This window comes from Miscanthus floridulus, chromosome 13 (genome assembly GCF_019320115.1).
Source record: "Miscanthus floridulus cultivar M001 chromosome 13, ASM1932011v1, whole genome shotgun sequence".
Lineage (NCBI taxonomy): Eukaryota > Viridiplantae > Streptophyta > Magnoliopsida > Poales > Poaceae > Miscanthus > Miscanthus floridulus.
In genome coordinates, this window is record NC_089592.1 from 53,034,636 (window position 1) to 53,106,724 (window position 72,089).

Genomic DNA, 72,089 nt, shown 5'->3' on the forward strand with positions numbered 1-72,089 from the left:
TCTTGCTACGATGCTAAACCATAGACAAGCCATACCAGAACGCCGGTGATTCATGAATCAATGCCCCTAGCTGGGTACCCTGAAAACACAAGCCCTGCTTGTACCCTAGGCATAAGCAGGACCAACCCATCACCCTCTTGTCATGGGGTCTAGGTCCCCATCCAAACTTAGACTCTAAGCCCCCGCTCCTAAGTCTCGGACTTAGTGTGGTGCAAGGACCTCCACCATCCCCACCCCAATCAGTTGGTCCGAAAAGAGCCGAAACCCACTTCAAGAGAGCAACAAGTCTTTCCTGTGCCTATACCCAGGATAATAAATCTGTGACTTGCCTAGAGCCTTATGCAACGGCCAGTCCTTAACCGACATAGACAGGGATAAAGTGTAACCAAGCTATGTCCGGTTGGCCGTAGGACACAACCTCTTACACCCACCAATACCCAAACCATATCCCTGCCCGGTCACCACTTTTCTTTTCACCATTTTATCATGAGGGATCATAATTATCACCTATTGCGAGTAACGGCAGGTTACTTGCGCTACCAAAATCCTGAGCATAGCAGCTACTCGACCTGTACTAGTAGGACTCATAAGTAGATGTATTTATGCTTGTAGTTTTCATAAAATGCCTGTAACATAAATGCACATCATATATATATTCAGTGATCATTAAAAATATAGGTTATGCACCGGGGCGTGCCTTGGGCAGGCGGTGGGTCAACAAAGTCAGCACCAATAGGCTCCTAGGCTTGCTCCTGCACGAGGATCTCCTCCTCGTACTCTTCAATGACTTCCTCGTACTCTTGTTCATCCACGGGCATGAACTCTACCAACTCGTGATCTACATGCATAAAATGATGATGCAACACTTAGTAATACGGCAGCAGCAACTCTTAACATAAAAATATAGCTATCAAGCTATTAAGTGAGATCTACCTGAAGGGACCATGATGCCTAAGAGGGGGGGGGTGAATTAGGCAACTTAAAAAATCTAACTCTAAACTATGGACTCTTTTTCTAACCCTAGCAAAACCTATGCAATAGATAACCTATCTAGATGTGCAACTATCATTTTGCTAGTGTGTTGCTATCTCTACCACATACGTAGTAAAGTAATTAATGTAAATGCGGAAGCTAAAGAGCAAGGTAGAGATATGCAAACTCCTGTCAATGACTCCGGTATTTTTACCGAGGTATCGAGAAGCGCGCAAGCTTCCCCCTAGTCCTTGTTGGAGCCCCTCGCAAGGAATCCCTCACAAGGGCCAAGCTCCCAGTTGGGTAACTCCGTGGATAGCCTCGGGCCTTCCCCATGCGCAAGTGGGTCTCCGACGTGCCTTCTAGCAAGCCTCTCCCAGATGCTCCCCACCGTCTTCACTATCAAGCTTTCGGCCAAGCGGTGGTCTAATCAACCTAAGCACTTCGCAAAGCACCTACGCTAATCACCTGATGAATCACTAAGCACTATGCAAGTGGAGATCACTAAAATGGTGTATCAACACCCTTGGTATGTTTTCTCAACTCCACTCTTGCCAATTGGCCGGTTGGGAGGGTCTATTTATAAGCCCCATGGAGAAAGTAGCCGTTGGGGACGAAATCCCGCTTTTCTGCTACTGACCGGGCGCTGAATCGTCCTGACCCGATGCGTCCGGTCATCCTGACCGTTGAGCCAGCAATATACTAATCGGACGCTGGCCAGCATCCGGTCACCTGCCATCGGACATGTCCGGTCGCAGATTTGCTGCTCTGGAACCTTACTGTACTCGATCGGACGCTACTTCCCTGCGTCCGGTCGGTTTCGCCGCCCGCATCCGGTCGTCTCGACTGCAGAGCCACTGGTCCAGTGTCTGATTGTCCCAACTACCGAGCCATCGGTCCAGCGTCTGGTTGTTCTGACTGCTGAGCCACCGGTCCAGCATCCGGTCGTCCCGACTACCGAGCCACCAGCGTCCGGCCGCCTCTGTGAGCTCGTTTCTTCGTGATCTTGTGTACGGCTTGGTTCCAATCTTCATGCTTAGACTTTGCTTGATCTCTTGGGTCTTCTCTTGTGCTCCTAAGGTCTTTCTTGAGGTGTTGATCATCGGATCATCATGTCACCTTCATCCAAGTTACGTCTTGCACCCTATTGAACTACAAAACAAACACTTGCAAATTCATTAGTCCAATTTGGTTGTGTTGGTCATCAAACACCAAAATCCAAAGTAAATGGGCCAAGGGTCCATTTTCCTTACAATCTCCCCCTTTTTGGTGATTGATGCCAACACGACCAAAGCAAGCAAATAATAAGAATTTGGAAGTTAAAAACTACCTACTTGCTAGGATGCAATGCAAAGGGTAAGGTTATATGATACTAATTGACAGATACCAATTAAAACTTTACTTAAAAGCTTGTCTTGCCCTTGCAAATGCCCCCATGTGATATTATGGATTAAAGCCTAGCTTTCTAAAAAAAATTCTCCCATTACTTAGACTAACCCATAATTCACTTTCCTCCCTTTCTCGGACCATTACTACTTGTAACTAAATGCTTGTCTTTGGTCCTTCAAATTCTCCCCCTTTGGCATCAAACACCGAAAAGGAAGACATTAGTAGAACAAGGGAGGGTCAAATTTCGTGATCCTTTGTGTATAGAGTGAAATGGATCACAAAATTTGACTCTCACATTATATAGACTAAGCTCCCCCTAAATATATGCATACATATGGTAGAAAGCAAAGCATATGCATAATTAGCAATTTATTGTACAAGAGAGTTTAATCTATATAATGCATGGAGAAAGCATATAAATATGAAATGAAATCAACATGATGATGCCAATTGAAGAATGATGCTTAACTCTGGGGACTCCAATTTCCTTACAATGAGACTACTACACATGTGATAGGTTTGAAAAAATTGATACCATTTAAAAAAGTGTTAGTCTCAAAGCATCCAAGTTGTAGAATTACTCCCCCTAAATATGTGCACACAAATGTAGAATACTTTATAGAAATCAAGCACATTGATTTTAGAATCAAAATACCACTTGAAAGATGACATCTCATGAATGTGAGAATCATTTTTTAAAAATGATATTCAGGAGAGATTATCTACAATTTGGACTTTGGCATATATTAGATAAACAAAAGTAAGACAAGCTATGTGCCGTGCTTCTAAGCAATTTTAAACCATGTAGGTTTGCTCCAAAGGTTGATAATGAGACCGAGCAATCCTACCATATGATATACCTATTGAATGCATGACAAAAGATTTAAGCATGTAAATGCAAACATAGGCATGAAAGATAACTAGAAGCTTTAAGAGTATATCAATTGTAAAGCAATGTCAATTGAAATGAATACTAAATGAAAGTAATGACATCTAGTTACCTAACATGGGAAGGGGAATTTGGGTCCATAGTATTCACTTACCCACTTGGCAATGATTTTGTCCATCATGATGCACCCCATGAAATGCACCCATACTTTGCCAAGTCTCCAAATTCCCTGTAGTCCGACGGACTTCTCACTTCCCTTTCAGGATTCAAACCTTCTTGGTGCTCTTCATGTTGGAAATTATTTCCTTTGGCACCCAAAAGCATTTGACCTTATTATTCGCTTGATTGTTTACCTTGATGGCCACCACCTTGTCATTTTTCTTCTTCTTCAAGAGATAAGGTGTGGAGGCCTTCTTGTCCACCTTGTTGGTGTAGGTGTTGGAGAGCTTGCTTGTTTGCTTTTTCTCCTTCTTCTTTGCTCCTCCCCCATTCTTCACCTTGCACTCATAGGACTTGTGACCTTTCTTGTGGCACACGTAACAAACCATGGTTTGTCCTTCATCAAGCTTCTTCACTCCCTTGATGGTGTTATCTTGATGAAGTTGGGTTTGCTTCGCCTTGCCTTTTACTTGAGTCAAGTCCTTGGTGAGGCGAGCTACTTCTTGCTTGAGTGGCTCATTCTCCTTTGCAACCTCTTGTGTGCATGTATCTACAACAACTTTCTCAACACAAACTTGGTTGCACAAAGGTGAGTCTAAATATAAATCATTACAAGAAGTAGAGGCATCCTTTTTAGATATGTTAAAGATAGAGCTTTTCCTTTTAGATGCCTTGATGGGGGTTGTGCTAATGGCTTCAAGATTAGCAACTTTATTAGTTAGCTCATCACAATGTTTGCACATGGTTTCCATTTTAGCACGCAAACTATTATATGCTTCTTGTGAGCTAGCTAACTTTTCTTTTAATTTTTCATTTTTCTTTAAGACTTGCTCATCATTGATTGTGCATGCATTTGTTGTTGCACTAGTCTCAAGTTTCTCAATTTTAGTAGATAGTTCAACATTAAGATTAGCAAAGTTCTCATACTGTTCAAGCAAGGTTTTGTATGCTTTTTGTGAACTATTTAACTTTTCTTTTAAACTTTTGAGCTTCTTTTGTTGACTAGTGCAAGCTTTAGCAAATTTAAGATTTCCTTGCACAAGTTCATGATAAGAAGGCATATCATCATTACTATCACTCTCACTAGAGGAAGAGCTTTCGTTACCTCATGCCAAAAGGCACACACGAGAGGAGCTTGATGATGAGTGCTTGTGGCCTCGCCTCTTGTGATGGGGTTCTTCTTCACTTGAAGAATCATCCCATGATCTTATTGATGTGAGGCTTGGTTTTTGCATGCCTTTTTCTTTGTCTTGGGTGTGGACTTGTTTGGACAAATTTCCACAAAGTGCCCCAACTCGCCGCATCCATAGCATCCTCTCTTTCTTTGCTCATTTCTTTGATTTGTGAAAATGAAATCTTGAATTTGGATGGGCACACCCTTGACATTGAGCCTTTGGATCATCTTCTTCACCTTGTTGATCACTTTGATTGATTCTTCATCAAGATCGGAGGTAGAGGAGGAAGATTGATCATCACTTGAATCTTCATCATCATCATCATCATCGTCCTCATCTTTTTCTTCATCTTCACTTGAGGAGCTTGAGCTTGAGCTTGTCTCAACTTGCTTGCCCTTCATCTTCTTTTTCTCACTACAAGCGAGAGCTTTGCCTTTGCTTGATGAAGAAGCTTCTTCTTGACCCATCTTATGTGACATTTCAAATGCCACTAACTTGCCAATGACTATGCCCAGGGTCATGTTGCTCAAGTCCACCATGTTGTGAAGGATGGTGATGATGCTTGCATATTTCTTTTGTGGTAGCACGGAGATGATCTTCCTCATGATGTCCGCATCATCTAGCTTTAATAATCCTATAGAATGGAGCTCATTGATAATTAGATTCAAACGAGAATACATATCATGAACAAGCTCATCATCTTTCATAGTAAAGGAATCATAGTTTTGCTTTGCTAGACAATGTTTTTGCTCATGGACATTGCTTGTGCCATCATGGAGCTCTTGGAGTTTTAACCAAATTTCATGTGCCATATTTAAAGTGAATACTTGTTTGAAAACATCCATACTAAGTGATTCAAACAAGCAATTTTTAGCTCTAGCATTGAAGTAAATTTCTTTTTCATCACTCTTTGTGGGTTTTTTGGGATTCTTGATGGGTTTCATCCCGTCATGAGTGACTCTCCATACACCCAAATCAACCGCCTCAAGGTGGCAAGTCATTCTAGCTTTATAGTATGGGAAGTTAGTGCCGTCAATGTGCGGAGGCCAAGCAGTATCCATCCCAACCACTCTAAATAACGTCGGCTCAACGATGGTTAAGCCAAAGGTCCAAATTGAGCCAATCGGCTCTGATACCAATTGAAGGGACCGTGATGCCTAAGAGGGGGGATGAATTAGGCAACTTAAAAAATCTAACTCTAAACTATGGCCTCTTTTTCTAACCGTAGCAAAACCTATGCAATAGATAAACTATCTAGATGTGCAACTATGGTTTTGCTAGTGTGTTGCTATCTCTACCGCAAATGTAGTAAAGTAATCAATGTAAATACAGAAGCTAAAGAGCAAGGTAGAGATATGCAAACTCCCGTCGACGACTCCGGTATTTTTACCAAGGTATCGAGAAGCGCGCAAGCTTTCCCCTAGTCCTCGTTGGAGCCCCTCGCAAGGAATCCCTCGTAAGGGCCAAGCTCTGAGTCGGGTAACTCTGTGGATAGCCTCGGGCCTTCCCCACGCGCAAGTGGGTCTCCGACGTGCCTTCCGGCAAGCCTCTCCTGGATGCTCCCCACCATCTTCACTATCAAGCTTCCGGCCAAAAAGCCGCGGGCCTTGTTCCCTCCGGTACACGGTGGCGGTCACACCACAAACGTGGTTGGTGTGATCTCGTAAGACTTCAAGCCAATCCAATGTACAACAATGGTGCTCGCAAGCACCGAGTGGTGAGAGGTATGCAAACCTTACCAAACACTAGGCCTAAACCTAGAGCAAGCGCATAAGCGGTGGTCTAATCAACCTAAGCACTTCGCAAAGCACCTACGCTAATCACCTGATGAATCACTAAGCACTATGCAAGTGGAGATCACTAAAATGGTGTATCAACACCCTTGGTATGTGTCCTCAGCTCCACTCTTGCCAATTGGCCGGTTGGGGTCTATTTATAAGCCCCATGGAGAAAGTAGCCATTGGGGACGAAATTCCGCTTTTCTGCTACTGACCGGACGCTGAATCATCTTGACTAGACTCGTCCAGTTGTCCTGACCATTGAGCCAGAAATATACTGATCGGATGCTGGCCAGCGTCTAGTCACCTGCCACCAGACGTGTCTGGTCACAGATTTGCTGCTCTAGAACCTTACTGTACTTGATCGGACGCTGCTTCCCTACGTTTGGTCGGTTTTGCCGCCCGCGTCTAGTCGTCCCAACTGTAGAGCCACCGGTCTAGCATCCGGTTGTTCCAACTGCCAAGCCACTGGTCCAGCGTCCGGTCATCCTGATTGCCGAGCCACCAGCGTTCGGTCCAGCGTCCGGTCGCCTCTACGAGCTGGTTTCTTCGCGATCTTGCGTACGGCTTGGTTCCAATCTTCATGCTTGGACTTTGCTTAATCTCTTGGGTCTTCTCTTGTGCTCCTAAGGTCTTGCTTGAGGTGTTGATCATCAGATCATCATGTCGCCTTCGTCCAAGTTACGTCTTGCACCCTATTGAACTACAAAACAAACACTTGCAAACTTATTAGTCCAATTTGGTTGTGTTGGTCATCAAACACCAAAATCCAAAGTAAATGGGCCAAAGGTCCATTTTCCTTACACTATTGGCTAAGGTGCTAAGTTACCTACCGTTACCACAAACAAGTATGTAGCATGACATATATTATCTTAGCAACTAAAGGTATTCTTACTCCTAATACCAATTTATTCTATATATGATAAAACAAGGGTACTAGCTATTCTATTTTTCAACCTACTCTAGTGCTACAAAAATTACAGTGAGTACATAATAATCTAATAATCCTACTGTAAAAATTTCATGGCTAAAGCTATCATCAATTTGCCACAAAAAATCCTACAAATATTAATCTATATAATACTAAGCTCTCTAATTTGAATTTATGAACCTATCATTATCATAGCTAACTATAAACTAACTATACCAACAGATAGATAGCATTTTTGTGAACCTAACAAATTTTGTTTCACTATTTTTGGACATCTATAATATTTACTACAAATTATCAAAGTTCAGCTCAAAACTAAATTGAATAAGCATTTATTAATTCATTGGAAAATGGAAAACCAAATTCCACTGCGCGACCTAGAGCGCAACGGCTCAGCCCAGTATGGCGGGGCCAACGCGGGCGTGGCCCATCTGCACGACGGTGGCCCACGACGGGGAGGCCCACACGCCTTGGCTATTTTGCGAAAATAGCCCAGACCTACTGACGAATCGCCCTGGGACCCACGACACTATTCCTACAGTTAGCTACTTGGCACATAAACCCTCGGAAGAACTTGTCTTCACAACGGTGACACCCTCGGCACCCGCGCGCGTGCACTGGCTTGGTGGCGCTGTCATAGGGCGGTTACACCGACCAGACCGGCCCTTCCCCGCCCCCAAATGCGATCCGATGCTCACCTAGGCATAAACCCAAAGTGATGGGCGGCGACACGGTGAACAGAGATGCTGTCCCAAGCTCCCTCCATGACGGCAAACTCCTCCCTGCAATGGCAGCCACGTTCCCGTGAGCCAAGTCACAGATAGTGTGAACTAGTTCGAGAATGGGCATCAACGACTCACCCCAAACCTACTAGACTTGGTGGCCTGATCGGAGACTAACTGAGCGAGTCTGGCCACGCACACACGGCAAGCCTCGTGACGGCGGCAGTGGCTTGACTACATCGGCAGCACTAAGCAGGCAGTAGCAGGGCTTAATGGGGTGCAAACGGGATAGAGTGGAATAGGGCAAAGATACAGTGCCAACGAATTGGACAGAGGTAGACGGGGTAAGGTGAATTAGACGGGCGCTACCGCGGGGTCTTAAGATGGCCAACGGTGAAGGAATCATCAAATTGGGGCTCGACACCGGCTGGCAGCAGCAGTGGGGGTGTTCAGCACGTAGCTAGGTTCCTACTCAATCCATTGGCGCACGCAATTGCATGGATTCGACCAGTGCTGCGAGCTAGCCTTGGCGTGGCCCGATGACTCTGGCGCGACACCATTAAAGGTAGAGGTGACCGGGGCACAGCGATGCTCTCCACTCAACGCAATGGACAAGGGCACACACAGAGAAGACACACGTGGTCATACAAGTTGGCATGACTTGAGCTGCCGCAACGCATTAACTTGCAAGCCGACGACGACACAGCCATGTGTCAGCACAGTAGCTTAGGCGAATGTGATGCGAGTGGTGCAACGCACATGGCAACTCAGCAATCACGATTGTGACTAGCAGCAACGCATTGACGCGATCCAGCGCAGCGTAGGCATCGGCATAGCGAAGCGGGCGGTAGCAGCATGGTGATGGGATGGCGGCGCAGCGATGTAGGCGGTGAGAGCGCACGCGAGCGACCCAGCGCTCACGACCGAGACTGGTAGCAGCACGTGGACACGGCAGGGCAAACAGCAACGGACCAACCGAGCATAGGGCTCGCGATGACAGCGGTGGTGGCAGAGTGGCCAGACCCGCTGACGTGGTGTGCATGCATGCGCGAGCATAAGCGCAAGCCAGGACACAGCAACGGGTGATAGTGGCCCGCAACACGGAGCCAGTGGTAGGCCTGGCCAGCATGGTTGTGCGTGTACGGCATGCGAGCGCATGCGCATCGGTGGCCGGTGTGGCAGCACTGAGGGCCGAGCACGATGACCGCGCCTAGACGTAGAAACCGTGTCGTGCATGCTTTTTAAAAAGGTCCTAAAACTTAACTCGATGATCCAGTCGCTAAACCATGTATTTAACGCTCAAGCTGGTATATCAGGCTACTAAAACACACCCTAAGACCATGCCACTGCTTAACTCGAATCTCCTATAAAAATTGCCGAACTTAGCCTCATCGACCCATTTTCAGACTTAAGAAAATTGACTATGTTTCGATCGATTTTGCGTCAACTTCGATATCCAAGCAACCAACCATGCTAGCTAGTGACTCTCGTTCTCGACTGCAAGTATTTCACCGTTACCTATGAAGTTTGTACTACAAACTCTATTAAAGCTTTGTCTATGCGTTCTATAGCATTCTTGTTCCATAAAAATTTATTGAGAACCCTAAGTGATATAACGCGACATGAAACATAACATTCGTTTCGCGTTTCCGACGAATGTTTCAAGCCACAGAAATTGATTTACGCTCTATAATTCCTACACTATCATATAAACATGATGCATATGCAATGTTTTAGCAAAAATTGTATAGTGTAACACCAAGGGTGTTACAGTGGGTCAGATGATCCCCTCTTAGTCATAACCAGCTTTTCCTTAAATCCTTTTGTAGTAAGTGTTGGCCATTCATCGGCATATTTCCAATCAAAACCCAATGCATACATTGTCTGGTTTAGAATGGCTTTAAAGCTACAACCTGCATAGGTCAAGTCGTAGTCCTCAACATGTAAGTATTGGCAGAAAAGTGGATATGAGAACAAAGCTTTCCAATAAAAACAAATCTAGAAATAAGCTATGAGTTTAACTTTGACTTTACCACATCATTTTGGTTGGTTCAAGGAATCCTTGCACAGAAGCTCGCAACATCATGATACATGCCCGCATCTATTATTTGTATCATCAAGGAGGATAGTGTAGGTAGGGTGTACCCAATATTCACAAGCTTATTCAAACATGCGATGACAGCATATTTTTGTGCAATAGACTTCTTAGGTGTCTTTCTTCCCATCTTTGAGATTTGTACAACACCTGTACCCCTCCTAGCGGCAATGGAAAAGCCAATTCGACATTGGACCAATCGATCATTATCTACATCAAAGCTCTCAACATCCACTGCCTCAACCCCGAAATTTAAGAGTGTCTCATCAAGCCAAATGATTGGGTCAATTACCTACTGTACATTTAAGAAACACATATATATACATATCAGAAAAATATATTGTGTATAAGCGTATTTAAAACATATTAATGTATTAAAACATATATCATTGCTTACTATGCTAGGATGATTGAACGGTATAGCCGACAACCTTGGTTCGAATCCCCAAGTAATACAATTGCCTGAACTCGGGACAATCGGTTCAGGGAGACGTCTAGTCATCTCCTTACTAAAGCTAATATATAAACATTCATATCACTAGAGTCAATATATGAATTCATACACCAAAATTAATATATTCATAAGAATTTCCCTATATATATACAAAATATCAAAAGTCAAATATATCATTGAAGTCAATATTTTTCATATACCAAAATGCATATCACTAAAGTCTACCTATCAAAATTCACCTCTGTAAAACCTTATATATCAAAATTCATATAACTAAACCCTATATATACCAAATGCATATCATATATATACAAAATTTATATCAGCAAAGTCAGTATCTTTTCGCATAGGTGTATCAAAATTATATCCAAATATATCAAGCAAAAATACAAGTTATGGTTGAGTGCTCGGTTTCACACAACAGGAAGGGATGAGACTGGGTTGGCGCACATCGACGTATTACACACCTGGTGGCAGCAGCATGGCCGTCCGGAGAAGAGGGCGAGGCCGACCGGTGAAAACAATGGGGAGGGTGCCGCGATGGAGCCGAGGACGAGGCCATGCGCGCTAGAGCCGGAACGAGGACGAGGGCGAGGGCGAGGCCGTGCACGACGGAGCCGAGGATGAGGCCGCCCGCTGAATACGAGGGAGAGGGGTGCCGCGTCGGAGCCAAGGACGAGGCCACACACGCTGGAGCCGGAATGAGGACGAGGCCGAGGACAAGGCCAAGGGTGCCAAAGCCAAGGACGAGGCCGGCGAGGCCATGGCCACCAGAGACGAGGTCGAGGGCGCCACCACGCGAGCTAGAGACAAGGGAGAGATCGGACTGGCGCACGACGAGGGTGGCAAGCGCAACCGCAAACGAGGAAAAGGGGGCGGGTGGCGAGCGTGGACGGCCTGGGGATCGAAGAAGAGCGATGTGGCGGCGGTGAGTGGAAGAAGAAAGGTCAGGACTAAAGGTCACAACCTTTAGTCCCACCAACTAGGACTAAAAGGCCTTTAGTCCCGGTTGGTAGTCCAACCCAGGACTAAAACCAAATTTTGGCGCGTGACAAAACGTCTGCCTACTCGTCAGTTTTGTTTCCCGCCCATGCAACAGTTTTGAGCATTTCCTTTAACATAAATTGCAAATTGCGTAGTTAAAAAATATAGCTTAAAAAATTGCCACACAAGATTGATTTCATATACAATTTATAATGCTTTTGTTTCATGCTTTAAATGTTTAATAACATATGCTATAAATTATAATGACATTTTAAAAATTTAAATTTCAAATCAGAGAAATTCAAACATAGTTTCCCTTAACAAGATGATTTCAAATGAAAAAGTTGTCAACTACAAAGTTGCATAACTTTTTGAGATCTACATCTTTCGTTTTGATCATTTATCCATTAGAGGACATTTTAAAAATTTAAATTTCAAATTTGAGAAATTCAAACATAGTTTACCTTGACAAAATAATTTCAAATAAAAAAAGTTGTCACTACAAAGTTGTGTAACTTTTTGAGATCTTCAACTTTGCATATTCAAATAAAAAATGATTTCAAATTTGCATATGTATTTCAATCCTTCATGAGTTAAATTTCAATCCATACAAACATAATTATAATATCCATACAAATAAACCTAATGAAACATACTTAACTTGCATACAAACCTAATTAAAATATCCATACAAATAAACCTAATTAAAATACATAACCGTTTGAATAAACCTAATTAAACATAACAGTACGAATAAACCTAAGCAACACATGAATCCTACAAACTGGGCGTAGCTCTAGCCTGTCACCACTGCTAGTAGTGTATGTCTCGGATACAGTAACCACGGTCATTGTCTATATAATGCAAGGCCTGCACTAAAACACTCTCTCTTGTCTCACAACGCCAAAGATATGGTATCCTATAGATGTAGCCTACTAAGGGACTATCGGTGGCCTGGTTCTGCCTAAATCTCACGCAACACTAGATACCAGCTATCGTCCTCTGGCCCAGCACTTCCACGTAGTCCTAGGCGTACCCCGGTCACTTAATAGCTTGCGTGAGAATGGACTGCAGGCCACTTGCAGCATAGGTGTAATCATGGAGCAAATTCTGTAAGTGGACAAACAAAAAATATCAGGAAGCGCTCATATAATAATAAGAATAAATAAACATTACTCTCATATCATACATGACGTACCACATCCATTTGGTTGAATGTTGCATGCCTCTCGCACGTCCAGACTGTGCTCACGTAAAGCTTCTATCTTCAAGGATAAGAAATCAGGCATAAGGTAGCCAATTCGCTCAATTGCCAGCAAAGAAAGCAACACGGCATCGATCTTGGCGCTTGCCTTGGTCGGCATCCGTCGTCCAGTTTGTACGATGTCTTGGTGCATCTCATTATTGTACCTATTGGGGATGTCGAAGGCGAGACTACACGTCCATAACTCGCCTCCTTCATCATTCACGACCACATTTGCCATCGTCTCAAAGATGTCCCATACCCCGAGCAGCCATAGTGCTAATTACAGCCACTTGACCGGTTTTATAGTCTGTGACATATGCAACAATCATATTATGAATGAATGTATATATGGAAAAAATATATTAGCACGCAAAACTTAAAATATTCCATACTATTGATGGGTATGGGTGACGCGGAACGACCCTATCTGGCGATAGCGTGAATGAAAGATTGTCATGATGGAAACCTGGTTCCTGTGGCTGGGGAAGTCCGTCGCCATTCATCATAACTAAAAAAACTAAAAAAACATCCCAATAAATATAGAACCCTATATAAATATACCATGCAATAATATATATTAGAAAAACATATAAAAAATAAATCATCAAGATATTTTTTGCACATATTTTTTTAACTATTTTGCACAAGTAATAATATATATATGCATGCCAAGTAAACTTAAATATTTTGCACATATTTTTTTTTAACTATTATTAACTCTTATCAAGAAATAATGTTACTAACAAAGATTTAGAAACTATAAATGTTTAAGGTTATGAAGAAATGATGTATAAATAAAAATAAAATCCACCATTATTATTCCTAATTAAAAAAACCACATATTTCTATGCTTATTACTAAACCATGAAATGATCTACATTATTAGCAATGAAAGATTAGAAGATGAAGTTGCTAACCTTTAGAAGATTGAAGATGAAGCCAATGGCCGAGAGTAAGAACTTGCTCCTCCAAGCAAGAATACGGATGAACACGCACGCACAAGTAAAGGCCAAAGATTTGACATGTGTCTCGAGCTAGAGGAACAGTAGAAGCGGATATATATAGGTGGGGACCTTTAGTCCCGGTTGATGCAACCTACCGGAACTAAAGGATCAACATCTAGTCCTGGTTGAAACCAAAACCTAGGATAAAAGGCTAGCGGGACCTTTAGTTCCAGTTAGTAGTCCCAACTAAGATTGAAAGACGACCTTTGGTCTCGATTTGAACCACAAACTGGGACTAAAGATCCCTGCTATAAAAGTCTGTTGTACTATCCGTTGAATAGAGGATTCTAGTCCCGATTGATAATTTCAACCAGGACTAAATCTTTTATTAGTTCCGGACCCAATCCCAGCCAGACTAAACGTAGAAAGCCGAAAGTCGGTTGTCTGCTGGTGCTGATGACGACGTGATTAGCTAACTTGATGACCGATGTGCTTGTCACGATCGGATGTACGTAAACTGCTTGTCTTGTCAAGCTGCTACTAGTAGTAGGTTACAAGTTGCACACACGTAGGACTTGTTTAGATTGAGGTTAGGAATCAGTATTTGACACTGTAGCACTTTCGTTTGTATTTGACAATTATTGTCCAATTATGATCTAACTAGGCTCAAAAGATTCGTCTCGTAATTTACAATCAAACTGTGTAATTAGTTATTTTTTTATCTACATTTAATACTCCGTATATGTGTCCAAAGATTTGATGTGATGGAGAGAGGGTGAAAAAACTTGCAATCTAAACAAGACCGTAGTGTAGTTTGGCTTAACGTTTTTTTATATATGCTGCTGCTTCTTCCAAAAGGAAAATTAAATAGCCAGATTGCTCAACTGTGTAGCCGTGTTAGAAAATTGGATGCTTGGAGATGAAGCTAGCTATAGCTCAGCGTGGTTAATAGGTAGATTAGATGAAAGTACGTCATGTTACGCTCAAACAAAACAAAGTGCTCTCGCTCGTTTCCAGTAATAACCCGTCTGCTGGTTGATGCATCGTTACTTCACCAATCACCAGTGCATGCATCGCTGTCAAACGTATGCCAATGCGAGGTTTAATTTTTCCAGCCAGCACCAACTTGCTGTACGTGTCGAAGCATGCGAATTTGCATCACGCCACTTCATATAATAGTACTAGCATATACGTCATGCAATTTGGAGTAGTAGTAGTACATTATTAATCTTAAATACTGACAAAAATAAACAGACGCAAGTGTACGTTGTAAACAATAACCAAATTAATTAATCTAGTTTATTTTAGGCCATTCTTCCATGTCATGACCGACCGCCGCCCTACGGAAAAATCAGGGTGTGTGTGCAAGCAGGTGACGCGATAGCACTGGCAGTTTGGGCAGTGGCCCGTTCGGATGGTATGGTTCTGAATGAATTTAGATGGTTTGAAAGAATTCTAGAGAAATTTATGAGAGAAAAATACTATTTCGAATGAAAACAAAAGTGGATCAAGCCGGGTTTAAAGGCACGCGAACGAAGCCCTTAATGCTTAACTACTGGTAGCGCTGATGACATACTCGTATGTTCTGTTGAATTATTGCTTATACAAAGTGAGCATATATAAATCCGATCAAATTAACTGAACTTGCTCCGAAACTGACAGCTCTGTTCGGCTTACCCTATATTCGGCTTGTTCGACTTCTTTTTTTCAGGCGAAATAGTATTTTTCTCTCACAACAATTCAGTCGGAATAGTGTTTTTCAGCCAGTTTCAACTAATTTTCAGACTAGCGAATGGAGCCAATGTGTTGTTTGGTTTCACGGACTAAACTTTAGTCCTGTAACATCGAATGTTTGACACTAATTTGGAGTATTAAATATAGACTAATTACAAAATTAGCTAATTACACAGTTTGAGACTAATTTATGAGACAAATCTATTAAACCTAATTCATTTATGATTTGACAATGTGATGTTACAATAAACATATGCTAATGATGGAATAATTAGGCTTAATAGGTTCGTCTCGCTAATTAGCTACGACTTCTACAATTAATTTTATAATTAGCTTATGTTTAATCTTTCTCGTTAGGCCTTGTTTAGATTGCAAGTTTTTTCACTCTCTCTCCATCACATAAAATCTTTGGACACATGCATGTAGTATTAAATGTAGATAAAAAAATAATTAATTACATAGTTTGATTGTAAATTACGAGACGAATCTTTTGAGACTAGTTAGGCCATGATTAGACAATAATTATCAACTATAAACGAAAGTGCTACAGTGCCAAGTACTAATTCTTAACATCAATCTAAACAAGACCTTATTATCAACATCTGATGTGACGTAGCCTAAACTTTAGTCCTACGCACACGCAGCGGCAGGCAGTATAATTTTAGGGTGCGTTTAGATCAAAAATTTTTGGATTTTGGCTCACTGTAGCATTTTGTTTGTATTTGGTAATTAGTGTCTAATTATGGACTAATTAGGTTCAAAAGTTTCGTCTTGCGATTTCTCGACCAACTGTGTAATTAGTTTTTTTTTTCGTCTACATTTAGTACTCCATACATGTGCCGCAAGATTCGATGTAACAGTTACTATACCAAATATTTTGACAACTAAACGCGGGCCTTAACCGATGTCTGATTCCACGCATGAGCATGACATGACATGCCTCGAATTGCATGCCAAGGCTGCATCTCCAACCACCAAACAAGTTGTAGTATAAGGCCTTGTTTAGTTGGATGAATTGGATTTTAGGGCTACCGTAGCACGTTCGTTTTTATTTGGCAAATAGTGTTCAAACATGGACTAATTAGGCTTAAAACGTTCGTCTCGTAATTTCCCACCAAACTGTGCAATTAGTTTTTCTTTTTGTCTACATTTAATACTCTATGCACGGGCCGCAAACATTCGATGTGGCAGGTACTGTAGCAACTTTTTGGAAGTTGGGGTGTAACTAAACAAGGCCTAAGTCCTTGTTTAGTTTCACCTTAACTTCCAAAAAGTTGCTACAGTACCTGACACATCGAATATTTGTGGCTCGTGTATGGAACATTAAATGTAGACGAAAAGAAAAACTAATTGCACAGTTTGGTGGGAAATTGTGAGACGAATATTTTGAGCCTAATTAGTCCATATTTAAACACTATTTGCTAAATAAAAACGAACGTGCTACAGTAGCCCCAAAATCCAAATTCCTACAACTCAACACAGCAAGGAAGGGTGAAAATAACGTGTATACCCCTATATAGCTATACACATAATCATTACTACTCCACCTTTGGGTGGGCTAGTGGTGAGTGGTAAAGAAGAGCAACAGACTGAGTTGTGGCAGGATAGGTGCAGGACCTACGAAGACAGGCTCCCACTCTCCCAGCGACACTCTTTGCGGGATATCAGCCTGTTCATTTGCTAGGAAACCATTGTAAATTTCTAGTTAAAAATAGTGTTTTTTTTTCACACCAAACCAACTAGTAGTAAATAATCCATGATCATTTACGGCCTCCCCAACAAGCCGATTGCTTGAGAGCAAGGCTAATGGTTTAGGCCACTGCGGGCTGACAGAAGCTGCCATGTCACTTACAGCTAATCATATAGTCAACATGTACAGTGAGCCGGCTGAAAGGTGTACTATAATAAAAATACAAGCATTTAATATCAACATGTAAAAGCCCAGGGCACATCTAAGACAGGAGAGCGAAGCGTCGGCTTCTCGCCGATAACGAGCTGGGAGACGGCTGCGAGAAATAAATTTTTTCTCGGATCATGAGCTGCAGACGGGCGAGATGGGAAACGCTCGCTCCGTAATCTCTCTCCAACGTGGCCCTTTTCCGTGTCGATGTGGACTCCTCCCAGCCAGCTAAAAAACGTTATTATACTTGCTCTGAACGCTAAAACGGCCCTCTCTTCGGGACAGAGGGGTACCTACCGGTGTCTAGCAGTAATAGTATATATATATTTTTACAATTGCACATGAAATACTATATATATAGCTTAGTGTCCAAGAAACGACGACGTCAAATTGACTAAGTGTGGACTTTGGACAACGAATCAATCACCAATTAATATTAATACGAAGTTAATTAAACTCGATTCCAAACTGCAGACATGGCCAACTTAACTCCTCCACTCCGCATGAACACGTGTACTGAAGCCAAGTAGTCTAGTCGATGACGAGACTCGTCACGCCAGCTAGCACTAGAGTACTAGTAGTAGCAGCACTAATGCGAGGCGCGCACGCAGGAGACTTGTCTTAATTTGACTACTAATCGTTTTGATGGATCGAGGAACTTTAATCTGGCCTTGCATGCATTGTTGCCGTACAGAGATGTACCAAGGCGGGTATGTAGGAAGTGGTGAATTGGACGGCCGGGGCGCGGCTCCGATCCATCGAGCGCGCTTCTTGGAATTCGGAGTGAAGAGAATTCAACTGCGTGCGTTGTTTGTGCCCTGTTTGACCAAAAACCAAAGGGTCCATATGTAACGCCAAACTCAGAAATGTCAGCTTACACGCGCATGCACGCTCACATCAGACAAGATTTTTCTTTTTTGAGGGAACCACACATCAGACAGGATTTATTCGCACATGCATGCCAACACACCATCCCCACGCTATATGTAAAGCTTTGAACGGATTAATATTAGTCAACAATCAACAGGTCGTCGGTGTTGTACATCGGAACACGATGATTTAATTTGGATACATGGATCGATAGATGGCAATGCATGGTACGTATGGATCGGAAGCCGAGCCCGTTGAGAATTTTCGCAGGTAAACAGCTTCATTATCAGTCCAACTATTAACGAGTTGTACATGGCATCACCGCGTGAGGATGCTGGGAATTGTAAGCCTAGGAAATCTCCCCAACTTTCAACTGACGCAATCTAGCTCTCTTTTTTTTCTATTTTTGCGACTGACGCAATAATCTAGCTATCTTGAGGGCGTTTAATTACGCTAGCTATAGGTGGTTGCCATTATCTGAGGAATATGTCGTCGGTTTTTTTTTGACCAGCTACCATATGTGAGAGAGAGAGTGCTGCCAAGTGCCAACCCCAACTTTTGTAAGAGTCTTTGGAAATTTGGCTTATGCTTATTTGCTACGGGAGAAAAATACTGTTCATGTTGAGACTCTTACAAAAGTTAGAAACATTTTGTCATCGATACGGTAGACTTAACTTTTAGTAATAGTCATATGTTCTAATTTGTTTTCTAAAACCTTTACACAACACTACTATAGGAAAGCATTTTCAGAAACTGACATTTTTCATTAACAGAGGCCTGCTGCCCGACTAACTGATCTATCTGTTAGGCCTTGTTCGCGTGCCCTTAAATCTGGCTTGATCCGTTTCTTTTTTCATCCAGAATAGCGTTTTCCTCTCACAAATTTTTCCAGATTCTTCCAAGCGAATGGGGCCTTAATCGTTTACATTAAACAAAAAATTAGATACATCTCAAAACTCAAACCCAAGACCTTTAGTTGACATAATAGCTCTCTATCGCCAACGGTTGCTAGACCGGCTGGTCAAGCACTCCGGGTGACACCCTCGCGGCCTAGATTCAATCCCTCGTAGGGGCGATTTGCAATGCCAGAGGTAAAACAAAACCGCTCGTCTACCACGCGTTACCCAAAGCATAGGTTTGTGGCATCGGTCCAGTAACAGGGTAACGGACCCCTATGTGCGTACGGAGTACGAGGTTTGAGGGTTTTTTCAGACTGGGTGATGAATCATCTCCCTTAATGCGAATGCTGGGGTGAGCGCATGCTATCTTGCAGCAGTCAGAGTTTTTTTTATAATAGCTTTCTATCACTTCCTAAGAAATCAAAAGTACTCGACTTTAACTAAATATATATTATAAAATATTAATATTTATAATACATAATTAGTTTCATTGGTATCTTTGAATCTATTTTTTTAATACAAATGTTACTAATATTTTTTATAAATTTAGTCAAAGTTAAAAAAAATTTGATCGGCACGCATCTCACGACGACACTTTGAAAGATCTAACAATGCCTAGAGGGGGTGAATAGGCTTATCTAAAAATTACTGCAAAAGCTAAGTTCAAATTTGTCAGCCACTGTCGAAAGTCCCGATAGTTTGGGTCGGAACTCCTGACGTCGTCAGAAGTTCCGGCACAAACTGTCAGATGTCCCGACGCCTACGTGAACTACAAAAGCAGTGCTAAATTTAACTTTACAGATAAATAATCTTACAACCCCACTTACTAGTGGTTTGGTGAATGTGGCAGAACCTCCTAAATTATAGGACCCACATGCACTTGTCATTGTCCAATAACCTTTGACAACTATGCATATGTTCCTGGTAACTTAAGAAGTCTGTCGGGTGTCCTCGGGGAACCCCGAATCATCCACGATTTTCGAGCAGGATCACGTTACTGAGTCATTATAGTATTACAACATTTATTCAAATATATACATCAGAGTAAAATAGCGGAAGTCTTACGATAACTTAGTTTACAAACCAGTTGTTTCAAACTTTACAAACTAAGTTCAGTAATTATTATAAACCATAGTAGTAGTGGAGTGGCATAATTAACATAAATATAACACACAAAATAAGAATCCTGCCCAAGGATCACACATTCACTTATCGTCATCGACAGGAACAACAGTCATGCAGCAAGGTCCAAAATAGACCTGCTCATGAGGCTCACCTGCAACAAGGGTCAACGAACCCTGAGTACAAAAGTATTCAACAAGACTTAACCAAAATAAAAACTGAGAAGACTCAGGAATGCAGGCTCAGGGATTCAAGGTTTGGCTTTAGCAATAATCAAAGTTCTTTTGCATAAAAGCTCTTTACAAAATTTCAGTATTTCAATATTTAAACTTCATAAGAACAATATATGAATCTGCCATGATCCGTAATAAGATCATGAACTTCATATCAAACTCTGTCTCAAATCCAGCTCAAGTTTCAGTTATTAACTATGATGATGAGCAGTGAGTTGAGTTTCCATAACCGAGGAGCAACGACGATTCAAACTGATTAAACCCAGCTGGGGATTCCAGACCACACGACATATGCAGGTCCCCGACTTACATATATCAACCTACTCTCAGGTCTCCTAAAACAAGAACGGGTCCGCGCCACCTGAGAATACAGTACCCCACCAATCCGGCCTATTGCCACGTGGATACATGCTATTCCCGTCATCTCTCCACTCCCAGTGCGCAAGTAGCCATTCTCGTAAAAGAATCGCCAAGTGAAGGCTTACCATAGTATGTGGTTAGTACTACAAAGTCTCATCTCATGCAATTCAACAACGGATGGACCTTAATCGACATAGGCGGAAAGAAGCCGCTCACAAGACCTCCATGTCTTGTGGCTCTCACACACCGAGTCCGCCCGGTCTAGATTTATTACTTCCATGCTCATATCTCATGATAACATAAGTAACCAAAAATCCATTTAAAATTCTCAGGTGATAGGTAATCACCCGACTAAGCATGACTAAGCATATCTAGACATTTATGAATAAAACAGGTAATCAAGGTAGATATGGAAAAACAAGGTTGGTAATGCATCAATTAGGTTCCCACTTGACTCCTAATCACTTAATGCAGTATAGAAAAGCAAAAGCGATAAAATTTGTAAAACACAAGGTAGGGTTAAATGCATCCGGGGCTTGCCTTCGTTGATGGAAAAGTTAGGTTCCTACGATGCTCCACAATTATCCGATCTGACATCAACAGACAGATTAACCTCCTTCGCAACTTGATTAACTACCACATGTTCACCTTCGTTCACTACACGTAGTAACAATGCCATGTTTAACATGATGCGGAATACGAAACATGATGCTTGATGATGGATGTAAAATTTAACGAATCAAATACAACTTTCCTTCGCGGTACAGTTGTAAGTCAAACAAACTAAATCTTTTTCGTAACACATACATCAATTGCCAAGGATCATTATCAACTAATGACCCAAGGTCATCACTCAATCCAAAATTTCAAACAAAACCTAAATCATTAAAGGTTACTATTTGCTTTTATGAATTAATTATTTAATTCAAAATTATGAAATAAATCAACTTATTCTAATTGAGCTCAAAATTTTTGTAAATGTTCATCACATGATAACTAAGTGGAAAAACAATTTTCATAATTTTTGGATAATTAATTAAGCCTAAAAAAATCATGGAAACTCATTTATTAATTAATTAAGCAATTTTTATCACAATCAAAAAGTGATGAAAAATAACATTTCTTATTTTTTTAAAATAATATACACCACAGAGAGGTCACACAAAAATTTTCATAACTTTTGGAGCTCTAAATAAATCTACACAAAAATAAAAAAAATAGACACTATTCATTCAATTCTGAAAAAGGAAAAATCATTTTCAAATTGTCGAGTCACTGACACTCGGGTCCCACCTGTCATCCCTAACCTCTAGCTTTGACCATGACGGCGATGGCACTGACCGACGCTTCCTCACCGACAGTGAGACCAACAGCGACGGCCAAGGTACCAAAACGATCACCATAACTAGGCGCATCGATTGAAGGCACTAACTTAAGCGATTACAGCATGATTCAAGGCTGACGCCTGCCATGGCGGACGCGGCAGCTCGGTGACACTACGTCAGCGATAGGAGACTGGTAGCAATTAAATAAATGGCTTAGGAAGCATTAGTAGCTCACCCCGAACGTGTTGAAGCAAAGAGCGAGACTGGAGGAGCAACGGCGACGCAGGTCGACGTCCACGGTGATCATGGCGAAGCAAAGCTCGTCGGTGGCGGTGTTCCGGCGACTGCAGTGGGCAAAACAACCAAGCAACAAGGGATTAAGCACCATGGCATCGAGACGAAGCCATAGGTACACTGATCAAGGGCAACGGCTCACCGGAGGACGCTGGCCGCGGTGAAACGGGATCTCTAGTGAGGTTGCCGGCTGCAAGGAAGAAGGGTGCTCACAGCGGTTTCCCGGCGAAATCAGACAACCCAAGCTAGCTAGATGGATGCGCAAGGAGTAGGCGAAGCTAGAACTGGTTTAGCTGCGACGGCACATGCACTGGTTCAACGACGAGGGCTCGCCGGAGATGAGCAAGGCGACGGGAAAAAACAGAGCAGTGAAATGAAGGTCGACGACGGCGTCTGATCTTTATAGCGCGACCAAGAGAGCGAGAAGTCGACACGCAGTGACCAGCTCGTGCCAGCGCGAAGCCGAGGGCGGCCATAGACACGACTAGAAGACCGGAGAAGGACACCGGCGGTGGGGCGGTGGTCGTGACACTGTTCAACTTATTTATAGAATTGCCATCCGTTTTAAAATTCAAATTACTCCCAAATTTGTATAACAACTCAAAAATCTCCAAAAATAAAAGTTGCTCAAAATCCAAAGTTCTACAACTTTTCTTTTATAATCACCCCCTAATTCGGTCTACATTTTGAAATGCACTTTTGAATTCAAATAGTGGACATTTAATGAATTACACCTTTTCAAATTACTTCAAATTTTTCATAACAACTTTGAAAACTCCAAAAACAAACTTTGTATAACTTGACAAGCTCTACACTTTTGCTTTTAGGCTCAACCCCAAAATATGCTTAGATTTTGAAATGAGTTTTCAGCGTAGAATTTAAATACTGAAAATCAGGGTTTTCATGAAAATTCAAATTCAAACCAAATTTTGAACTTGATTCAAACAATACAATTCAACACATACCACATAAAGTAAACTTGTTTTATTGTATGCATATCAAAGTTTTTACTAAATGCCAAATGCTTTGCAATGCATATGATGACATGGCAGGTTTTAGTATTTAAATACCCGAGGTGTTACAATCCTTCCCCCCTAAAAGAAATCTCGTCCCGAGATTCAAAGCCATAGGGTAAGTAATGGAAAAGGAAACGTGTCAGTCCAAAAACATCCAACACTTGTCCATAAAATAGCTGAGGTCCCTTTACAAAACACAACTTGCAACAACCGAGCTCAACTAACATTACTCTATATTGACGCAAGAAACTCTGGAAATTTTTCGAGCAAGTAATCTTCGGATTCCCAAGTAGCTTCTTCTTTAGAATGTTGATTCCATTGTATCTTATAGAACTTGATTGTCCTCCTTCGTGTGACATGATCTTTCTGATCCAGGACTCGGATAGGATATTCAGAATAGGTCAAATCAGGTTCAAGTTCCACTCCTTCAACCTCAACATTCCGCTCAGGCACTCGGAGACACTTCTTCAATTGAGAAATATGGAACACATCATGCACAGCTGAAAGATGTTCGGGTAGCTTCAAGCGATATGCCACTTTTCCATACCTTCAGATATACAAAAACTCCTTTGTTAAACACTAATGGTCTACGTCATTTATCTGCATAACTCTTTTGTCAGGACTAAGCTATCTTCAAATTATTTTGTATTTACCTAACCTTGTCTTCTATTTCTTTCACAAGGTCAACTCCAAAGAATCTTCTCTCCCCAGGCTCAGACCAACTCAGTGATGTTCTGCATCTATGACCATAGAGTACTTCAAATAGAGCCATTCTAATGCTCTCTTGATAACTATTATTGTATGAGAACTCAGCCAAAGGCAGACATTCGTTCCACTTCTTGGAATAGTTAAGGACACAACACCTTAACATATCTTCAAGTACTTGATTGACCCTTTCAGTCTGACCATCGGTTTGTGGATGATAAGCTGTACTATACAGTAGTTTGGTACCTAACGAAGTATGCAAATGTTTCCAAAAGCTGGAGACAAACTGTGTGCCCCGATCTAACACTATGGTCTTTGGTACTCCATGTAGACTCATGATTCTTGCTAGATACATCTTGGCATACTGGATAGTAGGATATATACTCTTGACTGGAAGAAAATGTGCTGACTTAGTTAGTCGATCTACAATGACCCATATTGAATCAAAACCTTTTGATGTCTTGGGTAGACCAACAATAAAGTCCATACTAATATCCTCCCATTTCTAAGCTAGAATAGGTAATGGCTGTAACTCTCCAGTAGACCTCAAATGTATAGCTTTCACCTTTTGACAAGTATCACACTTGGCTATATACCGGGCAATTTCTATCTTCATTTTGGTCCACCAAAACTTTTGTTTCAAGTCATGGTACATCTTATTACTTTCTAGATGAATTGATAACCTAGTAGCATGGGCTTCTTCAAGAACTGACTATCGCAACTCCAGAACCTTTGGTACCATTAAGCGATCCTTGAACCATAACACACCTTCATCATCTACTTTGAAGCATTCTGCTTTCCCATCCTTGATTCTTTCTTTGATATGGGCTATACCCTTATTTTCTTTTTGAGCAGCAATAATCTAATCTCGAATAGTGGCTTCAACAGTTATATTGGTCAAACTACCTTGTTGAATTACCCCTATACTCAACTTTTTCATCTCTTGGCATAAAGTCAAACCCATTGTTCTTACTGTCAAACAATTGCAATGGCTCTTTCGACTGAGGGCATCTGCAACTACATTTGCTTTACCAGGATGGTAATGTACTTCCAAGTCATAATCCTTAATCAATTCTAACCATCTTCTTTATCGCATGTTCAAACCTGATTGAGTAAAGATATACTTTAAACTCTTGTGATCTATATAAATATGGCACGTATTACCAAGCAGGTAATGCTGCCAAATCTTCAGAGCATGGACAACTGCTGCTAACTCCAGATCATGAGTCAAATAGTGTTCTTCTTGTTGCTTAAGTTGTCTGGAAGCATAGGCAATGACTCGGCCTTCATGTATCAATACACATCCAATGCCAATACCCGAAGCATCACAATATACGTCAAATGACTTCTCGATATTAGGTTGGGCTAATACTGGTGCAGTGGTTAACAATCTCTTCAAAGTTTGGAAAGCTTCTTCACATTCAGATGACCAGACAAACTTGGCTTGGTTCTTCAACAACCCAGTGATGGACTTGGATACTCTAGAGAAATCTAGAATAAAACGGCGGTAATACCCCGCCATTCCTAGAAAACTCCGAACCTAATGAACAGTGGTTGGCGGTTTCCAATCAAGCACATCCTTAACTTTGCTTGGATCAACAGCAACGCCTTCAGCTGACAAGACATGTCCAAGAAATTGTACTTCCTTAAGCCAAAAATCACACTTGCTGAACTTGGCATATAGTTGATGTTCTCTCAAGCAGGTCAGAACAATTCTAAGATGTTCTGCATGTTCTTTCTTATTCTTGGAATATACTAGAATGTCATCTATAAACACCACTACAAACTTGTCTAGCTCAGGCATGAATACTGAATTCATTAGATACATGAAATGAGCTAGAGCATTTGTCAAACCAAATGACATTACCAAGTATTCATATAATCCATATCTCGTGGTAAATGCCGTTTTGGGAATATCTTCAGGCTTAATCTTGATTTGGTGATAGCCTGACCTTAAATCAATCTTAGAGAAAACTTTGGCTCTAGCTAGTTGATCAAAAAGCAAGTCTATCCGAGACAAGGGATACTTATTCTTAATGGTCACTTCATTCAACGGACGATAGTCAACACATAACCTTAGGGTCTCATCTTTCTTTTTCACAAAAATTGCAGGGCATCCCCAAGGCGATGAACTAGGTTGAATAAATCCTTTCTCAAACAACTCTTGCAACTGAGTCTTCAACTCGGCTAATTCCTTGGGAGGCATCCTATAAGCTCTCCAAGAAATCGGAGCTGTTCCAGGCTTTAACTCTATGTTAAACTAAACATCCCTATCTAGTGGTAGACCAGGTAAATCCTCAGGAAAAACATCAGGGAATTCACAAACTACCAGGATATCTCTAATCTCCTTGACAAAAGTTGCACAAACTCTTTCCATTGATCTCCTTAAGGTTGGAAGTTGGATAAGAAGCTGAGAACTACTATCTGGCAAACTCACCCTTAATGTCCTATGCAAAGCATCTATAATAGCCTTATGCTGATACATCCAATTCATTCCCAAGATCACATCTATATCTTGATCCTTGAGAATAATCATGGTAGTGGGAAAAATATGCCCACCCAGGTTTATAGGTACCTGGTATACCATTTCCTTAGTACACATACGTCCCCCGGGCGACTGTATAAAGAAACTTTCCTTTGTTTCCCCAATTGGAATTGCATGCTTTACGACAAAGGTTCTATTGATGAATGAATGAGATGCACCAAAATCAAAAAGCATAACAGCAGGGTGATTGGCGACAGGAAACATACCCATCATCACTTGCTCCCCTTCCAGAATTTCCCTAGCTTGAATATAGAACACCCGTCCTGTCTTCCTTTCATCTTTTCCCTTCAGAGCATTCTGATTGTGGTTCTTGTTCTGTGCTTGACCCTATTGTTGATTGGCAGGGGCCTTCTGATAATTTTGATTAGCCTGCTTGGGATATGGACATTTCCTGGAGAAATGACCGGTCCTTCCACAATTGTAACATGGATAATAGTGACCCTAGGACATTGGAGTATTGCCACCAGGAGCATTGGTCTGTTGTGAATTCGGGTAGGTTATAGTAGGATGGACATTTGACTGTTGCCCAGCTTAGAACTGCGGTGGACGATAAGGAGGACGATAATGGTTGACTGGATGATAGATTATCTTTTGCCTCTTTTGATTTCCACCAAAAGATCCAGACGACACACTCTTCTTTTTCTTGATCTCCTTATGTTGTCGATACTTTTTCTTAGAAGCAATTGCAATATTCACTGCCTCATGATACGTAACATTGGCACATGCAGTCATCATTGTCTGTAATTTGGTATTCAGTCCCCTCATGAACCATTTCTTTTTCTTGGCATCTATATTGACATGTTCAGATGCATACTATGACAGGTGATTGAATCTACCCACATATTGCATAACTGTTTGATCCCCTTGCTTCAAAGCAAAGAACTCATCTAGCTTCATGGCCATCACCCCTTCTGGAATATAATGAGCTCTGAAGGCAATACGGAACTCAGCCCAAGTTATTGGAATGCCAGCTGGTTGCATAGCCACTAGATTTGCCCACTAGGCACCTGCTACATCTCTAAGTTGCTGGGCAGCAAACACAGGTTTCTGCATTTCCGTGCATGGAATAAGATCAAATTTTTGCTCCATGGTCCGAAGCTAATCATCAGCCTCCAATGGTTCATCTGCCTTAGTGAACACTGGGGGTCTTATATCTATAAAATCAACATACGTAGCCTCCTGCCTGTTATGATTGCGGCCATAGTTTCCTTGCACCATATTCTGATTATGCACCATATTCTGATTACTCTGAGCTATCTCTCGAAGCAATCGAGCATTTTCTACGGTCACATGGACCAGTGCTACTATAACATCAGCTAAAGTTGGTGGAACTGGTGGTGGATCAGGAACACCACCCTCTTCATGCGAAGAACTAGGAATATCCGAAGCACGTGTATGAGGCATCTGCTCATAATAAACCAAACTTTACTCACAAGCTTTTATTGAGATATAAAAGAGCTCACTAGAAACACATTACATCGGGTTTACTTATTTAAGCACAAACCCGCACCTAAACAAGACTACTTAACTTAACTAGATTCCCTATTTACAACTCTACTCTTCTCATCGACCACATCAAACCTCATGATCGGTATCCATTCCGGAAACATTTCCGCCTTCATTATCACTTTCATCAACCATCACTACTTCTGGATCTTCTTCTTCTTCTTCAAGTTCATCATCATCAGCAATGATGACACTAGGGTCGATTGCATCAGCTTGAGGTTCATGATTTGGATCTAGGAGGTTGCTCAGCCTATGGACTTCTTCATGCAAAGTAGTATTATGTTCTTCTAAATCTTCTACATAAAATTCTAGCTCATGCGCTCTAGCTCTAGCTACATCTTCCCTATGCCAAGCCTCATTTCTCCCTTCCACCATGAGAACTAACATACGCTCGTAGTTCTTATGAGCGGTGGTGCTACACTTCAATTGCTCCTTTAACTTGCCTAGCCGGATAGTATCCAAGGCTCTATCCCTAGTAGCCTATGCTAACTCTATTGAAAGCCTCTATATCTCTGCCTAGGGATTAGGCCTAGAGCTGCTACTGCTAGCACTGTCATTTCTAGGGGCAAGCTGGTGACGAGGAACTCCTTTAGGTCCAACAGACTTATGGGGCGTTACCTTGGTGTGAGCTATACTGTAGGAAGCAAGATTAATCCAATTAAGACCATCAGATCAAAATCTAAAGAGCAGCCAGGATGGATTACATAACTCAACCCAAACTCACTACCCAACCCAGACTTAGGGTGAAGGAAGTAACAAGTGAATTAATCATGATGCATGAATCGTTCTTACGAACAAAAACACCAAATCTTATAAGGTACATAACCACAATTATTTTTATATAGGGCATAATAAGATTACTACTCCACCACACAAACCCTTTTTAATCAATTAAGGAATGGTGAGAATGAAATAAGATAAGCCAGAAGCAATTTGGACCAAATTAACAAGTTATATCTATTTGTCCCAAATCATTTTGAAGTTTTTGTAAAACAATACAACAAAGACTTTGTAACGATCTCTCTAATACCATTTTGTGGCAGAACCTCCTAAATTATAGGACCCACATGCACTTGTCACTGTCCAACGACCTTTGACAACTATGCATATGTTCCTGGTAACTTAAGAAGTCTGTCGGGTGTCCTTGGGGAACCCCGAATCATCCACAATTTCTAAGCAGGATCACATTACTGAGTCATTGTAGTATTACAAGATTTATTCAAATATATACATCAGAGTAAAATAGCGGAAGTTTTATGATAACTTAGTTTACAAACCAGTTGTTTCAAACCTTACAAACTAAGTTCAGTAATTATTACAAACCATAGTAGTAGTGGAGTGGCATAATTAACATAAACATAACACACAAAATAAGCATCTTGCCCAAGGATCACACATTCACTTATCGTCATCGACAGGAACAACAGTCATGCAGCAAGGTCCAAAATAGACCTGCTCATGAGGCTCACCTACAACAAGGGTCAACGAACCCTGAGTACAAAAGTACTCAACAAGACTTAACCGAAATAAAAACTAAGAAGACTCAGGAATGCAGGCTCAGGGATTCAAGGTTTGGCTTTAGCAATAATCAAAGTTCTTTTGCGTAAAAGCTCTTTACAAAATTTCAGTATTTCAATATTTAAACTTCATAAGAACAATATATGAATCTGCGATGATCTGTAATGAGATCATGAACTTCATATCAAACTCTTTCTCAAATCCAGCTCAAGTTTCAGTTATTAACTATGATGATGAACAGTGAGTTGAGTCTCCATAACCGAGGAGCAACGACGATTCGAACCGATTAAACCCAGCTGGGGATTCCAGACCACACGACACATGCAGGTCCTTGACTTACATATATCAACCTACTCTCAGGTCTCCTAAAACAAGAACGGGTCCGCGCCACCCGAGAATATAGTACTCCACCAATCCAGCCCATTGCCACATGGGTACATGCTATTCCCGCCATCTCTCCACTCCCAGTGTACGAGTAGCCATTCTCGTAAAAGAATCGCCAAGTTAAGGCTTACCGAAGTATGTGGTTAGTACTACAAAGTCTCATCTCATGCAATTCAACAACGGACGGACCTTAATCGACATAGGCGGAAAGAAGCCGCTCACAAGACCTCCATGTCTTGTGGCTCTCACACACCGAGTCTGCCCGATCTAGATTTATTACTTCCATGCTCCTATCTCATGATAACATAAGTAACCAAAGATCCATTTAAAATTCTCAGGTGACAGGTAATCACCCGACTAAGCATGACTAAGCATATCTAGACATTTACGAATAAAACAGGTAATCAAGGTAGATATGGAAAAACAAGGTTGGTAATGCACCAATTAGGTTTCCACTTGATTCCTAATCACTTAATGCAGTATAGAAAAGCAAAAGCGATAAAATTTGTAAAACACAAGGTAGGGTTAAATGCATCCGGGGCTTGCCTTCATTGACGGAAAAGTTAGGTTCCTGCAACGTTCCACAATTATCCGATCCGACCTCAACAGATGGATTAACCTCCTCCGCAACTTGATTAACTACCATGTGTTCACCTTTGTTCACTACATGTAGTAATAATGCCATGTTTAACATAATGCGGAATACGAAACATGATGCTTGATGATGGATGTAAAATTTAATGAATCGAATACAACTATCCTTCGTGGTACAGTTGCAAGTCAAACGAACTAAATATTTTTTGTAACACATATATCAATTGCCAAGGATCATTATCAACTAATGACCCAAGGTCATCACTCAATCCAAAATTTCAAACAAAACCTAAATCATTAAAGGTTACTATTTGCTTTTATGAATTAATTCTTTAATTCAAAATTATGAAATAAATCAACTTATTCTAATTGAGCTCAAAATTTTTGTAAATGTTCATTACATGATAACTAAGTGGCAAAATAATTTTTATAATTTTTGGATAATTAATTAAGCCTAGAAAAATTATGGAAACCCATTTATTAATTAATTGAGAAATTTTTATCATATTCAAACGGTGCTGAAAAATAACATCTCATATTTTTCTTAAATAATATAAACCACAGAGAGGTCACACAAAAATTTTCATAATTTTTGGAGCTATAAATAAATCTATACAAAAATAACAAAAATAGACACTATTCATTCAATTCTAAAAAAGGAAAAATCATTTTCAAACTGCTGAGTCACTGACACTCGGGTCCCACCTGTCATCCCTAACCTCTAGCTTTGACCACGATGGCAACGGCGCTGACCGACGCTTCCTCGCCGACGGTGAGACCAACAGCGACGGCCAAGGTACCAAAATGATCACCATGACTAGGCACATCGATTGAAGGCACTAACTTAAGCGATTACAGCATGATTCAAGGCTGACGCTGGCCATGGCGGACGTGTGGCTCGGCGACACTACGCCGACGACAGGAGACTGGTAGCAATTAAATAAATGGCTCAGGAAGCATCAGTAGCTCACCCCGAACGTGTTGAAGCAAAGAGCAAGACCAGAGGAGCAACGGTGACGCGGTCGACGTCCACGGAGATCACGGCAGAGCAAAGCTCATCGGTGGCGGTGTTCTGGCGACTGCAGTGGGCAAAACAACCAAGCGACAAGGGATTAAGCACCATGGCATCAAGATGAAGCCGTAGGTACACTGATCAAGGGCAACGGCTCACCGGAGGATGTTGGCCGCGGTGAAACGGGATATCTAGTGAGGTTGCCGGTCGCGAGGAAGAAGGGTGCTCACAGCGGTTTCCCGATGAAATCAGACGACCGAAGCTAGCTTTTATAACCACCCCCTAATTCGGTCTACATTTTGAAATGCACTTTTGAATTCAAATAGAGGACATTTAACGAATTATGCCTTTTCAAATTACTTCAAATTTTTCATAACAACTTTGAAAACTCCAAAAACAAACTTTGTATAACTTGACAAGCTCTACACTTTTGCTTTTAGGCTCAACCCCAAAATATGCTTAGATTTTGAAATGAGTTTCGGGGTAGAATTTAAATACTGAAAATCAGGGTTTTCATGAAAATTCAAATTCAAACCAAATTTTGAACTTGATTCAAACAATACAATTCAACACATACCACATAAAGTAAACTTGTTTTATGGTATGCATATCAAAGTTTTCACTAAATGCCAAATGCTTTGCAATGCATATGATGACATGACAGGTTTTAGTATTTAAACACCCGAGGTGTTACAGTGAAGATGTTGGGTCGTTGTTGGTATTTATTAAGTACAAATAGAATATGAAGGATTCCGCAAGTGCACAGAATACTATTATCGCATTTTAGCGGGAGTATTCTAGGTATTGTTATTTATATTTTACCGTAGAGAAACAATGAAGTTAAGATTTATTGGATAACAAGTGAATGTCTACTAATCAACATACCAGCATAGCTAAAGCAGGGGTGAATGTAATGAAAGGAATAAAGCATAATGATACTCAGAGGATAGATCACTAAGATAATGTAAATTTGTCAACTCAGGAGAACAACAGGTGAGATAGATTCCTTTGATATTTCTATTACATGGTCAAAGTATATATACACCCAACTATAGCTAAGATTAACTCTACTCTTGTGCACTTCGGGACGCTGCTTAGATGGTAGAGCACCTCTAAAGAGTAACTCTACTGATGCGACTACGGTCCAACAATTTAAGAACCTACTCAATTCGTTGTGGACTACAAAGGATAGACAGGCCTGTCACCTCCCGCTGCTACCACCCAACCAGAGAATAGGGTGCACTCATAGGTAGAGCATCGTATAAGCACCATGCTTATACGAGACTCGGCTACTTAGCCTAACTGGTAAACTAGCAGGCTAAGCGCTCTATGAACCCACACACAAAAGTAATGATAACCATAACTAAGCAAGATATATATTCAAAGTAAGCATAGTCATGTAGATTAGAATATGATAAATTGATAATAAGTCTTACAAGATGTAGAAGCGAAGATACAAAGCTTTGCCTAGCCTCCAAGACTAGATCCGGAACTTGAGCATGAGCCCAACTCGACCCTCACTCCTGAGCTACTAATCTACTACATTGGAGAGCTCTAGATCTAATCCTCCTGATGTGTCTTGATCTAAATGAGAGATATGAATTAGGGTTTCCAAGATGGCCTGAGGGAGGGGGTAGGGGCTGGTATATATAGGTCGAAGCATCCATTGTGAGCCCTTGGATAAAACTGACTTAAAGGACAACGTAGATGCATCCTAGGAGGTGGTGGAGAACTAACATTGCAATGTGGAGGCTGACAGTGGGCCCTAGGGGCCGGGCGGCCTGTAGGTGGGGCCGGCCTGGTGGCATCTCACCCTCTGCTTTGGTGTGGAGTCCTCTCGAGTCTTCTAGAACCTTCTAAGGTCCATTTTGTTATGGATAAGCATGATTAAATCTGACATCTTGGTCCACCTTGATGGTTTTCTAGATAAACCCTGCAAAAAATATAGATTCACCAAAACTCATGGAATTTATTAGTTTAAACCCCTAGATCTTTGTTGATGATTATATTTATGCCCTTATGCATGTTATATTGACGGTTTATAATGGTTGTTAACTACCGTCTACAGTCACTCCTTTGGCGCCAAAATGTCTCCAAATCATGGATCGATTCCAAACACTAAAGAAATGTTTGGGAGAGAGAGACAAACAAATACAAGTAATTTCGAGCAAAACACAACAACAACAAGCACGCGGGACACAAGGATTTATCCCAAGGTTTGGTAACCCCACAAAGGAGCTCCTATGTCCTTGTTGTTGAGGTGACCACAAAGATCGGAGTCTCTTTCACCTCCTTGCCTCTCTCAAAGCAACCACAAAGGTCACTTGAGCTTTCCACTAAGAAAAATAAGGGTAATACAAACTTCCCAAGGCTCTTCCACATGATGGAAACTCTTGGGAAACTCCTAGCTAGCTAGGGGCAAAGCCCCAAGAGTAATAGATGCAAATCCAACTGGATTGACGAAGAAATCAAGTGCTCAAGCTTGCTAAAGTGATTTTCTCACTCAATCCATTCTCCTATCACTCAAATCCTTGGGGGAATCAAAGTTAGGAACAAAGGGGAGAGGAGAGGGGAGCCTTGAATGCTTGGGAGTTGTTTTGGATGAAGGTTGGTGGTAGTGAATGAGTGGGTAACAGTTATAAGAGAGGAGAGAGCTATTTATATTCATAGTAGAAATCTAACCGTTCAGATCCGCGTTAGGAGTTTCGACGTAGATCTTGGGACTTTCGACCTTTATAGAAAACACTGTTCACAACAAGGTCAAAGTCACTACGAGTAGGTCAACGTCGGAACTCCTGATGTACGTTGGGACTTTTGATGCGCACAGTCTGTAGGCCAACTAGGTATCCAGGTGTCGGGACTCCCGACCTGAGTCGGGACTTCCAATGGCCGCAGTCACCGCATAGGCTAAGTGACTGGGCATTAGGACTTTCGACCTAAGTTGAGACTTCCAACACCAAAAGTCTTTGAAACTATTCTACGTGCTCATAAAGTGCTAAAGTGTCTCTCTTTAGATTTTATTTTTATACTTGAGCACTCTATCTTCCTCGGACCACCTAAATTTGCATACCTCTTTATAGTACGGCATACCTAAACTCAAAAGCATGAAATGTAAACTTTGAAGATCCGCTTAGAGTTCGTTCGTCTTTTATACTTCAAGAATTGAGGGATACCATTTCATCTTTATCAACTCTTTGAATCTTTCATGGGACTAATAATTGTGACATATCTCATTAAGATCACATTAGTCCCTAATTTGGATGTCATCAATACACCCAAACCCACATAGGGGGCAAATGCACTTTCAATCTCCCCCTTTTTGGTAATTGATGACAACCAACTTAGGCTTTATAAGAATGAAAGAATTTAAAGCTTTTGAACCCCAAAATTTATAGAGAGCTCCCCCTTAATATATGCAATGAATTTGAATTTCACTGATGATCATTTATCCATCATTTGCATATATCAAGATATAAGAGCTCCCCATAAATTTTGCAAATCGTGGGGTACCTAAGCAAGTGTGTGAATAGATATATATAGAGGTGATGCAATATAACATGATATATTCACAAAACATATAAAAGAATGTATGACCAAGATCAAATGAAGGAAACTTGACAACACATGGCCACACAAAAACAACAATCACCATCACAAGTAGAGATAAGCACAATAGCTAATAAGATAACTGAATAACCATAATCTTGTCCTACAACCATCCATCACACACACATATATATGTCCATCACATAGAGCCACCATATGACATAGTTCATACAAGCTAAAAAGGTTTAAAGTCTCGAACCAAGCCAACTAACATATTACATGATAATCAAGGCCTAACACTCCCCCTTTGTCAACAAGTGCCAAAAGGGGTAGGTCATGTGGGAGAAACGACTACTCATCCTTGTAGTCCTCATCATCATCATGGTCACCATCATCACCATCATCATTGTTGTCATCATCGTCTTCCTCGATGTAATCTTCGTCCGCAGCAGTGGCCTTGCTCTCGCCATGAGGGCGAGAGGAAGCATCATCCTCGTATGCCACACAAGCCTCATCATAGAGCGCCAGAGGATCACAAGGAGGCACAAACGGTGGTGGTGCTGAAGACTCAATACCAGCCCGCTGCTTCAAACGATAGAGTCTCTCTTGCATGTCATGCTCACGTTGAGCACTAGCATAGCATTGTCCAAACATGTAGGTCATGAGGAACTTGAACTTGCTAGGCTTCTTACTAGATGAGGAGGAAGAGAGCGGCTTAGCACTAGAAGCATGAGAAGCAGCAGGTGGTGAAGCACCACGATGAGAGCGGGAACCCAAAGCGCCTTTGCCTTTGCCTGTCTTTGTTAGCTTTCTTCTTTAGTTCCCTTGTAGCTATAATAGATGTCTTGTTGGAAATCTTGAGAAGCTTGTGATTGGAATATGTGGGGAAGCGGATGCCTAACACTTGCTCAATCATATGCATAAGTGAAAGGTCCTAATGGCTAGAGGGGGGTGAATAGCCTATTAAAAATTTCTACAACAACACTTAACAAACCGGTTAGACAATTATGAGGCGAAGCAAGTGTTGCGCTAGCCTACTAAAATAGCAAGCCACCTACCACAATTCTAGTTTATATAGTTTCTATCCACACAATAGCTATGACACTACACTAAGTTAGTGTGCTCTCAAAAGCTAACTAAAGAGCCACACTAACCAAACTAACAAGCTCTCACAACTAGCTACACTAAAGAGCTTGATAACTAGTTTGCGGTAATATAATGAGAGTGAGCAAGAAGGTTATACCGCTATGTCGAGGAAGGAGCCAATCAATCACAAGAATGAATAACAATGAAGACCAATCACCTCAGAATCAAATGATGAACACAATGATTTTTTTACCGAGGTTCACTTGCTTGCTAGCAAGTTAGTCCTCGTTGTGGTGATTCGCTCACTTGGAGGTTCATGAGATAATTGGCATCACACGCCAAACCCTCAATAGGGTGTAGCACAACCAACACAAGATGAGGATCACACAAGCCACGAGCAATCCACTAGAGTACCATTTAGCTCTCCGCCGGGGAAAGTTCAAGAACCCCTCATAATCACCATGATCAGAGCCGAAGACAATCACCACTCTCTGCTCGATGATCCTCGCTGCTGAAAGGTCCTTGTGTGGTTTTGGTAATTAAGTGACAACCCTAGGTGGACTAATTGTGTTTATGTGAGATACACAGGTGATTAGTCCACAAGTACATATGTGTGAGCAACATATGCCGTAAAGGTGAAAATGGTTTAGAGATGTTGCAAAGCTCACACATGTGATGATGAAGGAGCTTATTGCACATGAGACATGACATTGAGTCATGTGATCAAGGTGAAGAATATCAAGACAAGACTTGGCTTGATGGACTGGTTGCAAGCGTGAAGGACAAGTCAGAGGCTTTGGAGCGATGGACCGCGTGGCGGTGAAGCTTGAGCAAGACTTGGCGCCGATGGATGAAGGCAATGGTGAAAAGCAAGTGAAGTCAAGATCAATGAACCAATATGATCACGTGATGATATGAAGTGGATCATATCATTATTGATCGTGTTGGTGCAAGTGTTGCATCGATATTGGAGGAGATGGAATGGAATGCGCAAGGCAAAGGTATAACCTAGGGCATTTCATTTCACTAGTCAAAGGTGTGTGGAGAAGTTTGTGACCGAGTTTAGGATAGATGGCCGTACTATCAAGAGGGGCAAACTTGTTTGCATATCGGTCATCTAGTGCCACTCGAGTGATCTAACTTTGCATCATCACTAGGATTGAGTGGCATGGCAAGTTGAGTGGCTAATCCTTTGAAAAATGATTATGAAAATGCTAACACACATACACATGGTGGTGTACACTTGGTGGTGTTGGCACATTTATAAAGGAGATGAAGTTGGAGTTGATGTGGTTCACTCGGCGATGGAACGGAGGCGAGAAGGGTTTGAAACTCCAACGGCGGAGTGTCCGCCTGTAGAGTGCGGATAGTCCAACGGTGCCACTGGCGCCCTATATAGAAAAGATAGGGTCTCATAGAGTGGACCGAACGCTGGTCACATGGTGACCGGACACTGGGGTCCTACGTCCGGTCAGTAGCAGCAGTGACCGCACAAGCGTCGGTCTTCGACCAGATGCTGGTGCTAAAAGTGACCAAACGCTGGCAGGGTGCGTCCGGTCAGGCTGACATATGGTGACGTAGGCGACGCAGAGAAGTTGGAGAAGGACCGGACGCTGATGCTGCATCCGATTGCGACCGACCGGACACGTCCGGTCACGACTGGTACCTTACTGGACACGACCAGACACTGTGGTTGCTGCGTCCTGTCAGTTTGAGTAGCTACATCAGGTCATCACTTGACCATTGAGATCAAGTGACTGAGGTTGAATGGAGGCGACACGTGGTGAGCATCCATTGACCGGACACTGAGGTTCAGCATCTGGTCGATATGACCGGCGCGTCCGGTCAACCCAAAAAAGCCTAGTGAAGGGGTAACGGCTAGTTTAGCCCATGGGGCTATAAATAGAAGGGGGTCTCGGCCATGGCTGGTTCTGAGCACCTCGAGGGACTTTGTGTCCATGCTTGAGAGTGCTTGGGAGCCCTCCATCTCACATATGCTTGATAGTGATCATTCGATTGTGTGAGAGAGCGATTCTAGTGCGATTACATCATGAGGTTGCATCGAGTTGCACTAGGTGATCAAGTTGCAAGCTAGTGGTGCTTGTTACTCTTGGAGGTTGCTACCTTCTAGATGGCTTGGTGGTGGTCTCCGTCGAAGCCTGCAAGAAGCTTGTGCGGTGCTCCGGAGAAGAGCTTTGTGAGAGGCATTGTGCTCGCCCCGCGGGAGCCACGAAGAGCAACTCTAGTTGAGCGTGTCATTGAGCTACCCTCACTTTCAGGGTAGGTTCTTGCGGTGCCCGACGTGTGGGCTTGGTGGGTGATGCCATTTAACCGTCGAATCACCAAGTGAGCGGTCGACACAACAGGGACTAGCGTGTTGGCAAGCACGTGAACCTCAAGAGAAAAATCATCATGTCAACCTTGTTCTTCCCGTTGGTTTGCATCCTTGTTACACAAGCTTGTAATTAATTTCATATACATTGTGCTTGTGTAGTTGCTCTTGTATTTAGTTAAGCTTGTGTAGCTCACTAGTTACCTTCTTGCCTGTGTAGCATAGAAGTGGCTCCCTTGTGTGGCTAATTTGGTTTGTGTAACCTTGTTAGTCACATTGCTTAGTTTGTGTAGCTAAGTATTTGTGCTCTCTAATTTGGCATTGGTTGCCTTGTTATTGTGCATTCCTAGTGAGCTTAGTTGGCTTTGTCCTTTTGCTTACTAGCATGTGCAGCAGCTCCCTCATTGCTTGAAGTACTAGTGGCATAGGTTTGTGTGACCTTGCTCCTAGAATTGGTTAGGTGAGCTCTAGCTAGCCCGACACCTTTGTTGCTTAATTAGGATCTTAGCGAGGTGTTAGAGAACATAGAGAGAGGGGTGTAGTCTTGGCTATACCGATAGTTTTAATTCCGCACTTATTTCGGTTAACCAGCGTGATTAAGTTTTAGTAATGACTATTCACCCCCCTCTAGTCGCCATCTCGACCTTACAAGTGGTATCGGAGCTAGGTCTCTCATTTGTGGTCTTCACTGACCCGAGAGGATGGTGTCTAGTCATCTAGATGTTTGTGAGACACACATTTTTTATGGCACAAACTTTGCACTTTGGAAAAATCACATGCTTGATCATTTTCATGCAAAGGGACCTAAGTTTTGGTGGATTATCACTAGTGGTCTCACTCATGTCTTGGACCATCAAAATCTCACCAAAGCTCAAAGAGTTCTCTATAAACTTGATGCACATGCTTGTTGTTTTCAAATGGATGCATTGAGTTTTGATTTGATGAAACAAGTAAACTATACGGGAACCGCTCGTGTGATCTGGGAGTCCATCAAGGACACCTTCGGTGATTCCTCCATATGGGATGATGGCAAATTCAAGAAGGAGAATGAGCCTAAGAAGGAGGCGCATGAGTGTGTCGAGCATGATCACAATTTGGTGATTGTGAAAGATTGCTCCATCTCATGGCCAAGTGATGATGATGATGATTGATTCACTACTAGTTCACTTGACAAGGGTGATGATGATGCCACAAGTGTTGCAAATGATGATGCTACCCCATGCACACTTGATGGTGATGTTGGTTCATGCTCAAACCATGATGATGATGCTACTACAAGCTCTCCAACTACACCACATTATCTCATGTCACAAGGTGACACCAAGGTATCAAATGATAATGTGGTTGATCATGTTGATTCATATGATGATCTTGTTAGTAGACTTGCTAGCATGACCATGTCTTTAGAAAATGAGAAAGCTAAAATATTAAAATTGGAAAACGAAAACTCATTTTTAAAGAACTCTTATGAAGAACATAAGAAATTACTTGATGCTTTCAAATCTTCACATGATGAGCTAAAATTGAATCATGAGACACTACTTGCATCTTATGATGAATTATTAGAACAACATGCTTCTCTCATTAAAGTGTTAACAAAGAAACTTAAAAATAGTGAGAGCTCATCACATGGGTCAATTGATCAATCACATATTGTTGCTAACCCTTGTGATATAGGCAAGAAGCATGTATCCACCTCTTGTGATGATTTATTAGCTATGCCATATTCTTCGCATATAGATACTTGTTCTACTTCTATGTCTTGTGAGACTAACCTTTTGAAGGAGAACAATGAGCTCAATGAACAAGTGAAGAAATTGAGCAACAAGTTAGAGAGGTGCTACAACTCTCAAGTCACCTTTGAGCATATGTTGAAGACTCAAAGAAACTTTGGTGACAAGAGTGGAGTCGGCTTCAAGACTAGCAAAGTCAATCATCAAGAAAGCCGCAATGACATAAGTGGCATTGGCTTCAACAAGAGCAAGATCAAGGGCAAAAGATGGGGCAAGAGAAGATATGAAAGAGAGATGAAGAAGCAAGAACAAGAGAAGCTCTCTTATTTCATGTGCTTCAAGTGCCATGAAGTGGGACATCTTGCAAATGGTTGCCCAAATGAAGAAAAGCTCAAGTTGAAGAAAGAAGAAGAGAGGCTAAGGCATGTGAAGTGCTTCAAGTGCCACACTTGGGGTCACCTTGCCTCAATGTGCCCAACCAAGCAATTGGTGAAGCAACTAAAAGAGCCTCAACCAAAGCCACAAGTTGTGCAAGAGAAGACACCCCAAGAGCAAATCAAGATCAACCATGAAGATGGTGGTGATTTGATGATAAAGAAGAAGAAAACAAGAAGGGGTGGAAAGGCAAGGCATCCAATGCAAACTCAAGATGCCAAGATGATGAGCAAGAATGAAGATGAGAAGAAAGATTATGCTCACATCAAGTGCTTCAAGTGTGGAAGTACGGGTCACTTTGCCTCTAAGGGTCCTACCAAGCTTGAGAAGAAGGCTCAAGCAATCCATGAGAGGCAAGGCAATGAGAAGCACCATATGAGCAAGGACGAGAAGGCTCAATCAAAGAGAAAGTGCTACTCATGTCAGGAAAGAGGACACATAGCACATTCATGTCCCCTAGGTAAAACTTCTAAGCCTATTTCAATTGATGATGATTCTATGCTTAGGGAGGATGATAATGGTACCTCTATGGTTGCTATTGCAAAACATCCCGCTATTCATACTAAGGCTATGCCTAAGTATGTTGCTCCTAACTTGAGAGGACCAAAACTTGTTTGGGTACCATCAAAAAGTGGATGATTGTTTGTAGGTACCATTGACATTGGAGGCTTGGTTCAAATAGTATTCATCTTGTTAATTATGTAGTTGAGCCAAGTATTGATAAGTGATGATCATTATCCCAATGCCATGATTAACTGAGTAAAGTCCAAGTACTATAATTCAAGTTATTGGTGATTTATTGGAATATTTGATGGCTTGCAAAAATATTTGAGTTGAAACTTTCTAATTGGATGATCATGAGCTAACCAAGGTATATCTCTTGTTGATCATTTCATTTGGGTGCATATGAGTTGATTGAATTGGATAAATATGCAATGTTGCTTGCTATAAGTTGATTGAATGGATAATTGCTTAGTAATCAAGTTTGGATTGATTTGTGTTGGATAAATTCATGAGATAACATTTAGTAAGTGGATTGAATGGATTTATGTCTTGTGAAAAGTATTCAAACAAGTTGGTTTCAAGTTTGATTCATACTTGATGAAGTATAGCTCAAGTGATTGAAATCTGTCCTATATTAAAAATCTGAGCTAGCAGTGATCTTAGCCATGTTTGAGTGATCAAAACTTATTGGATTGGCATGAAAATTGGTGTACACGCTCTAGACTTATGTTATGAGATGCTGTAGAAATTTCATGAGAATTGGATAAGAGATGCCTTAGTTTTGGAGTGAAACTTGTCAGCTATAGTGCAGCAGTTTCCAGCAAGTAGCAGTGGTGGAATAATTGAAATCTGGTAGCAATCTAGAAGTCAAATGAAGCTCAATTTTTTACAGCTACTAGATAACTAAGTTAAACACATCTCCACCAAATTTCGTAGTATTTAGATTTGTACTTTGGGAGATATGCTTACTTCTTTGAAGGGTATAGAATCTGTCAGAAAAGTAACAAATATTGGATTGATCTAGAGTCACTTTGATTGAAAGGTCCTCAAGTTGGAAACATGGTTACAAGTGTTTGAGGTACCTAAGTTTGGTTTTGAGATGATCTAGAAGCATGACAAGCAAATAGTACAAGGCCATTTGATTGTGGAGTGTACGTTGCACACTTTTGGTACTCAAGATCAAGATCAAGATCAAACTCAAGTTGAAGATGAAGTTTAAGTTCTAGATATGATTAGAGATCATTTGGTAGAAAGAAAAGGGCTTAAACAAGTAGAAAGAAAAGGACTTAAATAAGGAATCAAGGTTACTCATCAAGTTAAGTCCATCACTTGGATCAATCAATCAAGCTATTTCAAGTGAGTATCAATAATGGTTCTTTGGAAAGAGGTCACTTCTCCCTAGTGTAGAGGCTTGCCGCCTATGTATAGGTAAACCAAGTATGGTACTTAGAAGACTAACATGGAAGTGGTGATCCGAGGGACATTTGAGATGCTTAGTTGAAGCAAATCAAAAGGGTTGATCAAAAAAAGCAAGCAACACCCAAAAGAAAGCTAGTTATGATATTTCTAGTGGTATTCCAAATAGTTCTCTCATGTAAGCAAAGATCAAAAGATGAAGCAAGCCAACCACAACAAGAAAGTGCACTTGATCATAAGTGGTATTCATTTCATATGGGTGAAGAGTGGAATTCAAAATGATGTCTATTGGTCTCACCAAGCTTATAATTAGACTTCATATTGCTATTGGAGTAATGAATTAGAATCTATGTGACTATCCTCTACTCCAACATAGCAAAGGTATCATTATAATGTGCATGATCATTTTATCCCTTACTAGTATGCGGTTAGTGCATATAGTACATGCTTCATAGGATCATGCATAACAAATGAAATGTTTAAATTTATAGCCTACCACTATTGCTTGAATGATTACTTGATCTGGTGGTTAGTATATGAATTTGTTAATGAGCTAGTGAACCCAATTACTTGACTTAATTTGGATTGCTAACAAGTGACAAGTACAACATTAGCAAGATAACCCTTGCAAGAGGTGTGAAGAAACTTGTCATTGGTTTAAACCGGACTTGAAAGCTTAGGCAAATCAATTTAATTCAAGTTAACCATAGAAGCTCATGATAGTGATAAGAGTACAAGCACATGACAACAATGCAAATAGATATCTAGTTTGTTTGTGTCAAGAGGTATCTAGATCAACTCTCAAGTGATATCCTATAAGTGGTACTCATAAAGATAGAAAATGTTCAAGAAATGGTTTTTATTGATAAATCCAACAAGTGGTTCCATACTAAAAGATTCTTTCAAGTGGTATCACATCTACACATGGTATCAATCATGCAAGACGATGGTTCCACAAGTGTCCTCAACTTTAAGTGATCATCAAATGAAAAATGCATCCCTCACCTACAAGAGCTCAAGTGTATCAAATGGATGATCCATGCTATCACATAGGGGGAGGTGTCCCACAAATTGATCTCAAGATCAAAAATCTTATGTGTGGTATCTCAAGAAGCTCTACACAAGATACAAGTGGTACAAGTTACAAGTGGTATTTACAAATGGTGTCATTCTAATAATCAAGTGATGTCCATAAAAAATGCAAGATTCAAGCCTCAACCATCTACCCCAAATGCATACCTTTGCATCAATGAGAAGCACACCTTTTATGGAAATTGATGACAAAGGGGGAGAGATTGTACAAAGATATGAAAGCTTTGAGATTGAGATTGTACAAGGGGGGAGAGATAAGATATAAAAGCTCAAAGAAGTAGAGGTTGGACATGGACATGGACAAAGAGGGAGCAACATTGAAGAAAAGAGATGGATCAAAATTCTTGGACAAGAGAAGCACACAAGTAGGGGGAGCAAGCTCATGAACTTTGATTGATTGCATTTGATATGTGCATATTCATGTGCTTGCTTGCATTGCATAAGCTTTCAAATTTAATATGCATGCTTGTGTGGTGTATGCTAGTTGTAGAACTTGAATGATGATTTGATAACTAGCATGCATAGGATGATAGCTAGACACTTGGTATGCTTTTCAAGTAATGCTAGTACCTTGCTTTTAATGTTGATCTCACAAGGTATCTAGTGCTTTTATTTTCAAGTGATATCTAGCTAACCATGGTGCTAAGGATGAACTTAAAGGTGCAACTCCGATTGGTACACGCTTCAAAGGTTTATTCTATACACCTTAGCATCATTTAGTAGTAATTACTCTCCCACAATTTTAATCTATGCATATGTGCGAGCTTCAAATCAAACACTCTAGCACATATGTAGGGGCAGCTAATACTACCATCTCGGGTTTGTGCTACTTGTCCAAAATCATTTTCACATGGTAAAATTGCTTGGGCAAGCAACATGAATCCAAAAGAGCTTAATTTCCAAATCTTTGTAGAGTTGTCATCAATTACCAAAAAGGGGGAGATTAAAAGGTCCTTGTGTGGTTTTGGTAATTGAGTAACAACCCTAGGTGGACTAATTGTGTTTATGTGAGATACACATGTGATTAGTCCATAAGTACATGTGTGTGAGCAACATATGCCGTGAAGGTGAAAATGGTTTGGAGATGTTGCAAAGCTCACACATGTGATGATGAAGGAGCTTATTGTACATGAGACATGACATTGAGTCATGTGATCAAGGTGAAGAAGATCAAGACAAGACTTGGCTTGATGGACCAGTTGCAAGTATGAAGGACAAGTCGGAGGCTTTGGAGCAATGGACCGCGTGGCGGTAAAGCTTGAGCAAGACTTGGCGCCGATGGATGAAGGCAATGGTGAAAAGCAAGTGAAGTCAAGATCGATGAACCAATATGATCACGTGATGATATGAAGTGGATCATATCATTGTTGATCATGTTGGTGCATGTGTTGCATCAACATTGGAGGAGATGGAATGGAATGCGCAAGGCAAAGGTATAACCTAGGGCATTTCATTTCACCGGTCATAGGTGTGTAGAGAAGTTTGTGACCAGGTTTAGGATAGATGGTCGTACTATCAAGAGGGGAAAACTTGTTTACATATCGGTCATCTAGTGCCACTCGAGTGATCTAACTTTGCATCATCGCTTGGATTGAGTGGTGTGGCAAGTTGAGTGGCTAATCCTTTGAAAAATGATTGTGAAAATGCTAACACACATACACATGGTGGTGTTGGCACATTTATAAAGGAGATGAAGTTGGAGTTGATGTGGTTCACTCAGCAATGGAACGAAGGCGAGAAGGGTTCGAAACTCCACTAGTGGAGTATCCGCCTGTAGAGTGCAGACAGTCCGACGGTGCCACCAGTGCCCTATACAGAAAAGATAGGGTCTCATAGAGTGGACCAGACGCTGGTCATGTGGTGACCAGACACTGGGGTCCTACGTCCGGTCAGTAGCAGTAGTGAGCGCGCAGGCGTCGATCTTCGACCGGATGCTAGCGCTAAAAGTGACCGGACACTAGTAGGGTGCGTCCAGTCAGGTTGACGTATGGTGATGTAGGCGACATAGAGTAGTTGGAGAAGGTTTGGACGCCGATGCTATGTCCGATCGTGACCGACCGAACGCGTCCGGTCGTGACTGGTACCTTACTGGAAATGACTGGACGCTGTGGTTGCTGCGTCCGGTCAGTTTGAGGTGCTACATTCGGTCATCACTTGACCATTGAGATCAAGTGACTAAGGTGGAATGGAGACGACACGTAGTGAGCATTTGTTGACCAGACGCTGAGGTCCAGCGTCCGGTCGATATGACCGGCGCGTCCGGTCAACCCGAAAAACGCCCAGTGAAGGGATAACGGCTAGTTTAGCTCGTGGGGCTATAAATAGAAGGGGGTCTCGGCCATGGCTGGTGCTGAGCACCTCGGGGGACTTTGTGTCCATGCTTGAGAGTGCTTGGGTGCCCTCCATCTCACATATGCTTGATAGTGATCATTCGATTATGTGAGAGAGCGATTCTAGTACGATTGCATCGTGAGGTTGCATTGAGTGGCACTAGGTGATCGAGTTGCAAGCTGGTGGTGCTTGTTACTCTTGGAGGTTGCCACCTCCTAGATGGCTTGGTGGTGGTCTCCATCGAAGCCCACAAGAAGCTTGTGTGGTACTCCGGAGAAGAGCTTTGTGAGGGGTATTGTGCTCGCCCCGTGGGATCCGCGAAGAGCAACTCTAGTTGAGTGTGTCATTGAGCTACCCTCACTTTCAGGGTAGGTTCTTGTGGTGCCCAATGTGCGGGCTTGGCGGGTGGTGCCAATTAGCCACCGAACCACTAAGTGAGCGGTCGACACAATGGGGACTAGCGTGTTGGCAAGCACATGAACCTCGGGAGAAAAATCACAGTGTCAACCTTGTTCTTCCCGTTGGTTTGCATCCTCGTTACACAAGCTTATAATTACTTTCATATACATTGTGCTTGTGTAGTTGCTCTTGTATTTAGTTAAGCTTGTGTAACTCACTAGTTACCTTCTTGCTTGTGTAGCATAGAAGTGGCTCCCTTGTGTGGCTAATTTGGTTTGTGTAACCTTGTTAGTCATATTGCTTAGTTTGTGTAGCTAAGTATTTGTGCTCTCTAATTTGACATTGGTTGCCTTGTTATTGAGTATTGCTAGTGAGCTTAGTTGGCTTTGTGCTTTTGCTTACTAGCATGTGTAGGAGCTCCCTCATTGCTTGAAGTACTAGTGGCATAGGTTTGTGTGACCTTGCTCCTAGAATTGGTTAGGTGAGCTCTAGCTAGCTCGACACCTTTGTTGCTTAATTAGAATCTTAGCGAGGTGTTAGAGAACATAGATAGAGGGGTGTAGTCTTGGCTATACCGATAGTTTTAATTCCGCACGTGTTTCGGTTAGCCGGCGCGATTAAGTTTTAGTAACGCCTAGTCACCCCCCCCTCTAGTCGCCATCTCGACCTTACAGCTGCTCCAAGCCATCTAGGTGATGGCAACCACCAAGAGTAACAATGAATCCCGCAGCGAAACACGAACACCAAGTGCCTCTAGATGCAAACACTCAAGCAATGCACTTGGATTCTCTCCCAATCTCACAAAGATGTTGAATCAATGATGGAGATGAGTGGGAGGGCTTTGGCTAAGCTCACAAGGTTACTATGTCAATGAAAATGGCCAAGAGAGTGAGCTTGAGCCGGCCATGGGGCTTAAATAGAAGCCCCCACGAAAGAGAGCCGTTGTACCCCTTCACTAGGCATAACACGGGGTGACCGGACGCTCCGGTCATATTGACCGGACACTGGACCTCAGCGTCCGGTCATACGATGCGTGCCACGTGTCCCCTCTCTTCAAATGTTGATCACCCGATCTCAACGGTCAAGTGACGACCGGACGCAGCAGCTCAAAGTGATCGGACGCTGGACCTCAGCGTCTGGTCGTTTCTAGTAAGCATCTAGAAACGATTTTTCACGACCGGACGCATCTGGTCATGCTCGACCGAACTCACCCAACATCCGGTCACTTGGCATTTCCCTTGTGCATGACCATGTCAGTGTGACCGGACGCAGCTAGCTAGCGTCCGGTCATTTCAGCGCCAGCATCCGGTCAACGACCGACGGTGCGCTTCTTCTGCTGCTACTGACCAGACGTGCCGGTCCTTCAGAGACCAGCGTTTGGTCACTTACAGTGACCACGTTCACCTGAGTTTAGGGTGCCGGTGGCACCGGCGGACTGTCCGCACTCTACGGGCGGACACTTCGCTGGTGAAGTTTCTAACCCTTGCTTAAATGTGCCAACCACCAAGTGTATCACCTTGTGACACTTTAATAACCACATTTCGATATGAGTTTCACCCCTCTTAATAGTACGGATATCAAACCTAAATGTGATCACACTCTCCAAGTGTCTTGATCACCAAAACAAAATAGCTCCTACCATTTATACCTTTGCCTTGAGCCTTTTGTTTTTCTCTTTCTTCTTTTCAAGTCCAAGCACTTGATCATCACCATGGCATCACCATCATTATGTCATGATCTTCATTTGCTTCACCACTTGGTTAGCACTTAAGGGTTTCATCAATTTACCAAAACCAAACTAGAGCTTTCAATCTCCCCCTTTTTGGTAATTGATGACAATCCTTTCACAAAGATATGAATTAAAATTCAATTGAATCCATGTTGCTTGCCCAAGCATATTTACCATGTGTAAAAGGATATGGACAAGTTTCATGAACCCCATATGGTAGCAATTGCTCCCCCTACATATGTGCTAAGAGCTTGGATTGTAGCTTGCACATATGCTTAGATAGGAAATATAGGAGACAATGTCTACCAAATGATGCTAAGATGTAAAAGATGGACCTTTGAAGCGTGATACCAATCGGAGTGCACAATTATACCGTCCTTATCACTATGGTTAGCTTGATACCACTTGGAAATACTTGGAAATGAAATCATTAGATATCCTATGCATGCTAGTTTTTTATTTTATCATTCAAACCTACAACTAGCATACACCACACAATCATGGATATTGAAATTTAAGACTTGTGCCATGCAAGGAAATATATGAAATGCACATTCAAATGCACCATACAAGTTCATGAGCTTGCTCCCCCTACTTGTGTGCTCAAAATTTTAATTGATCCCTTTGTCATATTCCTGCCCCTATGTCAAATTCTCCTCCTTTGTTGTCTTTTCACTATCTTAGTACACGAATATCTTTGTTTTTCTCCCCATGTACTAATATCTTTGTGTTTTCTCCCCCTTTGTCATCAATGACCACAAAGGTTTAAAATATAGATAGGTAGAGATTATCAATGTCAATCAATGGTGTGAGGATCATATTTCCAAATTTGGTCCAATCTAGATCATTTACCAAAGATATTTAACTCGGTTTGATCCAAGGACAAGCTTCTTCACACCTCCAAATAAGGGTTATCTTGTACCATGTTGACTTAAACACTTAGAGCTCATTTTCTAGATTAAACACTAGGTTTACAAGCCCACTAACATGTCATATGCTATCACTAGATCAAAAATAAGCAAAGAAGCAATAGTGGTACCACACAATCATCAAATTCATTTGATTGTCATGAATAAGCCAATTAAATGTGAAAAATGTCTAGATGCACTAAACATATCCTTAGCAAGGATGTATGCCATGCCAATCAACTTTTACCTTGGATTGCTCGAAGGAGAGGCATGTCATATAACTAGGGGTGCATCAACACATATTTGAGAAATTCAATATGTTCAACTCATTCCTTAGCTTACAAAACCTTTTCTCATCCAATGGCTTGGTGAATATATCGGCAAGTTGATCTTTAGTGCCTACACTCTCAATGCAAATGTCCCCTTTTTGTTGGTGGTCTCTTATGAAATGGTGGCGGACATCAATGTGCTTTGTTCTTGCATGTTGAACCAAATTGTTTGTCAACTTGATTGCACTCTCATTATCACATAGCAATGGCACTTTCTTGAACTTGATTCCAAAGTCACTCAAAGTGGCCTTCATCCAAAGTATTTGTGCACAACAACTACCGGCGGATATGTATTCGGCTTCGATGGTTGATAATGCTACACTATTTTGCTTCTTTGATGACCATGAAACAAGTGATCTTCCCAACAATTGACATGTGCCCGAGGTGCTCTTTCTTTCAACCTTGCATCCCGCATAATCTGAGTCGGAGTAACTAACTAGCTCAAACTTTGCTCCTTTGGGATACCACAAACCAACATTTGATGTATGCTTCAAGTACCTCAATATTCTCTTTATAGCCTTCAAATAACTTTCTCTTGGTGAGGCATCAAATCTTGCACACATGCATACACTAAACATGACATCCGGCCTCGATGCGGTCACATAGAGTAGGCTTCCAATCATAGACCGATATAATTTTTAATCCACCATGTTGCCACTTGCATCACTATCCAAGTTACCATTTATTCCCATTGATGTGCTAATGACTTTGCTATCACTCATGCCAAACTTCTTGATCATGTCCTTGATATACTTGCCTTGACTCACAAAAGTACCATTCTTCAATTTCTTGATTTGAAGACCAAGGAAGTAACTCAACTCTCCAATCATGGACATCTCAAACTCATTAGCCATCATCTTTCCAAACTCATCACAAAAATCTTGATTGGTTGATCCAAATATGATGTCATCAACAAAGATTTGCAACACAAACAAGTCTTTTCCAATCTTCTTGATGAAAAGAGTGGTATCAACCTTGCCCATCATGAACCCTTTAGAGAGTAGAAAGTCCCTTAATCTCTCATACCATGCTCTAGGTGCTTGCTTCAAGCCATACAATGCCTTCTTCAACTTGTACACATGGTTGGGCTTCTTGTCATCTTCAATACCAGGAGGTTGCTCAACATATACTTCTTCATTGATATAACCATTGAGAAATGCACTCCTGACATCCATTTGATAGAGCTTGATGTTGTGGGCATAAGCATAGGCTAGCAAGATTCTAATTGCTTCCAATCTAGCAACAGGGGCATATGTTTCTCCACAGTCAAGACCTTCAACTTGTGTATATCCTTGTGCTACCAATCTTGCTTTGTTCCTTACTACTATCCCATCTTGATCTTGCTTGTTTCTAAAGACCCATTTGGTTCCAATCACATTGTGTCTCTTTGGTCTCTCTACTAATTCCCATACTTGATTTCTTGTGAAATTATTCAATTCTTCATGCATAGCATTCACCCAATCAATATCCTTCAATGCTTCATCTATCTTCTTTGGTTCAATGGATGACACAAATGAGAAATGCTCACAAAATAAAGCCAATCTTGATCTTGTTTGTACACCTTTAGAAATATCACCAATGATAGTGTCCAATGGATGATCTCTTACAATATTGGTTGGTTGGAGCATTGGAACTTGATTACTTGCACTTGCTTGATCATTGTGTTGAGATGATGTACTAGCCACTTGATCTTGTTCATTATCATGAGAGCCACTTGTACTAGCTTGAGTTATATCATCTTGCACATTTGAGTTAGAGAGCACTTGTACTTAATCATCTTCATCATCATTCACTTGCCTAGGCCTCAATTTACCAACATCCATGTTCTTCATGGCATTTGAAAGTTGAATGCCTCCAACATCTTCTAAGTTCTAATTCTCTTCTTGTGAACCCTTGGTTTCATCAAATTCAACATCATGAAGTTCCTCAAGAGTACCACTATCCAAATTCCAAACTCTATATGCTTTGCTTGTAGTGGAATAACCAAGTAGGAATCCTTCATCACATTTCTTGTCAAACTTGCCCAATCTAGTGCCTTTCTTTAAGATATAGCATTTATAACCAAAGACCTAAAAATATGAAATGTTGGGCTTTATACCATTCAAGAGCTCATATAGTGTCTTCTCTTTCAATAGGTGACAATAGAGGCGGTTGCTACAATAGCAAGCCGTGTTGATAGCTTCGGCCCAAAAGGATTGACTAACATTATACTCACTAAGTGAGTGTTCTATTTTTCCTCTCAACAAGGCTATTTGATTGTGGAGTGTACTTGGCCGAGAATTGATGTCTAATTCCAAATTCATCACACAACTCATCAATTCTAGTGTTCTTGAACTCACTACCATTGTCACTTCTAACTCTCTTGATGGTTGTTTCAAACTCATTGTGAATGCTCTTGATAAATGATTTGAATGTTGCAAACACATCACTTTTGTCTACTAGAAAGAATACCCATATGTATCTAGTATAATCATCCACTATCATAAAGCCATATTTGTTACCACCGATGCTAGTGTATTGTGTTGGCCCAAACAAATCCATGTGCAATAACTCAAATGCTTTACTAGTGCTGATCATGCTTTTCTTGGGATGGGTGTTTCCAACCTATTTTCTGGCTTGACAAGAGCTACAAAGCTTATCCTTTTCAAACACAACATCTTTCAAGCCTCTAACCAAGTCATGCTTAACCAATCTATTCAATTGTTTCATTCCAACATGACCAAGCCTTCTATGCCATAACCAACCCATGCTAGACTTAGTGAACAAGCATGTAGATAATCTAGCTTCACTAGCATTGAAATCAACCAAGTATAGATTCTCATATCTAAAGCCTTTGAAGATCAAGTTAGAGCCATCTACACTTATGATCTCTATATTATCTACCCCAAATATGCATTTGAATCCAAGATCACACAATTGAGCTACGGATAGCAAATTGAAGTTCAAGCTCTACTAGCAACACATTGGATATGCTCATGTCATTAGATATTGTAATCTTACCAAGCCCTTTGACCTTGCCTTTACCATTATCACCAAATGTAATACTATCATAACCATCATTGCATTGGTGTTGATTGAGTTGAACATTCTTGCATCACCAGTCATGTATTGAGTGCATCCACTATCAAGAACCCAATGCCTTCCTCTAGCTTTGTAATTGACCTACAAAAGAAGATCAATTCTTTTTAGGTACCCAAACTTGCTTGGGTCCTTGAAGGTTAGTTACTAAGCTCTTTGGTACCCAAATGGCTTTCTTCTTTGAGCCCATCCATGGTTTACCAATGAACTTAGCCTTCACACCATTTGTACCCTTAGTAAGCACATAGAAAGAATTAATCTTAATTGAGGATACATTAGCATTTTTGCTCTTGTTTTTGCATTCATGCTCTTTATGACCAACTTGCTTGCAACTAGTGCAAAACTGACCATTGTTCTTCACAAAACTAGTCTTGTGAGGAGCAAAGGCCGCCTTGCCTTTCTTGGGGGTATAGCCCAATCCCTCTTTGTAGAGAGAAGCTCTTTGTCTACCCAAGCACATAAGCAAGCGGTCCTCACCACCATAGGCCTTAGCCAAGGTGTGAGTGAGCTTATCGACCTCCTTCTTGAGGTTCTCATTCTCAACCATTAGTGAGGCATCACAAGTGAGACCATCACTACTAGATGAGGTGAAAGTAGAAGTACTACAAGAAGGGTTAGTGGGAGCAACAATGATAGGCATAGATAATGATTCATCAATTATATCACAAGTTAAACCTACATCACAAGTCTCAACATGCTTCTTTTTATCTTGCTCATTAAGCAAAGCGGAATGAGCCTTTTCAAGCTTTTTGTGAGCCTTGCCAAGCTTCTCATGGGTTTCTTTGAGCTCATCAAGGGCTTGCTTAAGGGCTTTTACCTCCTTATTCAAGCTCTTGCATTCCCTTCTCTTAATGTCAAAGTGTTCTTTGGCATCTTCTAGCATGTCAAATAATTCATCTTTAGTAGGTTCATCATCATCACTATCACTATCATTTTCATTGTCATGTTCATCATCACTTCCATCATCATCACAAGTTTGTACCTTAGTGGCCTTAGCCATGAAGCATGATGGAGTGTCGAAGAGAGAAGTCTTCTCATTGATAGCAATGCTTGCAAGTTCCTTCTTCTTGGTAGTCTTGTCATCATCACTATCATCATCATCACTTGAGGAGGCATCACTATCCCAAGTGACCACATATGAACCACCCTTCTTCTTCTTGAAGGTCATCTTGTCCTTCTCTTTCTTTTCCTTCTTGTCCTTCTTCTTGTTCTTCTTGTTGTCATCATCATTGTCGCTATTGTATGGACATTGAGCAACAAGATGATCTTTGCTTCCACATTTGAAGCACCTTCTTGACTCTTCCTTGTTCTTGGATGAAGATTTCTTTCTTCTAGCATGGTAACCATTCTTCATCATGAACTTACCAAATTTCTTAACAAAGAGAGCCATCTTCTCATCATCATCATCATCATCCCATGAGCCATCATCTTCACTTGATGTTTCTTGCTTAGCCTTGCCCTTGGATGATGTGGCCTTGAATGCCACACTCTTCTTCTCATCTTTCTTCTCCTTCTTTTCTTCCTTCTCATCATCATCTCTATATGTATCATCGGTCATTATATCTCCCAACACTTGGTTTGGTGTCATAGTATCCAAACCACTTCTCACTAGAATAGTGACCAATGTGCCAAATCTTGAAGGTAAACATCTCAAGAACTTGTGGGAGAAGTCCTTGTCCTTCACCTTTTCTCCAAGTGCTTTGAGATCCATTGACAAGTACTTAAAGCCTATGGAACATCTCTGGCACACTCTCATCCTCCTTCATCTTGAAGCTTGCAAACTTCTCTTTGAGAATGTATGCCTTTGCACCCTTCATGGCTTGAGTGCCTTCAAATGATTCTTCCAACTTCTTCCAAGCCTCATGAGCCATCTCAATATTCTTGATTTGCTCAAATGTTTTCTCATCAATTGCATCATGAATAGCACTTAGAGCAATGTCATTGTTTTGGAAAAGCACTTCTTTGGCGCGGTGGGATTCTCTGGATCACCAATCTCAATTTTGGTTTCTACCACCTTCCACACTTTTCTATTGATTGACTTGATATGTGTGGTCATCTTTGATTTCCAATATGGATAATTTGTGCCATCAAATTGGGGTGGCTTCTTGGTGTTGTTGATTTGAGCCATTTTTACATGAAGGTTGTTAAGCCTCAAATCACGTGACCTCGGTTCTGATACCACTTGAAAGGTCCTAATGGCTAGAGGGGGTGAATAGCCTATTAAAAATTTCTACAACAACACTTAACAAACCGGTTAGATAATTATGAGGCGAAGCAAGTGTTGCGCTAGCCTACTAAAATAGCAAGCCACCTACCACAATTCTAGTTTATATAGTTTCTATCCACACATTAGCTATGACACTACACTAAGTTAGTGTGCTCTCAAAAGCTAACTAAAGAGCTACACTAACCAAACTAACAAGCTCTCACAACTAGCTACACAAAAGAGCTTGATAACTAGTTTGCGGTAATGTAATGAGAGTGAGCAAGAAGGTTATACCGCCATGTCGAGGAAGGAGCCAATCAATCACAAGAATGAATAACAATGAAGACTAATCACCTCGGAATCAAATGATGAACACAATAATTTTTTTACCGAGGTTCACTTGCTTGCCGGTAAGCTAGTCCTCGTTGTGGTGATTCACTCACTTAGAGGTTCACAAGCTAATTGGCATCACATGCCAAACCCTCAATAGGGTGCCGCACAACCAACACAAGATGAGGATCACACAAGCCATGAGCAATCCACTAGAGTACCTTTATGCTCTCCATCGGGGAAAGGTTAAGAACCCCTCACAATCACCACGATCAGAGCCGGAGACAATCACCACTCTCCGCTTGACGATCCTCGCTGCTCCAAGCCATCTAGGTGGTGGCAACCACCAAGAGTAACAAGCGAACCCCACACCGAAACATGAACACCAAGTGCCTCTAGATGCAAACACTCAAGCAATGCACTTGGATTCTCTCCCAATCTCACAAAGATGATGAATCAATGATGGAGATGAGTGGGAGGGCTTTGGCTAAGCTCACAAGGTTGCTATGTCAATGCAAATGGCCAAGAGAGTGAGCTTGAGCTGGCCATGGGGCTTAAATAGAAGCCCCCACGAAAGAGAGTCGTTGTACCCCTTTACTGGGCACAACACGGGGTGACCGGACGCTCCGGTCATATTGACCGGACACTGGACCTCAACGTCCGGTCATGCGATGTGTGCCATGTGTCCCCTCTCTTCAAATGTTGATCGCTCGATCTCAACGGTCAAGTGACGACCGGACATAGCAGCTCAAAGTGACCGGACGCTGGACCTCAGCGTCTGGTCGTTTCCAGTAAGCATCTAGAAATGATTTTTCACGACCAGACACTCCGCCGGTGAAGTTTCTAACCCTTGCTCAAATGTGCCAACCACCAAGTGTATCACCTTGTGCACATGTGTTAGCATATTTTCACAAACATTTTCAAGGGTGTTAGCACTCCACTAGATCCTAAATGCATATACAATGAGTTAGAGCATATAGTGGAACTTTGATAACTGCAATTCAATACGAGTTTCACCCCTCTTAATAGTTCGACTATCGAACCTAAATGTGATCACACTCTCTAAGTGTCTTGATCACCAAAACAAAATAGCTCCTACCATTTATACCTTTGCCTTGAGCCTTTTGTTTTTCTCTTTCTTCTTTTCAAGTCCAAGCACTTGATCATCACCATGGCATCACCATCATCATGTCATGATCTTCATTTGCTTCACCACTTGGAATGTGCTACCGATCTCATGATCACTTGATAAACTAGGTTAGCACTTAAGGGTTTCATTAATTTATCAAAACCAAACTAGAGCTTTCAATATGGTAGGGAACATAAGGATAGTGCCTCACAGGATCCTTAGTCGCATCATGAATCTTGTTCCAAATGTAGCGAATGATAGAGAACTTATCAAAATCATCACCAAAGCGCTGAAGCACCTTATGAGAATCATCATGAAGATAAGTCAAGTCACCTCACTTTGGATACAAGATCTGACATAGGATGTTGTTCAGAACATAGAAGTGGGGCTTTAGATACACTATCTGTCCATCTGTAGGATATTCATCAAGATACATGTGCTGGTACTCCTCCAACGCCACATCCTCATACTTAGTAAGCTCAAGTGAAGTGCGATCGTATTCATTCAAACCAAGAAGATGAGAGAAAGTGATGAAATCCACCTTGTAGTGCTTGCCCTCAGTGGTCCAATGAACAATGTCAATGGCACCGGTAGAGTCTCTCTCGTGGTGATAGGAAGCATAAAACTAACAGATGATTTTATTGTTCCAATGCTTCCTAAATTCCATCAAGTAGGAGAGTCCCATTCTACGCAGATCACAAACCAACTGCACTAGCTCTAGCTCCTTGAATAGACCAAGGGAATAAGCATCAATGACTTTCATCTGAATGATCGATGGCTCCCTCTTCTTTAGAAAACTTACAATAGATAATGGAATCATAGAAGTCAAAGTGGAAAGGGCACCAGAAATGATACTCAAGCTAGAGGTCCTTCTCATCCTCAGCATAAAGATTTCGGCCTCACATAGACCTGATGTCTAGGACCTTATGATGGTAGTCAACTGGCATAGGAGGGGTAAAGCCACCACAAGGATTGGGAGCAAGCTAGGGCTCCCATAGGAATGGTAGAAGACCCTCAAAAGTAACAAGCTAACTAACAAAACTAGGGTCTCGATAGGGTGTACTCATAACCTCAGCAATGATGGTGTGGCTTGCTCGCTCGAGGGCTTCTTCTTCTTCATCCACAATCAGATCATTTCCAACAAAGGCTCAAGCTAGCTGAGAAGGAGCAACAGTAGACGATCCTTGACCACTATGGCCACGTGCAGCGGCCCGAGAACATGAACCACCAGCTCCATCACAGGGACAAGCTGCCTTAGTGTGGCTAGTCAGCTTAGGAGTAGCGTCATGGTCTTGGCTGTGCTTGGACCACTTCTCCTTGCGTCTCGAGGGACTGCCGTCATCCATGGCTATGAAAGAGATGAAATGAGACTAAGAACCAAGAAGGACAGAGGGGATCCAAGGTGTTAGAAGTGCTGACATGAGCCACATAGAGATGGAGGAACATTCATGGGAGGGCATCCATGGCGTCAGAAGTGCCAACATGAGCCAAGACTCCCTACCGTCGGAAGTTCTGACAGAGGCTAGGACTTCCAGCGGTTGGGACTTTTAGCAGACATCAGGAGTTTCAACAATCGTGAGTGCCATCCTAGGCATAGGCCTCCAGATCTAGGCACACAGTCAAGCAAGGAAGGTAGAAGAGAAGAGATAGGAGAAGAAAGGAGGCAAATATCAAGGTACATTGATAGCTAGGGTTCAAGCAAAATGGTTGTACCTTGAAAGAGAGAGGAAGAGAATGGAGAAAAGCGAAGTCCACAGCGACCATGATGTCCATGAACAAATCCACAAGTATAAGTACCTCCACAACCAGAATCCACACCACCACGGGAGCTTGAACTTCAATGAGGGGCACACATGGTGGAGAATGGAGAAAGGGGCGGCGCAGGGATGAGGCAACGCGGTGCCGGGTGTCGCGAGGGTGGCCATGTGAGGCCAGCGTAGGGGAGGGTGGGTGGGAGAGCAACTAACTGGGCCAGGCCATAGTAAAAAGGAATTTAACCCTAAGTCAAGAGAGGCGTGGGCGCGGTCAAAACAGACGGTCAACAGCGCGGGCTAGATCCACATCGAGAGTTCCAACACTGAGCCGGGATTTCTGGCAGTCGGGAGTTCCGACGCGAGCCAGGACTTCCAGCTGTTGGGAGTTGTGACACAAGTCAGGACTTCCAACACAGGAAAACCGAAAAACTCCACAGCTTGAACTCACCTTGCCATGTGGGGCAAAAATATGATGGACACTAGCATTTTCAGGTGTGACTAGATTTCATTCAACCATCACAAAGCAATAGTCACACAAGAAAACTATAAAATAGATTTTAAAGGTGTCACACAACATTTTCTTAAATCTTTTCTTCAAGATAGATCAAATAGAGTATGTGTAAGACATCAAGCCATGTTACCAGAATTAATGATATTTAGCTCACTCAAAGCACAAAATCTTAACTCATCTAGGGGCTTTGTGAAGATATCGGCTAGTTACATTTTGGTGCTCACATGATGAATTGTGATATCTCCTTTGGCTTCATGGTCTCTCAAAAAGTGATGCCGAATGTCTATGTGCTTTGTTCGAGAGTGTTTTACAGGGTTGTTTGCCAACTTAATGGCACTCTCATTGTCACACAAAAGGGAAATCTTGGTTAGCTCACAACCAAAGTATTTGAGAATTTGCTTCATCCAAAGTAGTTGGGCATAGCATGCACCGGCCACCACATATCCAGCCTCAGTGGTGGACGAAGTAATGGAGTTTTGCTTCTTAGAGCTCCAAGATAGCAAAGACCTACCAATACATTGGCAAGTCCTGATAGTACTCTTTTGGTTTACTTTGCAATTAGCATAATTTGAATTGAAATAGCCAAGTAACTCAAAAGTGGAGCCCTTAGGATACCACAAGAAAAGATTAGGAGTGTGCACTAAATATCAAAAAATTCTCTTAACGGCCACAAGGTGACATTCTTTTGGATTAGCTTGAAATCTTGCACACATACACACACTAAGCATAATATCAAGCCTAGATGCACAAAGGTAAAGGAGGGATCCAATCATGGAGCAATATACCTTTTGATCGACATCCTTTCCACCTCTATCAAGATTAAGATGTCCATCGGTTGGCATGGGTGTCTTGATGGGCTTGGCTTTGTCCATGTCAAACTTCTTCAACATGTCATTGGTGTACTTGGTTTGACTTATGAATGTGCCATCCTTGAGTTACTTGATTTGAAATCCAAGAAAGAACTTCAACTCTCCCATCATGGACATCTCGATCCTCTTCGTCATAATCCTACTAAATTCCTCACAAAAAGCCATATTAGTACTACCAAATATTATGTCATCGATATATATTTGGCAAACAAAGATATCATTATTGACTTTGTGAGTAAATGGAGTAGCATCGGCCTTTTCTATCTCAAACCCTTGTTTGAGTAGGAAATCCTTCAAGCAATCATACCAAGCTCTAGGGGCTTGTTTTAGCCCATAGAGCGCTTTATCGAGCTTGTAGACGTGGTTGGGATACTTGGGGTCTTCAAAGCCTAGTGGTTGCTCTACATACACCAACTCGGATAGGGGCCATTGAGAAATGCACTCTTCACATCCATTTGATATAGCTTGAAATCATGATGAGCAGCATAGGCAAGTAGAATACGAATCGATTTAGCCTAGCCACCGGTGCATAGGTCTCCCCAAAATCCAAGCCTTCAATTTGAGTGAATCCTTGAGCCACCAACCTTGCCTTGTTCCTTGTCACCAAACCATGCTCATCGTGCTTGTTGCGGAAGACCCACTTGGTTCTAATCACATTTTGCTTGAGCCTTTCCACCAAGGACAAGACTTCATTTCGAGTAAAGTTGTTCAACTCCTCTTGCATGGCTATCATCCAATCTAGATCATCAAGTGCCTCTTCCACTCTACAAAGTTCCAAAATAGAAACAAATGAGTAATGTTCACAAAAACTTGCTAAATGGGAATGTGTTGTTACACCTTGTTGAATGCTCCCCAATATGTTATCAACGTGATGATCCCGTTGAACAGAATGATGAACTCTTGGATGTGGCACTTGAGTTGATCTTTGGATGGGACCATCATCTTCATCATCATGGTCTTGATCGATTGGAGGATCAAAACCTTGGTCTTGTGCAGGGCTGACTCCACTTCTTTCTTGATTGCTAAGTTGAGGTTGAGCTTGCTCATCGCCATTGGTAGCAACATATTGATGTGAATGACCTTGTGCATCATTTCATCTTCCATCATGATTGTGTCTTGTTGTGAAAGCTTCACAATGTTCATTGGATGAAACATGATGAATGGTCGGATCATGATCAACATGCACAATGGTGTCTTCATCTTCATCTTGTACTACGACAGGCTTTACCTCACCAATGGCAAGCTTCTGATAGCTTTATGAGGAGGTTCTTCACTACCTACAATCTCAACATTGACTTACTCCTTTTGAGAGTCGTTAGTTTCATCAAAAGTTACATCTACCATAATTTCAATTAAACCCGTGGTTTTATTAAAAACACAGTATCCATGTTCGTTAGTACCATAACCAAGCATGAAACCTTTATCAACCTTTGGTGCAAACTTTGAGCTTTTGGATTTCTTGTTAAGTATGAAACACTTGGATCCAAAAACTCTAAAGTTGTAGGATCTCTGGTACACCTAGAGGGGGGTGAATAGGCCTATAAAAATTCAACTCAAACCAAAGTCAAATTCACCTGTGGCACTACCGCTCCAAACAGCGGCACTACCATACCTGCAGGAGAGATTAGTTCACAGTTTAAAAACTACCCAACAAAATTTAGATCGAGTAAATTTCTTAGCTTACTACAGGGTAGTAGATCACAGATCGATAGCTGAAAGTGATGGGAACACCACACCCAAGTAGATCGGCCACAAACTCTAGAAATCACCTCAACCACATTATGTCATGCAAGTAATGTAAATCAAGAACAAGTGACATGATGATTTATCCCGTGGCTCGGCTCACCACTAAGGCTTGTGTACCTCTAGGTTGTTGAGGTTACCCACTAAGGCTTAGAGCTTTCTAGCCCTTCCTCATTCTCAAGTCAAGAGACTTAACTCTTGAGATGAGGGGAGAGTTTACTAGCTTCAAGAGATGGTTATAAACCTCCTGGGGCTGCTACACAAGTTGGCAAGCTCCACGGGTGATGCTCTAGCCGGCTAGGAACCAAGCTCCAAGAGTAACAAACACAACCACCGGCCAAAACATGAACCAAGTGCCCTTTAGAATTTGGGAATCAATGGAGTTGCTCTCTAATCAAGTTTTGGACCCTTTAACCTCAAGGATTGATGGGAAAATCAATGGATTTGCTTGGGGGCTTTAGGTCAACAAAGGAGTGAGAGACAGAGAGCTCCTGCTCTGCTTTGGATGTGCTCAAGTGAGGAAGAAGATGCAGGTTGGTTACCATTGGAAAGGAAGGGGAAAGGTATATACCCCCAGCCCCCAATGGTCACTTTAAATCGTAGATCGTCGTTGGCGAGGAAAGGAAAAGGTATATATATACCCCAGCCCTCAATGGACACCACACCCAAGGGGTCGGGTGAGACAAAGCCCATGACCTCGAGGTTAGGCAAGACAGAGCCCACGACCTCAGGGTCGGGCGAGTCGAATCCCATGACCCTAGGGTCGGGTGAGGCGGATCCTATGACCAAGGGGTTAGGTGAGCTAGATCCCACACCTAAGGGGTTGGGCGAGCCGGATCTCATGACCCTAGGGTCAGGAGAGGTGTATCCTATGACCAAGGCATCGTGCGAGCCAGATCCCGCACCCAAGGGGTCGGGCATGGTGGATCCCACGACCCTAGGGTCGGACGAGCCTGAGCCCACGACCAAGGGGTCAGGCGAGCCTCTCTTCAAGTGTGGCAGTGTCGTACCGCACAAGACAGGAAGGGTAATAGTGAAGTGTAGACTGTCTTGGCTATAAATCTGAGGATGCTTGTGGTTGCTTGAGCACTTGGTAGCACATATTAGTTTAAGCATTGTGTCCCCCTTTATAGTATGGCTTTTCCTATACTCAAATTCAAGATATAAAAGAATATTAAACCTCTTTTGAGTTTGAAGCCATCTACATTTATAGTTGGGGGCACCTCCATTTCATGTAGCATCCTCGAATATAAATTCCCTGCTTGCCATCTCGAAAAACTCATTCGTTCTCTAATTGCGTGGTCATTATCACCAAACCCCACAATTAGGGCTTGATTGCACTTTCAAAAGTAGTGCACCTTAGGCTTTTTACCAGTTAGAAGTTCGTAGGTGGTCTTTTCTCTTTTCTTGTGAAGATATAAGCAGCTGATGGCATGACATGCCGTGTTGGACCGCTGCCGCCCAATAGTTGGTTGGAGTCTTGTACTTATCTAACATTGCTCTTATGGCTTCTATGAGCGTTCAGTTCTTCCTCTCCACAATGCCATTAAGTTGACTGCTTTCGCCTAATAATTGGGGGCACCCCCGTTTCGTGTAGCATCCTCAAATATAAATTCCCTGCTTGTCATCTTGATAAATCTCATTAGTTCTCTAATTGCGTGGTCATTATCACCAAACCCCACAATTAGGGCTTGATTGCACTTTCAATCTCCCCCTTTTGGTGATTGATGACAACCCAATTAAAGCTTACAAATGATATGAAATAAATACTGAGATTTTTGAGCCATGGGTGTAGAGCCTCCCCCTAAGTATGTGAGTAGAGAATTGAATTCTCAAATTGGCATAAGAAGCCAAGATTCACATTTTAGTGAAAGTGATGGGGCTCCCCCAACATCCATGCTCCTGTGGGGTGCTACATACTGTGTCAGGTTTGTAAAATGTGATGCAAATGACAGTTTATGCACACATGTGCTTGATGCTGTGCGGTAGTGCCGCACCTAACTGTATGAGCAAGACAGAGTCAAGCACCACACAGCTAGCTTAGACAAAAAGATATGCAACCTAGCACAATTAGATGACTTCTAATTCACACAATGATACATGTCCATATCCGATACACAAAGAGTCAAATAGTAGCATTATTTCACAATTTAGAGTTTTGAGCGACTCTCAAACTTTCCACCTAGCGAAGACTAACACTCATCGAATATGACATGAAGCGCAGCAGCTTCAAAAGGTTGTTGAATTCTAAATTCTCTAATTTTCCCTTGAATTTTCTCCCCCTTTGGCATAAAGCACCAAAAAGAGAAGAAAAGAAGAAAGATCAACACTTACTCGTCATCTCCCTAGATGTCTGTCCAATCAATATCATCACCTCCTACAGCAGTCCTAGCACCACCATCATAATCATTGTCATTGGAGTCAATACATGCACGGCCCTGATGGTAAGTAGTTGTGGTGTAGCGAGTGGAACGCCTCGGCTCCTATCTTTGACGATATCCCTCTAGGGTCTCATCCCAATCTGCTGCTCATCCCTGCTGCTTCTCCTCCTCATCATCTAAATCTGTGTCAAAGAGACTCAGAAGGTCATACTATGGAGGAGGTGGAATAGGAGGAAGTGGTAGAAGGTCCTGTCCACACTGCTGACGCTGCTCAAGCTATGTCTCATACGCTCTGTCAGCTGCATAGGTGCACTTACTAAAGATTGACTTCAACCACTTGCCAAACTTCTTCATCTTGCCTCCTCTACAAAACCTAGAGCGGGAAGATTTAGGGATGTCTACATGAGCATGAGAGCTCCTCGCTCCCTAAGTAGCTATAACTGGATGGGTCTTCTCAATTCTATAGATGGTGTGCATTCCATCCTTCAAAAAATAAAATCTAGTGACCCTCTCAATCATGAGCATGAGGTAAGGGGCATAGGGCAGCCCTCTCCTCCCATCCTCCACTGCAAATCTCAACTCAGTCCACATGAATCTAGGGACATTGAACCTGTCCCCACCTGGAGCAAATCTAGCCAACATATTTCTCACATAGCCATTAATATTTGAGGCTGCTCCATCCTTTGGGTTGATGGTGTTCTTGATGAGGTTGTTGAGGATGTAATAGAAGCTATTTAGACCACTCCTCTTGCCATCTGCAATCCTTCTATCTCTCTACATGTAATCGATTTCATGGATCTCAACTCGAGGCTCATCATGAATGTAAGTGTAACCTCTGTGCTCCTCCCCAAAGCCACGAATCTGGCTGAAAGTGACAAAGTCAACTCGGTAGTGCCGACCATCAGTCATCCAGTGAATCTCATCAGAGGTCTAGTCATAGAAATATGTTTCATGAAACTGTGCAAGGACCTCCTCATTCTAGTTATACCGGAAACCCATGATGTCTGAAAGCTAGAAACCTGTCATAAATTTTGGTTGCCTTGTCAAACTTAGTCTCCTCCTTCTCCTGCATTTCATCCCAATTAATGTACTGCATCTTGATGATCTTGGTTTTCTTGGACGCAAGAATGGAAGTGGCATAAAAGTTGGATTGATCCCCCTTGTGCACTGCATAGGGATTGATCCCCCTTGCCTCTTCCACCAGCTTCCAACTTTTGGAATAGTTGACAACTGCATGCTGGCAGAAGTCATCTGGAGGTCTCATTATGATCTCACCCTCAAAATCTCTCATGTATCTGCCATCAAACTCAGAGAGATTGTTGTGGGTGTAAGAATGGCATCATTGGTATGCCTGTCATCTCACCTCTCCTTATCTCAATATTGTCCCCTTCAGAAGCTCCCTAGACTGCACTACTGCCTGCTTGTTGACCTCCCTCGACCATAGTGAGGTGGATCCTTGTCTCTTTGCTCATTCATCTTCCTTTTCCCCCTTCAGTCATTATCTCTATGCTCCATCTTCTTAAACAGGAAGGAGAGGATGAGGGAAGAAATTGCTCAGGCTAGGGGCAGTAGCAGCCATCACAATGTGTTGAGGATGGCTGGCAGCTACCGGCACTACCAGAGACCGCAAAGTGTGGCCAAGCGACTGACGACGGGCGTGAGCGAGAGAGAGGCACGGGCTTCGGCGTCAGAGGGGAGAGAGAGGGAATGAAGTTACTATGGACTTGAGGATAAGAGGAAGAATAAATGGGCCTCATAGTAAAATGGTTTGGTCAAATCTCAATTGAGATTCAAAGTGCGGCACTACCGCATACCTAACCCGACACTGCCGCATAGCAGCACTGCCGCACTCCCAAAAATAATGGGAGTTAGCTAAATCTATATGACTCTCTCTGTATAAGATATGGACACATATCACCTATATATCTTGACTAGAAACAAACAATCAATACAGACCTTGATCATGATACATAAGTTGCCTTTTATAAATCATTTTCATGCACAATATGAAAATTGTCAACTCTTTTGCCTAGATACTAGTTTATCAAACAGAGGCATGCTAAAATTCAAACCATGCTACAAGAATCAAGTATATTTAGGTCACTATGCAAAGCACAAAACCATGACTCGTTGAGGGGCTTTGTGAAGATATCGGCTAGTTGCTTTTCGGTGCTCACATGGTGAATTTTGATATCTCCTTTGGTTTTGTGGTCTCTCAAGAAATGATGATGGATGTCTATATGCTTGGTTCTAGAGTGGCTTATGGGATTGTTTGCATGCTTTATGGCACTTTTGTTGTCACACAAGAGTGGGATTTTAGTGAAGTAACATCCAAAATTTTGAAGGGTTTGCCTCATCCAGAGTAGTTGAGCACAACATGCACCGGCTGCAACATACTTGGCCTCTACAGTGGAAAGGGCTACATAATTTTGCTTTTTAGAACTCTAAGACACTAGGGATCATCCAAGGAATTGACATGCCCCTAAAGTGTTTTTTCGATCTACTTTGCAACCGGCATAATCGGAATCCAAATACCCAAGTAGATCAAACTTAGAGCCCTTAGGATACCACAAACCAAGGTTAGGAGTGTGTACTAAATATCTCAAGATTCTCTTAACGGCCACCAAGTGGCACTCTTTTGGGTTAGCTTGAAATCTAGCACACATGCACACACTAAGCATAATATCGGGCCTAGATGCGCACAAATAAAGTAGAGAGCCGATCATGGAATGATATACCTTGGTATCCATGGCTTTCCCTTCAATGTTGAGATCAAGATGTCCATTGGTTGGCATAGGAGTTTTGATCGGCTTGGCATTCACCATGTCAAACTTCTTGAGCATATCATGGGTGTACTTCGTTTGACTAATAAAAGTTTCATCCTTCACTTGCTTGATTTGAAATCCAAGGAAGAATTTCAACTCACCCATCATGGACATCTCAAATCTCTTTGTCACGATCCTACTAAATTCCTCACAAAAAGTATGATTAGTACTACCAAATATTATGTCATTGACATATATTTGGCACACAAATATATCTTTACCAACTTTGTGAGTGAAAAGGGTAGGGTCAGCTTTGCCCATTTCAAACCCTTGTTTAAGCAAGAATTCCTTAAGGCATTCATACTATGCTCTTGGTGCTTGCTTAAGCCCATAGAGTGCCTTTTAGAGTTTATAGACGTGGTTAGGGAACTTATGATCTTCAAAGCCCGGTGGTTGCTCAACATAGACAAGTTCTTGAATAGGGTTGTTGAGAAATGCACTCTTCACATCCATTTAATATAGCTTGAAGTTGTGATGAGCGGCATAGGCTAAAAGCATTCGAATTGCTTCAAGTCTTACCACTGGTGCATATATTTCTTCAAAGTCCATGCCCTCTACTTGAGTGAAACCTTAAGCAACCAACCTTGCCTTGTTCCTTGTCTCCACTCCATTTTCATCTTGCTTGTTGCGGAAGACCCACTTGGTGCCAATGATATTGGTGTTGGGTCTCTCCACCAAGGTCCTTACTTGATTTCATTCAAAATTGTTGAGCTCATCTTACATGGCCATCACCCAATCTGGATCACCAAGTGCTTGCTCAACCTTAAGAGGTTCCAAATAGGAAACAAATGAGTAATATTGGCAAAAGTTTGCTAAATGTGAACGAGTTGTTACCCCCTTTCGAAGACTCCCAAGGATGTTGTCAACGGGATGATCCCCTTGTATTGTTTGCCTTAGCCTTGGATGATCAATGGCCTCTTGTCCATCTTCTGGATCTTCATTATCTTCTTGCTCAAATATGGGTTGTAGGTTTTGTCCTTGAATCAGAGTTGGACTTGCTGTTGCTGTCAGAGGGACTATGGCACTACTGCTCTTATGTGCGGCACTGCCGCTCTGCTGATTTGCAGTAGGGGTCGACTCCCCCTCAGCATCAGGTACATCAGTGGAACTTTGTTCATCAGCAGCTTGAGAAACCTCCACTTTAGTGACTTTGTCTTCTTGTGGTCTTATATCACCAATAGCCAATTGCTTGATTGCTTCACAAGGTAGATTCATCAAATGTCATGTCTACCGCTATTTGAACTCTCCCGAAGGTTTTGTTGAAAACACGATAGGCATGCTCATTTGATCCATAACCAAGAAGAAAACCTTTATCAACTTTAGGTGCAAACTTAGAGATTTTGGGTTTCTTGTTAAGTATGAAACACTTGCACCCAAACACTCTAAAGTAAGACACCTTAGGCTTGTTACCGGTTAGAAGCTCATATGAAGTTTTCTTCAACTTCTTGTGTAGGTAGAGGTGGTTGATGGCATGGCAAGCGGTATTGATGGCATCACACCAAAAGATGTCCAGCATCTTGTACTCATCTAGCATTGTCCTTGCCATGTCAATGAGTGTATGGTTCTTCATCTCTACTACATCATTTTGTTGAGGGGTGTATGGAGTTGAAAACTCATGCTTGATGCCCTCTTCATCAAGAAACTCCTCAACTAGAGTATTCTTGAATCTAGTCCCATTGTCGCTTCTCATTTTCTTGATGGGGAGACCAAACTCCTTTTGAGCTCTTCTAACAAAAGTCTTCACTTTGTCCCTAACTTGACACTTATGAAACAAGAAAAATACCTAAGTGAAACAGGAATAATCATCGATAATAACAAGACCATATTTGTTACCCCTGATACTTAGGTAGGTGACCGGTCTAAAGAGATCCATGTGTTTGAGCTCCAATGGTTGCGTTGTGGTCATGATGCTCTTTGGGGGGTGAGGTATGCCAACTTGCTTTTCGGCTTGACAAGCGCTACATATCCTATCTTTCTCAAAGTGAACATTTGTTAGCCAAAGAATGTGTTCATCTTTTAGACGTTTGGCCAAGTTCCTCATCCCAACATGGGCTAGTCAGTGATGCCAAAGCCAACCCCTGATAGATTTTGCCACTAAACAAGTCTCAAGCTTAGCTTTACTTTTGTTGAAATCAACTAAGTAAAGCTTATTCTTTAATTGACCCGTAAAGATGATAGAGGAATCCTCCCTTCTAAAGACTTCCACACCCTTATCCGAAAAGAGATAATTGTAGCACATCTCACACAATTGAGAAATAGACAACAAATTGTAACTCAACGAATCAACATGTAATACATTTGTAATTGAATGCTCAAGGGTTATAGCAACTTTACCGGGACCAATCATATCCCCTTTTGAATTGTCTCCAAAGACAATATTTTCATTTGAGTGCATCATCGGGGAATATGATGAGAACATACTCCTTTCTCCGGCCGGTCATATGATTTGTACATCCACTATCAAGCACCCAACTTGACCCATCGGAGGAGTATGCCTGCAAAATAGATTTAGTTGCTTGATTTAGGTCCCTAATTTGACTTGGGGCCTTGCATGTTAGTCACAAAAAAATTAGGAACCCAAATAGAAGTATTCCTATATGTGTTGGCTTCCTTTCCAACATATTTGGCAACCACTTTTCCATTGTTGTTGTTCCTTAAAACAAAACATGAAGTCAGGCTTTGTCGAGGTGGTTGAAACTTTGGTTGGTAGGCATACTTGTTCATACTGCCCCACACTGATTCCATTGGCTTCTGTTGAACATGTTTCTACTAGGACACCTTCTTCTTGGGCTTAGTTTGATCAGGAGCCGAATTGGTAGCCTTCCCATTTTTGCAGGGAGCGGCATAGCCAGCCTTTGCTGTGGCACTGCCGCTGTCTGTGCAGGCTGATCTATACCAACTCTTTCCTTTCTCTCAAACTTGACACACTCATAGCTATTTATGAACTTTCTTCCATTTGTCTTGGCTCCTACAGTGTGCCCAAGCCCATGCTTGATTGAGGGGTGTCTCTCTTGCTTTAATTGAGGCACTTTTGAATCATTTGCCTTCTTGTCACTTACTTGAGCCTTACCACTCAAGCAGCCCTTGCCAATGATTTCATTGAGTCTAGTAATTTCTTTTCTCATTGCCTCCATGCTTGCAAGGTTAGTGGAATAAGCATTCAAATCAATATTATAATATTTTTGACAACCTTGACTAGTGGAGGTAGTAGAGGCATCCTTTGCCTTAGAGGGATGTGAGTTGCTATCCCAAAGAATGTTATATTGCAGCTCAAGTTCTTTGTGCTTTTCATCTAAGTCACAATACTTTTTTTAGAGCAATATTTTCTTTCTTTGTGATAGCATGGTCCCCTTGTTCTTTGGCCAAGGCCTTATGCAAGGATTCCACCTCACTTCTCTCTAATGCAAGAGCTTCCTTGCTAGCAATGTAGAGATCCTCTTGTTAGATAAGAGTTTCCTCTCTAGATTCTAGCTCGGCTTGGACACTCTCTAGATCCTCCAATAGCTTAGTGATGAATAATTTAGTCTTTCCATCCAAATTTTTAGTTATCATGTTTATTTCTTCATCACTAGATTCATCATCACTAGAGCTATCACTAATATCACTACTAGAGATATCACTAGGAGGTGGAGGAGATTTGGCCTTCGATTTGGATTTTACCTTCTCACCCTTTGCCATGAGACAAATGTGAGGGAAGTAGTAGTCATCATCGGACATGTCGTTGAAGAGCCTTGGTGTAGGGGATGACTTGTGAATAGCAATAGTTGCAACCTTCTCATCCTCTTCAATTGTGCCTTCTTTAGTTGAGTCCCATTCATGCCCAATGTGAGACTCTCCCATGTACTTCTTGCTCTTTCTATGGTTAGCCTTCTCCTCTTTCTTGTCCTTCTTGTATTTGTTGTCCTTGATCTCGTATGGACACTTGGCAATGAAGTGATTGGTGCTTCCATAATTGTAGTTTGTCCTCTTTTCTTGTTTGGGAATCTTCTCTTCGCTACCTTGTAGCCTTGCTTCTTTAGCCCCGTGTGATACCTTTTCATAAAGAGAGCAACATCATCAACTTTCTCATATTGATCATCATCTTTTTCACTTTCACTTGAAGATGATGTGGTCTCTACTCTTTCTTTTGAACTTGCTTGCTTGCTTTGGGCTTTCTAGTTGAAGCTTATTGGTTGATCTTGGACTTACTTTTAGAGCCTTGCTTGCTTGATTTGTTTGCCTTAAGAGCTACATCTTTGATCTTGATGCCCTCAAACTTTGCTTGCAAGTCTCCAAGTTTCTTCCTCTCATTTGCTTCTTCTCTTTGCATGTCAAAGGTCAAGATGCTCCCAAGTACATCATTTGGTGTGAAGTACTCAAACTTCTTCTTGTCTCTAATTAGAGTTACTACGGTCTCATTTCTTGGTGAATAAGCTTTCAACATTATCTTGACAACTTTATGATCATCTAGCTCATCACAACCATAGCCTCTAATCTTGCCCACCATGGTCATCAACCTATCAAACATGTCTTGTGGCCCTTCTCCATCCAAGATAATAAATTGGTTGAGCTTGGACATCAACAAATCAATTCTTGCCTTTCTCACTTTGTCAACTCCTTCATGTGCAAGATGCAAAGTATCCCAAATTTGCTTGGCAACATCCACACCAATCACTCTATTGTACTCATCACCATCCAAGGCACTAAGTAGCACACTAGTAGCTTGACCGTTGAGGTGGATGATTCTCATTTCTTCCATGGTTGGATTCTTGGGATCAACCGGTGGCTCAAATCCATTACAAACAACCTCCCAAATGCTGGGATGAAGACCTATAAGATAGGCTCTCATCAAGTGCTTCCATATGGCAAAGTTAGTCCCATCGAAATGAGGTAACTTGCCCGCAGGCACATTGATGAAAGACTTGCGATCACGGTTAGTCATAGACATAGAAGAATAGTTAAAGGATACGGCGGCATATTTGTTGTTGTCATTCTTCATGCCCTTTCCTTTCTTGTCCTTCTTGCTATGCACTTGGTAGAACTCATCATCATCACCATCTTTGAAGCTGCTAGATAGCTCACTTGAAGACGCATTGGAGGCTTTTGCTTCTTGTTCCTTCTTCTTTCTTGCTTCTCTTCTTTTTCTTCTAGCTTCTCTCTTGAGTCTTCTTTCTTCTTTTCTTGCTTTCTTCTCTTCTAACCACTGCTGCTCCTTCTTCTTCTTCTCTCTTGCTTCTCTTTTCTAGCTGCCCTTCTTCTTCTTTCTTCTTCATTTTGAGATTTTTCGGCATCGGTTGCCCCTAACTGTGGGTGCGTGGAGTTGCTTGTTGTAGAGGTGCTAAGCTCACTGCTATCGGTGTCATGCAACCCAACATCCTTTGGATCGATGTTGATGGACTTCACAACACTAAATCCTCCCTCAGGCTCCATACCTCATGCGGTGAAGCGCACATGAGGCAACTTGGCTCTGATACCACTTGTAGGATCTCTGGTACGCCTAGAGGGGGGTGAATAGGCCTGTAAAAAATCAACTCAAACCAAAGTCAAATTCACCCGTGGCATTGTAGCTCCAAACAGCGGCACTGCCACACCTACAGGAGAGATTAGTTCACAGTTTAAAAACTACCCATTGAAATTTAGATCGAGTAAATTTCTTAGCTTCCTACAGGGTAGTAGATCACAGATCAAT